The following is a 52,565-nucleotide window of genomic DNA, read 5'->3' as shown; positions in this document are numbered from 1 at the left end:
GAGAGAGAGAGAGAGAGAGAGATTGGGGGTCTGCATTGAGCAGAAAGATTAAAGCAGGCAGGACAGCTGACAAGGGGAGTGCGTGTGTATGTGTGTGCGTGTTTCATAATGAGGAGACATATTTCTGTTATTTTGGAGAGTTGGCTTCAAGGCATGTTTGTAATTCTGTTTTTAGAGGTGTGGTTTTGAGTGTGTGTGTGTGGTGTTTCATAATGAGGAGACATATTTCTGTTATTTTGGAGAGTTGGCTTCAAGGCATGTTTGTGTTTCTGTTTTTAGAGGTGTGGTTTTGAGTGTGTGTGTGTGTGTGTGTGTGTGTGTGTGTGTGTGTTTGTGTGAGCCCTCTTCATCATCAAAATGAAACAGCGGCTGAATGTAACCAGGGAATTCAACACTGCTTTACTACAGCCCGTCTCCTCCTTTCTCTTTCATATAAAACCCCAAACTGTATATATATATATATATATATAACAGCTTGTATAAATATATAAGCTGTTATAGGCCCTTGGTCTCTATCAGTGTGTGCAGACAGTCTGTAAACGGGGTGACCCACACCTCTAGGTGATATCCAGGGAATTCATCAAAGCTTTACTACAGCCCGTCTCCTCCTTTCGCTTTCATATAAAACCCCAAACTGTATATATATATATATATATATAACAGCTTGTATAAATATATAAGCTGTTATAGGCCCTTGGTCTCTATCAGTGTGTGCAGACAGTCTGTAAACGGGGTGACCCACACCTCTAGGTGATATGTCTGTGAAAAAGCAATTTTATTTTATTTATTTATTTACAGGAAATTTTATCTCAAATTAAATTTATGACCACCTGATATTTTGAAACGTTATTGAAAAACAACTTCCTCAAAATGATGAATGTTGCTCAAATATTAGGGAGTGATTTCGAGTTAGATGTGTTTAATGTGATTATTGTCGTGATATGATTTTGGGAGTAGCCACCTCTATAAATGTCACAGCGCCGAACTCATAAAAGCTATGAGAACGAAGGTCAAAAACCTGCGAGAGTGAATTAATGATAGTAAAACCATAAACAGACTTGCAGAGTTCACAAAAAAGCCATTACAGAGATAAAAGTTCTCACACTGGTCATGTTAATCGAGCGAGTAGTTGTGATATTTTTATTAACTGACTGCAATTTACTGGCTGAGTCGCACAAAGCCTATCAAGAATGTGCCTAGGTCATATTCCATGTTTGAATAAAACAATAATATAAATAAATTAACATATAAAGTAAAATAATAAAAACATATAATAAATTCTAAGATATTATAAAATAATTTAATCAATTTTATTTTTTCAAATTATTTCATAACATTAAATCACATTTCCTACCCCCAAACATACTGCAAATATATATATATATATATATATATTAAAAAAAAAAATTCTTAATTTAATTTGTAAATTATTATATCAGTATTTTACCAGTATCACAATTAACTGTCTGAATCACACAAAACCTGTCAATAAAATAAAAATTAAATACATTTTATTTTATCAAATTATTTTCATAACATTTAATCAAATTTCTTAATCCCAATTTCTCATTAACATGCTGCAAAATGTATTTGATTTAAATTGTAAAGTATTATAACATATCAGTATTAAATGTAGTATATCATGGCAGTATTATTGTACATTATTATCGTTTTAATAATAAAAAATAACATTGTGTTTGGACAGGATGATTCATTACCTTAATACAGAAATTATTAAACAATGACAATCACTGAGAATAATGTGAATTACAAACTGAAAAGACATCTGGATGCATTCTGGATGATATTCAACTACACCAAAACATGAAATTCACTCCTGTAAAATGATTTCTTGATATTAATAAACTAAAAGTGTTGATTTTGAGCTCAAACACCTGTGAGTGACGTGTGAATGCACGTTTAGCTGTCCTGAAATTGCAGTAGATTTAAAAATGACACAAAATATTTCATTTGATTTCACGCCAGACATCAGACACGAAAACAAACTGACGCCAAGCTGAGAAAAGAGAGATCCTTCCTTTTTATTTCATTTTTTGCTGTTGTTTCACATATTGGTACATTGCTTCTATTCCATTTTTTTCTGCACTTATTTAAACAATGAAATCAGAGCGAAATCTCTTTTTCCTAGGACACAGAAAGATTGTAATTTCTCTTTTTTTTAAACAGGGGAAGAGGGGACACGGGGGCGGATAGAGGAGGGCGGCTTCTTCACATCGTTCACGAACAGACAAACAGACGGGGACAGAGAGACGGACAGAAGGAGCAAGAGCTGGGAGGGAGAGAGAGGGGAGTGCAGGATAAAAGGGGAGGGAGAGGAGGAGTGAGAGAGAGAGAGAGAGAAGGGTGGCAGTGTGCTTTGTCATGCCTGAGAAAAATGAAACCAAGCAGCTCTCAGACACACTTCTAACATAAAAAGGTATCGAACAAAAAAAGCTATGAATGATTAATAAAAACAACACTCAAAAACAACAATGACATAGAAAGGAAAAATGCTGAGAAAGAGAGACAGGCGGGAGTTGGCAGGTACCGGATCGGGGTGAGGAAGGCCGTTTTCCTCTTTTTTTCCCAGTAGAAGACGAGAGCCTTAATTAGGTTATTTGTATTTTTTGATGGTAAAGATGGAGAGGGATGTAGAACAGTAATCTAGCGTGGCAGTGTTTGTACAGGAGTCCCTGTCGACCGTGAAAGAGTCTGAACGCAGCTGCTGGGTTTGGACAGACGTGATGCGTGACATCCATTACAAAAGCCGCGCGTTTGTGTGTTTAACAGTATTAGTAAACCTCTATCATACTGGCAGATTCAGCTGTAGTCTTTGGGCAGAAACAAAAAAAAACTCTGTGATTGGTCCTCTCATCCTCTTATTTATATTTCAGTAAAAGGAAGGAGTAACATGGTTGTTTCTGTATTGGTGTTTTTATAGTAGAGGGAGGAATGGGTAGAATGTGAAAGAGAGAGAGAGAGACAGAAAGAGATGAAGAAAGAGAGAGTGAGGGAATGAGGGAGAATCGATGAGTGAAGGATTTGACAATTCAGTAGTATGTCTCCTTTTCAACCCAGCCTGAAGTAAACAGAGAGAGAGAGAGAGAGGCTGAAAGTTAACTCAAATTCAGCATCAACAACATGAATATTAACATTACTTCTTGGTAGGTGATTAAATATTCACAATATTTATATGAGGAACATTGTGAGTATTACTAATAGCACTTTCATTTTTGCAGTGCTTCCTCATCACTTGTATGGCAAAAAAAAAAATCATTTTAATGAATCAGTTCAAATGGTCAATTTCAGTGAATTGATTCAAAACTTGATTCATTTGCATCATGAACTCTATACTGCTCACATAAGTGTCCGTGTGGCATTTTTCATGCAATAAAACATTTGATTCAAAAAACATGTATGTGAGTTTTGCTTTTCATTGCAATGAATTGTTTTTGAAGCATATAAATATAAATGGTTTAATATTATTTTTCCTTTTGGTTAATTTAGCGAGAAATGGTTTTTAAAAAATATCCTTGATTTATTTTACCTAGATATTTACTGTATTTTAGTTTGGGGTCAAATAGTTTAAAATAATTGAAGAGATTTATTCAGCAAGGATGTATTAAATTAATCAAAACCGACAGTAAAGACATTAATAATGTTGCAACAAATTTTTACAAATTAAACACTGTTCTTTTAAAATGTTATATTCATCAAATCCTGAAAAAAAAGATCATGGTTTCCACAAAAATATTAGGCCGCAAAACTGTTTTGAACATTGATAATAAATTAGTTGATTAAAAAAAATTTCTTTAGCACCAAATTAGTGTATTAGTATGATTTACATTTATATTAAATTGGGTACATTATTAAAATGTAACAATATTACTGTTTTTACTGGATTTTATATCAAATAAATGTAGCCCTGGTGAGCAGAAGAAACTTCAAAAACATAAAAAAAATAAATAAAAAAAACGTACTGACCACAAACATTTGAATGATACTATAAATGGCTATAAAAAAAAGTCATGGAAAAATATGTACTGTATATATATTTCGAGAATAATTCAAGCTCTGTACCTCCTGGGTTTCGGCGCAGGATAAGTTTTCGGATCTCATCATAAACAAAAATTAAGAAGCTGTAAGGGAACGCACAGAACCACCAACTGGGCCTGAGAGAAGAAACGAGAGGGGGAAAAATAAAGAGAATTTCAGATTAGTTCAATCGTTGTTTCCTCAGCTACACTCTTAAAAATAAAGGTTCTTCAAAAGGTTCTTCAAGTGATGCCATAGAAGAACCATTTTTGGTTCCACAAAGAAGCATTCAGTCAAAGGTTTTTTAAAGAACCATCTCTTTCTTGCGTTTTTACAATCTGAAGAACCTTATTTCGCCACAAAGAAGCTTTTGTGAAACAGAAAGGTTCTTCAGATGTTAAAGGTTCTTTATGGAACCATTTAGACAAAAAGGTTCTTCTATGGCATCGTGAAGCACCTTTATTTTTAAGAGTGTATCGCTATGATAATGCAGATATCTAATTTGCTTTGTAGTGTTCAATCAGGAGCTTTTTGTGCAGGTAACACTCACTTGAGAGGATACATCCTGAGGGCCACATCCATGCCGGGGCAGTAAGACAGGAAGGCAGCAAGAGCCGTCTCCTCAAACAGGCCAAAGATCAGGATTTTATTCCTACAAAGAACAAACACAATCACTTAACTCAGCCTGTTTGGCCCAGTCGCTACAAACCCCAAGCTTCCCATTTGATCGAACTACTAAATCCAGCAAGTGCACAATCTTAGTTTTAATATCTGTTGGTTAATGGGATATCGTGAGCGATACTAACTTCATGCCCTGCTGGAACACAGAGTTGCGGCGAGTCTTGCAGATAATGACGTCGGCCCACTGCACCACCACGATACTGACGAAGAAAGCCGTGTGACAGGTGAACTCCACAATCTTCCTCTGCTCATACGTCTGACAGAAAGACATTTAGCATTACACACGCTCACATTCTCCACATTCACATACATAAGATTTTGACATTTTTTGAAAGAAATTATTGCAAGGATGCAATAAATTGATAAAAAGTCAATACATTTAAAAAGTTGCAAATAAATGCTGTTCTTTTGAATGTTCCATTCATCAAACAATCCTGAAAAAATTGCATCATGTTTTCCGCAAAAATATTAAGCAACACCATAACAGTTTTCAACATTTATAATAATAATGATTTGGTTTCATGAGTTTAAAATTTAGTGTATTAGAATGATTTCTGAAGGATCACATGGCACTGAAATACATTTTAAAATATATTTGGTAACACTTTACAATAAGGTTCATTAGTTAACTACATTAGTTAACATGAACTAATAATGAACTGCACTTATACAGCGTTTATTAATCTTTGTTAATGTTAATTTCAACATTTACTAACACATTATTAAAATCTTGTTAACATTAGTTAATGCACTGTGAACTAACATGAACTAACAATGAACATCTGTATTTTCATTAACTAACGTTAGTGTAGATTAGTAAATACAGTAACAAATGTATTGCTCATGGTTAGTTCATGTTAGTTTATACATTAACTAATGTTTAACTAATGAACCTTATTGTAAAGTGTTACCATATATTTAAATACAAATAATATTTTTTATCAATGTTTTTTTTGTTAAAGTTTTTTAAAATGGTTGTTACAGTCTTAGTAATTTTGTTTGTTTTGTGCCATTTTTATTAGTTTGTTTTTTTCAGTTTTACTCTTAGTTATTTTAGTACAGCAAATTAAACTAAATGAAAACGGGAACTAAATGAAATAAATTAAATGTGTTTTTTATACTTCATTTCAGTTATCATTTACTTTATTTCAAGTAACAAAAGCATTTTTTATGGTTTTAGTTTTCGTGTTTTAATGAACTATAATAACCCTGGTTTAGATATCTCTATTGTTCATTTTTGAACTTTCCTTTGACATTGTCAAACACTTGTGAAATATCTCTCCAAATGTGTTTGAACAACAATCTATAGATGCATCCTTATTAATAAACCTTGATTCTGCATCTTCTGCATCACACTTCCTCTCTTCAAAATCATATTGCTATATTGTTTTGATTTCTTGTACTGCGTCAAAACCGGAATATTAACAGCTAAGATGAAAGCCGATAGCCAGTGACAGACCAACACTAAAAATATGATTAGCTCTTAGTAATTTTTTGTTTTGATAAGCCTGTTTAAAACAGTAAAGTTGGTGTTTTTGTACATCTCTTTATAGATGCATCTCCTTAATGAATACATGGAAATGCAGACAAGAGCATCTACCAAATGCTTAAAGATCAAACCTGTTCTATTAAATATGTGTAATCTGATTTACCCATTGCTGTCCATAACTGTCCTCCAGGTCATTGTTAGAGCGATCGTCCCAGTTTAGCCGGATGCCCACCAACACACTGGGAAGCCAGCCGTTCTCAGCCAGAATCACGAAATAACTGAAAAATCCTCCCAGGGCCTGAATCATACCTATATATTTAAAAAAGGGAGACGGGACGTGACTTATATTCAACTCATTTCGGGTCAGTAGACCAGTTGGTCTCTTTCAACAGCAACTAAAAGACATTTTTCAGTTGAGCTCACTAACCGATCTGTCCATAGGCGATGCTGATGAGACGCTCGTTCACCAGCTTGTCCCTGTGGGGGTTACGAGGCTGGCGCTTCATGATGTCACTCTCTGCTGCTTCATAAGCCAATGAGATTGCAGGGACCTGAGATGGAAAGCAGTGATTGGTTAATGTTACGAGGAAGTGTATTTCAGAAATAAAGTAAGTATGATCACTAGAAGAGAACAGTTCTTATTACAATCACCAATATGTTCATTGTTGAAATAAAGCGATTAGATACATGTGTCTCTCACCATGTCAGTGCCCAGGTCAATGCAGAGGATGGTGATGGTACCCAGAGGAAGAGGAATATTGACCAAGATGAAGAACAGGAAGGGAGTGATCTCAGGGATGTTGCTGGTCAGTGTGTAGGCGATGGACTTCTTCAGGTTATCAAAGATCAGACGACCTGAGAGAGAGAGAGAGAGAAAATAGAAACATAGACGTCATCATTACCTGAGTCAAAGTCTTTTCTCTCATTCATCTAGACCAGGGGTGCCCAAACTCGGTCCTGGAGGGCCGGTGTCCTGAAGAGTTTAGCTCCAACCCCAATTAAACACACCTGAACCAGCTAATCAAGCTCTTACTAGGCATACTAGAAACTTGAAGGCAGGTGTGTTGAGGCAAGTTGGAGCTAAACTCTGCAGGACACCGGCCCTCCAGGACCGAGTTTGGGGACCCCTGATCTAGACTGTATTTCTGTGTTTTTCCAACATTTGTCAAGACAAATTGCTTGCAAAGAAATGCTTTGCATTATGCTTATGCTGCCTGGAAAATCTCTAAAATTGTTTTTATTCTTTGGTTTAAATATTATCTACCTTTACTCACTGTTGTTGTCCTATTTTTATTAAAGCCTTAAAAAAAAACATCTCTTCCGTGAGCATAAAAAAACAACAACAAAAAAACCCTCAAAGCTTTTACTTTTTTCTATGCTCTCAGTATCCCTTCTTCTCTTCCTGTTCTAGCTTTTACTATTTTGAACGATGACGGAAATCTCGTGTAACTGGCACTTCTCGTGTTCATTACCATCCTATGTTGAATTGCTTGTTGCTTTCCTCAACTGTAAGTCGCTTTGGATAAAAGTGTCTGCTAAATGAATAAATGTAAATGTAAATAAATGTAAAAAAACGTAATGTAAATTAAACTAATATTTAAAAATTAAATATATAATTAAATATTGAATATAATTATAGGCTGTAAAACCATATGGTTGTATTCAATAAATGGTTATAGTGAATTAATTAATATATTTTTTGGATTATATTTCAAAATCCAAAAATATATGTTTTTTTTTCTTCAAAAAGTTACTATACAATGACGCGCTCATTTTTCTTTATTAATTGGTTTAAATGTTACCTACTTTTCATTTCTGTAGTATTGTTGCAGTATAGCTTTCATTAAAAAGCTATACTACAAAATACTATATTAAAAAACAAAAATATGATTAATTTAAAAAAGACAAACCAAATTCATTAAAATGAAGTTTGACTTTTTATTTATAATAGTTTTTGTTTACTATTATCAGAATTTTACTTCAGATATTTTGACACATTTTAAATATAACCACAAGTCATATGGTTATAGTTAATAAATGTTTAACTTGAATTAATACATATTTCAAAATTCAAAAACAATATGCTTTTATTTTCAAAAAGTTATCGTAGAAAGACACTTTCAGTTGTGTTTATTTTTTGCTACCTAGTTTTCTTCACTGTTGTTGTCATTTTGTTTTATTTTTTCTTATTAAAGCATTAAACTATATTAAACGATAATATACTATAATAAAACTATAAGATGTTTTATTAATATTATTCATTGTTGTTTTGCATTATATTTTTGTTGATTTTAATGATCGGAAACTTAGTTTTAAAAGCGATAGTTTTTAACACGTTTATTTTTTATGTTACGTAACGTAACGTAACGTAACGTGACGTAACATATAACATATGTTATGTTATGTTATGTTATGAATGTTTATATGGACCCCAGGTACACTAGCAAAAACTAGATTTGTGGAATCTAATGGAGCTCCAATAAAAGAAGAAATAATGAAAAATATAGATCAAAATCCGGGTCATAGACTTTTTTTCATTTCCTCATGTGAGCTGCCGTCGTTGGATTTCTTTCTATCTTTCTCATATCCTCTCTCTCTTACCTTCCTCAACTCCAGTAACGATGGATGCAAAGTTGTCGTCCAGCAGAATCATGTCTGCAGCCTGCTTGGAGACATCTGAGCCAGAGATCCCCATAGCAACACCGATGTCTGCCTTCTTCAGAGCGGGCGAGTCGTTCACTCCATACACACACACACACACACACACACACACACGCACACGAAGAATAGCAAATGAAGACTTGCTCTCCAGTAGTCAAAATCAGACTAAATGTGCAGCTGCTGTTACTGCATAAAAAAAGAGCAAGAATTATTGCAAATGACATTGTAATTAAATAATTATTACTATTACAAATATATTTCACATTATCCAGCATTCAGTCTTTTTTTGCATGACTTTCCCTGCAGAAAGATACTGTACCTACACGGGGCAAAATCATGTTTCTATATCGATGGACAATCAGAAATTGCTATTTCTGCATTAAAAAATTGCACATATTTTGCTATATTACAGTACACTCCAAAAGGGGGGTTTCACAGTGAAGCCATTCATTAAACAGTTGTGGCTCCTTAAAGAACCTTTCAGTGAACAGTCTTTAAAAAAAACATTTATTCTTATTGTGAAGAACGTTTTAAAAATCGAAAGAAACTTTTTCCGCTATAATGTGCTTTTGTGCATTAAAAAGGTTCCATGGATGTTAAAGGTTCTTCACGGAACCATCAATGCCAATATTGATGGTTCAACTTTTATTTTTAAAAGTGTAGATATTTTACTAGTGACTTACTTTTGAAGTTATTATAGGAATTATTGTAATATTATATAAGTGGTATAGACATTTTTGATACAAACCAGCATGATTCAATTTAGACATGTTCCTGGATCAAGATCCTTTGTCATTCCTAGAAACAATATTCCTATCAAGCAATCATACACCATATCCTAATCCTAGCCTATACTGCTAAAAGCAAATGATTGGTGGAGAATAATGCTGTTAAAGCTTAATCCCAGTCAAGTAATCCGATCGGTTGATAGGAATGCTGTTCCAGCACTAAAAAAACATGCTGATCCAGGAAAACATCCTTGAGAAAATCATGAACGTTAAGCACAGACCTCCTAAACGTGTGTGTTTTCAATTTTTGACATTTTTATTCAAAGTATAGCAAACAGTATACAGGAAATTATGGGGAGAAGGAAGTAAAACAGGATTGTGGAGTTTATTTCTTAACCCTGTAGAGCCTGACAAATGAAAAATCATCTATTGCATGTTTTTTGTTGAATTTCATATTTGATACACCAGGATTTTATGGCTCATAAAACATCTCAATTTTATTCAGAGGCCCAAACTGAGGAAAAATATGCAATTCGGTGCATCTGTTGATATTTATATGGCCAAAAAGTAAGATGAAATTCTAGTGTTGTAATATAAATCAATGAGATCTTTATAACAGTATAGCAGACTGCTTACATAAAACATATATACATATCAGTTGTCACTCTGTATCTCCCAATAAAATGTGTTGACATCAATTGCTTGGTTTTATGATCAAAGCTCTTTAGTTTTCATTTAAAACATATAATGCAATACAATGATGACTGAGACAAACATTACTCAAAAGCCTTTAAAAAAAGCCATATTTTAACATAGTTTTTCTAATAAATAGTGTTAATCTTGAACTATGACTAAAAATATAAAAGTTATTATTATGTTTACTTTATAAAAATCTTATTTCACAGCAAAAAGACAAGTGAACCATGACCTGAAGGCGGATGATTTTAAGCATTTTACATACTAAAAAGTCTAAACTATCAATCAGATGGCATATGCAGTAGTCTGTGTACAACAGTTTGGATCATGTTGATAATTTAGAGGCCTCTGAAAAAGGCTTTATAGGGTTTAAAGGGATAGTTCACCCAAAAATAAAAATTTGATGTTTATCTGCTTACCCCCAGGGCATCCAAGATGTTGGTGACTTTGTTTCTTCAGTAGAACACAAACGAAGATTTTTAACTCAAACCGTTGCAGTCTGTCAGTCTTATAATGGAAGTGAATGGGAATCACGGCTTTGAGATTAAAAAAATACATACACAAACAAAACCTCGTGACGATACATTGATGTGTAAACAGACTTGTAAGTGCATTACCGCCACCTATCTCTCAAATGGACCAAATGGACTCCATCTACAATCTCAATTAGGAATGTCAATGGTCCATTTGAGAGATAGGTGGCGGTAATGCACTTATAAGTCTGCAATCCACCACAAAGCAAGAAAAAGAAGACATGTCACGCACCGGCTGTCGAGGACGCGCTCAGGACAGTTCAGACATTGCAGTGCATAAGAGGTAAAAAACAATATAAATACTGTTGCATAAATACAGTTTCTTGCACAGACCGATCATTTCGTGTCTTTACACATAAATGTATCGTCACGAGCCACAGGGTTTAATTTGGTTTTGTTTGTGTATGTTTTTTTTACTCTCAAAGCCGTGATTCCCATTCACCTCCATTATAAGACTGACAGACTGCAACGGTTTGAGTTAAAAATCTTCGTTTGTGTTCTACTGAAGAAACAAAGTCACCAACATCTTTAAGTTGTCTGTGTGTTTTTATACTCTACCTGGGGTTGACCTGGCTGACGGGAATATTAAGGCGAGCGGCGATGTCCTCCACGGTCTCGTTACCCTCAGAGATGATCCCCACACCTTTAGCGATGGCCTTGGCCGTGATGGGATGGTCTCCAGTCACCATGATGACTTTGATACCCGCTGAGCGGCATTTGCCCACAGCATCGGGGACGGCAGCTCGGGGAGGGTCAATCATGGACATCAGACCCACAAAGCACAGGTTGTCTGTCTGGAAGTTAATGTCGTCGGTGTCAAAGGCGAATCCTTTGGGGTACTTGTCCTCGGGCATGAACAAGTGGCAGAAACCTGGATGGAAGGAGGAAAAAAGACTGTCAGAATGGATTTATTCTACAGTTTTGAGGTTTTTCGTGTGTCTTGGATTTATATTCATGTTTGTGCTTTTTAAAAGGATTTTTAAGAGCTTTGTGAAGAAGTATCAGGAAACAGAAGAGCACATGCACATCCCTGTGGTTTGATTTTGAAATCTCACGTCACATCTCTCTATTTCTCACCCAGCACTCTTTCTCCCAGTCCTCCGAGCTCCAGGTAGGCGTTCTGGAAGGCCTCCTTCAATTCCTCGTCCATGGGCTGCTCTTTGCCCTGCTGCAGGATGGTGGAGCAGCAGTCCAGGATGCGCTCTGGCGCCCCCTTCATCACCAGCAGGTAATGGCTATCGTTACCCTCATCCGACTCGTGCACTGACAGCTGGTGTGAAAACACATCCAAGCACATGAAAATAAGCGTTAATGAGAACAGAATAATCTGGTAAATGTGAATCAAGATTAGCATGTTTAAATCATTCATAAGAATTAAAAGAAAAAAAAACAAAAAGAATGGCATTGTCTAATGAGGGACTAAACAAGTCTGTACTTTTCTTTAGACAAAATTATACATAATCAATTTAATAAATTAAAATTATATTTCACAAAACAAAAACGCATTTCATAACATTTTCACTATTTGTAAAATATGTTTCATGTTTTTATTATATATACGCTTGTTGCATGACCATTTGAAATGAACTAATGAAACTAATAAAAATAGTTATAAAATGAAAATAAATTGATTTTGAATTGACAGTAAATACACAATATTCTTTTAAGTATTATGTTAGTGAAGGTTACTCAATGGATGCTAAATTCAGTCACAGCAGATACTGAACAGTAAGCAAACCTGGTATTTGTTGGTGGAGTTGAAGGGAATTTCAGCCACTTTTTTGTTCTTTTCCCTCATGGCTTTGACGGAGCCACAGGAGAGCTCGATGCACTTGAGAAGAGCTGATTCAGAGGCGTCCCCCGCGACATCACGCTTCAGGATGGGCAGAGAGTCCTGTCCCGCCTTAAACGCGGCTCTGTTACAGAGCGACGCTACACGGGCCAGAGACAACCACGTCCCAGAGCTCTTGTCAAAGGACGCACCTATTAGAGACACACACAGGATCAATATAGTATCTATATATAGCCTAGCAACCAGCCGGAACAGCCTAGCAACAGCTAGAACACCCTGATAATCTATTTACACTACCATTCAAAAATACTGTTTTTAAACAAAGTCTCTTCTGCTCACCAAGGCTACATTTATTTGATCAAAAATACAGTAAAAATACTAATATTGTGAAATAGTTTTACAATATAAATGAAATATTTTCTGTTTGAATATATTTTAAGATGTAATTTATTCCTGTGATGCAAAGCTGAATTTTCAACATCATTCCTCCAACCTTCAGTGTCACATGAAGAAGAACTTATACTTTACCAATTTAATATTAACATTATAATATGCTAATTTAATGCCCATGAAAACTTTATTATTATTTTTACCAATGTTAAAAACAGTTGGAAGACATGATACATTTTTTCGAAATTCTTTGATGAATATAAGTTCATAAGAATTGTTATTATTTGAAATAGAAATCAGTCAGTGGGTACCAAGAACTGTTTGGTTACCAACATTCTTCAAAAATGTCGTCTTTTCTGTTCAACAGAAGAAAGAAACTCATACAGAAACTCATATGGAAGCCCATTTCCATTTTCTGAATAAAAAATAAAACAGGGTAATTGTGAATTTACATCACACAATTCTGACTTATTTTCTCAGAATTGTGAGTTTACATCTCACAATTCTGACTTTATTACTTGCAACTTTTTTAATCTCTCAATTATGACTTTTTCTCACAATTGAGAGTTAAAGGGGTCATATGATGTTGCTAAAAAGAACATTATTTTGTGTATTTGGTATTATGAAATGTGTTTATGCGGTTTAAGGTTAAAAAAACACGTTATTTTCCACATACTGTACATTATTGTTCCTCCTCTATGCCGATTTTTACAAAGCTCATCGGTCTGAAAAGCGAGGTGTGCTCTGATTGGCCAGCTATCCAGTGCGTTGTGATTGGCCGAATTCCTCAAGCGTGTGACGGAAATGTTACGCCCCTTACCATACTGTGATGCCCTGTCCGGCCGGAGCGATGAGACAAAAACATTAAAACCCATTATAAACGAGGCAATTGTTGCATCCAGTGGGGACATAATTACGGATTACAATGACTTATACTGTCGTTTTACGCGTTGCATCGTGCCGCATAAACATAAAACCATGTCTGCATTTGTGATCGGAGAAACAACAAACAACAAGCGCTACTCTACACTGCCCAAAACTCGCGTTTGAATCATCAGTGGCAAATCCTTTAAATATGAAAACGTACTTGCTGTCTGTGAGTTAGAACAGCCGGCATTGTAGTCTACTCTCCCAGGATCAGGAAACAGTCCTCCATAAAATGCACTGCACACATCCGAATATTTGGGTTGATGTGTTCTGGAACAGTGTTGTAAATACAATTTAACCACTGATTTCTAGTTGCATCCTCTTTTGGAAGACCAAAAAAAGTAGTTTTGTTTTCATAACGAAACACAGCGTCATACATGGCACGCTAGAGTGAGAGGAGGCCGGCTTGAGTGAGTGGAGGCCGGCGGATTTGAGAATGGCGCGACCGGCGAATTCGACGAAGGAGCGGCCAGCGGGCTTGTGGCTGGACTCCACTTCGTCCACGGTGAAAGCCGATCCAGCGACCCCCAGCGCGAAGTTGATGTATTTCCTCAGCGACCAGCACAGATCAGCTCCAGGCATGACGAAGCGGATATCGTCCTCTTTTGGAAGACCAAACAAAGTAGTTTCGCTTTCACAACGAAACACACAGCACCTTCACGATATGGCGACAGCAACAACAATACTACAGCGAGAATAAAAATTACCCCTTCTTTCTTTGTGTGAACATTTGGCCAGCATTATGCAAATCTTTCCACATCGTGACGTAGACATGTGGGGGCGTGTTAGAACGAGCCGTTTTAGGTAGGTGTGGCTGACTCTTAACTTTTATAAAGAATATCTCTTTGGATTTGAGACTTTGCAACTTTACAGATCTTCTTTATGCACCAAGAGCTTGTAACACTTCAAAGAGAAAGGAAAAATTTAAATCGCATCATATGACCCCTTTAATTGTGAGATAAAAAAATGGCAATTAGCTTTTTTTTTTTTTACACAGTGGCAGAAATGGGCTTCCATACTTTAACGCTGATTAAAATATTTACTGTTTTGCAAAACAACAACAACAACAAAAATCTTACTGACCCCAAACTTTTGAAAGGTAAAATCTATCTATTCTGCATCTATTGCCCTAGCAACGACCTATTAATTCCCTAGCAACTCACCCGACTGATCTTCGGTGGTGTCCGCCTCATGGATCTGATTGTCGAACCACATGTGGGCGACAGTCATGCGGTTCTGCGTCAGGGTGCCGGTTTTATCAGAGCAGATGGTTGATGTGGATCCCAGAGTCTCCACAGCCTCCAGATTCTTCACCAGGCAGTTCTTGCGGGCCATGCGCTTGGCCGTGAGCGTCAGACACACCTGAGAGACAGAAACAGAAAGACAGAAAGAGAGAAATGGAAACAGAGGAAGAGAAAAACCGAACAAAAGGAAGTGTGAGGCAGAAGTTGAAAGGAAATGGAGGTGGAGAGAAAGAGAAGCGAACAGAATTTTAGTGACATTACATTGTTGGTAATGTGGCACAATGCAACATCGTGCAGTAAGAGAACAGTGTTAAATCAAAAAGAGGCTCTGAAGAGCAAAGCCAAGCACAGCAAGAAGCAGAGAGGTCAGAAACATACTCTACACAATGTCTGTCTTTTGTTATTGACATCAAAAGACGAGCCAATCAAAAGTATATTTGCACAAATTTATCTCTCACTTGGTAGGAGAGGGTCAAATTAGACAGATTCCAAAATCAACAGTTGTGACATGCCCTTATCATCCAAAACCCCCTAAAATATGACACTAGATATAAAAATATATATCCCAGAATGTTAAATAAGGGTTCACGTGCAAAAAAAGTATTATGAATTATGAATTATTGGCTGCTGAGAACATGCAAAATGCAGGTATTACACATTTTCAAATTGTAGTTGTCTTTCAGACCACAATCTGTCCTGTGACAGACTACAACTATAATTTATACAACTATAATCAGATTTAGAGAAAACTCAGTGTGAACATTTGATAGAAAGATCATTCAAAATTTAATTAAAAATTTTTTTTTTATTTGGTGTAGCCTTTCACTTAGCATGAAACCAGATTTAAAAATCTAAATTTCTTTATATCACATAAATAATTATTATCCATATTACTTTTGTGCTTTTTTAATGTTCAATATCGCTCCCTTATGGCAATGTAGAGATATTTTTTTAATCAATGAAACATATAGTTATAGTTATAAAGGGCAGCACAACTATTTTCAACAATACTTGAGCAGCAAATCAGCATATTAGAAAGATCATGTGACACTGAAGACTGGAGTAATGATGCTGAAAATTCAGCTATGCACCACAGGAATATATTATATTTTAAAATATATTCAAATAGAAAACTGCTATTTTAAATTATAATAATATTTCACATTATTTACTGTTTTTTAAATAAATGCAGCCTAACAGACTTTTACAAGAGACACAGTTGTGCACATCTGCAGCTACAGCACAAATTATAAGGGTTTCAGAAACATATTATCGAAGTATTTTACAAAAGCTTTGACTTTTTATTATTTATAAGCATTGAAGATTGCAAAACGTTTTCAAATTCTACAAGAAAAATCCAGGCAGCGGAATTAAGCGTGCATTTTTTTTTCTTACAGTCATCAAATTTAGCTTAAAAATAAAGAGAATAATAATAAACATTTACTGTAAATATAGAATTTATAGAATATATATATAAATTGATTAATATATATGATATATATAATTTGCCAGTTTGGTCCAAAAAGCATTAGCAACCTTACAGTCAATGTCGGTGTATTTAGCATGCATGCTGAGCATGCATATTGGCTTTGCATTATTATTACACATTTCTGAATGCAGTGATGCACAAAACCGAGCTTGACGTCTGCGTAGAGTATGTTTGAGGCCTAGTTGTGCATCGCAGCCAGAGGCACAGCCAGAGCCCCGTCACTCTCTATGTGACAGCCACTAGCTCGCACAGGCAACTAGAGATACAACAGAGCAATACTTTTTCAGATTTTCATATTGGCCTAGGCTTTCAACAGTGAGAGTCTGTAAAAGAACACAGGAAGAGAAAGAGAGGAACAGACAGAGAGAAAGAGAAAGAGTGATAGAGTCACGAAGAGTCACAGATATGAAGGATTCGAGAGAGGGAATACAGTTCAAGAACACACACGATGATATTCAACACTACTGGAGCAGACACCAGACGAGAAGCCACAACACTCACTAACACGGTCAAGAGTTACACTGAAGAAGAAATGAACCAGAGACGACAAAGAACAGACAACAGATAAACACAGATTAAAGTGTCCAAATATAATCTCATGGAATATGTTCAGAATGGCACACTGCTATAGAACTGTGGTAGTAGTAGAAACTGAAGCCTGACTTTCCTGTAACCTGACCCCACCTGACTAGTACTGCAAAATTAAAAGTAAAATTAAAACTAAACCAAAATTCACTCACTTTCTATTTTTTTTTTCTACGTGCAAAAAATTTCTCTATTTCCCCTGTGATGAATAAATGAAATATCAAACATGATTTTGCAGAAACTTTTTTTTTTATTATTTATGTATGGATGTATGCATGTGTTTGTGTATTTATATATTTATTTTTTCGTCTAATTATTTGTTTGGAATGCCAATATTTTTTAATTGATTATTATTAATATTACTTTTTTCAAAATACACTATCGTTTAAAGGTTTTCTAATGTTTTTGAAAGACGTTTCTCACTTAAAGAAAAAACTCACGCAAAGAATAAAGTCGTTTTTTTTGTTTTCTTTGCGCAAAAAAGTATTCTCGTAGCTTCGTAACTTTACAGTTGAACCACTGATGTCACACGGACTACTTTGTCGATCATCTTGGTACTTTTCTGGACCTTGAATGTGGTAGTTACCTTGCTGTCTATGGGAGGGTCAGAGAGCCCTCAGATTCCATCAAAAATATCTTAAATTGTGTTCCGAAGATGAACGAAGGTCTTACGGGTTTGGAACAACACGAGGGTGAGTAATTAATGACAGAATTTTCATTTTTGGATGAACTTACCCTTTAATTATGCATTAAATTAAGTCCAAAGTGAGCAATTTGATTTGCTGAATAAAATTATTAATTTCTTTAAAAAAATCTTTTAAAAACCCCAAACTTTTAAACGATAGTGTACATTTATTACTGACATATTAGTTCCCCTTGTGAATTCATTTAGCCAGTAATCTAGCACACTACTATATTAAATATCGATTGTTGCATATGGTGTAATGTTTCACATAATATTTGACATACTCAGTAGGCAGTATGCAGTACATACTGTGCAGTATGTAGTACGTACTGTGAAATATGTTCATATGTTGTATGTCCATTCCAAACAAAGCCATGAACAAAAGAAAAAGAAACAAAAAAGACGACAAACACACATTAAGTCACAAAATATACTGAAAAATAACAATAGAAAAACGTGTCACAAAAAGACATTTCAACACTTGCATAGACACCAAAACACACTACAAAATCCTGACACTGAGAAAGAGAGGGAGAAACCAGGGGTCCTCACAGTGACGGTGGCCAGCAGTCCCTCGGGCACATTGGCGACGATGATGCCGATGAGGAAGATGACGGCCTCCAGCCAGCTGTAGCCCAGGATGATTGACAGGATGAAAAAGCTGACGCCCAGGAAGACGGCCACGCCGGTGATGATTTGGATGAAGTGCTCGATCTCCTTGGCGATGGGGGTCTTTCCGGTCTCTAGGCCGGAGGTCAGTGTAGCGATGCGGCCCATGACGGTTCGGTCACCGGTGCAAACGACAATCCCACGAGCGGTACCTGACAGGAGAACAGAACAGAAGGACATCATTATAATGATCAGATGATATTATCCCAATTATCACATGACGATTTAGCAAATATATAAATAAAAGTACAGGAAATATTAATCAAAGTTGATATTATTTTATTATGTGAGAAGAAAGAGCGTGTGAAATGATAAAATGTGTACCCTATACTATTCTATGCTGCAATATTTAGTAGTAGTATTTATAGTTGTACACGCTAATGTTTCTAATGCTTCTATTACTGGTTAAACTTGATAAATTATAAAATAATACAAATGATATATAATATACAAACCACCATTTAAAAGTCTCTCATGCTCATTATAGGGTTAGTTCACCCAAAAATGAAAATTAGCCCATTAATTACTCACCCTCAAGTCATCCTAGGTGTATATGACTTTCTTCTTTCAGACGAATCCAGTCGGAGTTATATTAAAAATTGTCTTTGATCTTTCAAGCTGGTTAATGGCAGTCTGCGGGTGTTGAATGCATCAGTCCAAAAGAAGTTAAATAAAAAGCACCCATCCATAAAAAAAGTGTCTCACATGGCTACGGGGGGTGAACAAAGGCCTTCTGTAGCAAATCGATGCGTTTTTGTAAGAAAAATATCCACAAAAATATCTTACAAATATGCATCGATTTGCTACAGAAGGCCTTTGTTCAAAGAATTTTAACACCCGCTGAGTGCCATTAAACAGCTTGAAAGATCAAAGACAATTTTTAATATAACTCCGACTGGATTCGTCTGAAAGAAGAAAGTCATATACACCTGGGATGACTTGAGGGTGAGTAATTTGTGGGCCAATTTTCATTTTTGGGTGAACTAACCCTTTAAGGCTCCATTTATTTCTTTTTGATCAAAAATACAGTTAAAAAATTAAATATTATTATTTAAAATATTATCATTTAAAATAACTGTTTTCTCTTTGAATATATTTTAAAATGTCATTTATTCCTGCGATAAAAGCTGAATTTTCAGCATCATTACTCCAGTCTTCAGTGTCACATGATCCTTCAAATATCATTCTAATATGTTGATTTGCAGCTCAAGAAACATTTCACATTATTATCAATGAGGAAAACAGTTGTGCTGCTTAATTTTTTGTGATTTTTTGATGAATGTAAAGTTCAAAAGAACAGAATTGATTTGAAATAGAAATATTTTGTAACATTACAATGTCTTTACTGCCACTTTTGAATTGAAATTAATTTCTTGCTGAATAAACATAAAAAAAATATTTTAATTGAATGTGTAAACATTTTTTATTTATTGACCATTACTGCATGGTTTTATTAGATTTGACCAAATACATCTATTTAAATACAAGAAATGTCTCATATTAGCTATTTTGTTTTTTATTTAGTCTTTTAATATCTCAGACCACGAGTAAAAATATCCAGTATGACATACTGATTTGATGTCTTGTTTTGGAAGGATTTCATTTCCCTTCACATGACATGAGAGTTCAGTGTGACATTCTAGAAGCCTCATAATGAACATGTGTAATCCTCTAATTCACCACATGGTTGCAGGAGAGTGTCGTCCTGGAGCTGAGTCGGAATACAAAGGAAGGACATTGTCTGAGATCACCAAAACACTGACACCCTGCTGAGCACTGGGCATATGTAAGGTCTCCTGACCCATCAAAACAACAGCATTACACAACTGACAAGAGCTGCAGACACATTTACACTGCACTAACACTGACTGAGAGGGAAACCAGCCATTTCTGAGAGAACTATACATGTAATTGCTTTCATTAAAGCAGCTGGATTTGTTATAATGCATATTAAGCATCGTTCTGAAGGTAGAAAACCTGTGAAAGATTAGATGAACAAATGATGAAACCTTATTTGGAATTCAGCAGTGATAGTGATACAGAGAAGAAAATGTCATTAGATTCAGCAGTATTATTCATTTATTCAGTCAGATCTGAAATTATTAGTGTTTTATCATCAAAACGAAGCCAAAAGAGTGACACAGAAAGAGAAATGTGTGGAAAAACAGAGTGAAAAACGAGGGTTTGAGCAATTGCGTGGGCAGCAGACGAGTGGCAAGATGGGGCGCAGAAGTGAGAGGTTGTTGTCATGACAACATTTTTCCTCTAAGGCTGTTCTTGGCCAAAAAAAAAAAAAACGACCAGGAAAAAATAGAGAGATGGGAAAAAGGGTGAAATGAAAAGCAGAAATCGATCGGAGAAGATGAGTTCATAAAGAACCGGAAATGAGATAATAGAGAGAGTGTGAGTGACACAGCATAGAGAAGAAAATGGAGCAGTGATGCAGCTGCTATGGTAACCGTACCCTCAACGCAGTTGGTGGAGAAGAAGGCGATGTTACGGGTTTCCAGAGGGTTGTCATGGGTGCAGTCAGGTGACCTGGTCTGAGGCTCTGATTCACCCGTCAGGGAGGAGTTATCAACCTGAAAAATTATAAAAATATATATATATATATATATATATATATGTGTGTGTGTGTGTGTGTGTGTGTGTGTGTGTGTGTGTGTAACAAACTGCTGTTGGTTTGATTGAGCCTTGTCTGAAAGTTTAGAAGTGCTTTAAAATATTAAAGTTTGAGGTTTTTCAGGCCTTACAGTCAGATAGTCAGACAGGCAGATGATAGAACGATAGATAGAAAGATAGATAGATAGATAGATAGATAGATAGATAGATAGATAGATAGATAGATAGATAGATAGATAGATAGATAGATAGATTACAGACAGACAGACAGATAGATAGATAGATAGACAGACAGACAGACAGACAGAGCGATAGATAGACAGACAGACAGACAGAGCGATAGATAGACAGACAGACAGACAGACAGACAGACAGACAGATAGATAGATAGATAGATAGATTACAGACAGACAGATAGATAGATAGATAGATTACAGACAGACAGACAGACAGACAGACAGACAGACAGACAGACAGACAGACAGACAGATAGATAGATAGATAGATAGATAGATAGATAGATAGATAGATAGATAGATAGATAGATAGATAGATAGATAGATAGATAGATAGAGTCAGATTACAGACAGACAGACAGATAGACAGACAGACAGATAGATATTACAGTTATCCAGTAGTTGCTAGGGCTGATGCTAGAACATAACCTTAATATTTATATTAATTATTAATGCAATATCTATACCCTACATATGGGTACAAGAGAAAGTCTGTAAGAGTTCATAATAAATGTTTAGATGCTGTACCTTGCAGCCGTGGCCAGAGATGATCCTGAGATCAGCAGGGATCCTGTCTCCTCCCTTCACCTCCACCAGATCACCAGCCACCACCTCCTCAGCGTTAATCTGGAGCTTCTCACCTTCACGGATCACTAAAGCTTGCTGCGGACCGCACACACACACACACACACACACACACACAAACACATCAATTTCAGCCTCTAACAACTCTAAAACCAACGGACAGATTAGATATCATTAATACAGTCTGGAGGCTTCAGAGCTGGAAAATAATAACTAGGATTATGACCAGAGAGGAAACCAGCAGATTAAGATTATTGGTGTATACTGGTTATTTTGAGTTGAGAAGCACAGCTAGAAATACCTAAGTATGTATCAGTCTTTGCTTTCATCTTTCTCTGCTGAAGTCCATACTGCCAAATCTTCATACTTCCACAACAAGATCAACAGCGCTCCAGACACACGTAATCTCTTCAAAACTTTCCATTCTCTCCTCTGTCCCCCTCCACCACCTCCTAATTCAGTGAACAAGAAATAAATATATAAAATGACTTACACTGAAGAGACAATATTGTCTTTTTTGCTTTATTTTGCTAATGAAAATGGTTCAAACAAAGCCATGTTTTGCATCTCTGCAGCAACACAGCAGTTTCATTACTGAATGAATCAGCATTTTTGAATGAATCAGGTGAGTCAATGATTCACTGAACCCCAGAGCGTCGCTAGTGAGCGACGCCTCGTGGTACGATCACAGAGAGGCTCAAAATCACTTTCCAGAACATTCTCGTTCACCACTCCTGGCTGGTGGAACGATCTTCCCACCCCTATCCGGAATGCTGAATCCCTGACAATTTTCAAGCGACAGCTGAAAACTCATCTCTTTCGAAGCTACTTGACTTCATCATAAAAAAAATAAAAATAAAAAAAACAAACAAACAAACAAAAAAGTATCTCTCTCTTTATTTATTCCTTCTCTTTCTAGCTTGTACTTATTTGAACAATGTCTAAGAACTTGGTATTACAACCACTTCTTGTGTCTGTTTGCCTCTTTAAGAAGAATCGCTTTATGTATCCCCCAATTGTAAGTCGCTTTGGATAAAAGCGTCTGCTAAATGACTAAATGTAAATGTAAATGTAAATGTAAATATGCACTGAAAAAGTTTGTCACTTTTAAATTTCACAAGTAGGACTGGGAATCAGAACTGAGGTTATTAAAGTGTTTTGGTGTACCTGGGGAACCATGTTCTTGAAAGACTCCATGATCTTTGAACTCTTGGCCTCCTGGAAGTAGGAGAAGCAGCCGGTGATGATGACCACAGCAGACAGCACGATCCCCAGATACAACTGTAGAGCAGAGAGAGAGAGACAGAAAGGACAGGTCATCAAATTAATGTGGAGAAACTCCTCAGGAGGTCACTGACCTTGATTTCTCTGATTCACCTTATTTGCCTTTGTGCCACCAAATATCATTCATCTGAAGCAAACCATGAATGATTATGACATCAAGGCAGTTTTTTTCTCTATATTTTACATGCATCAATGTTTCTTTTCCTGTTTCTAGTCGCAGTGTTTATTCTAGTACAGTTCATAGAAGTACAGTAGGCAATGCAATTGGGAATTTGAGACAAATGATTACAACTTGAAATATTGTTTTTCCATGATATAGGGAATAATCTTAGTTTTGCTGTTACTTTGAAGAGTTACCAACATCAGTGTTTTAATTGAGGTATAAAAACCCCAAGATGCCACATACTGAAAAAGTGAAAAATATTTATTCATATTACTCAAATTGTTTGTTATTTTCTTTATTTGTAAGTTGCTTGAGCTGAAAGTGTATGCTAAATATATACATGTAATGTAAATGTAATGAAAGGCACTACCTTTTAAAGGTGTGGAGTCAGTATGTTTTAAAGGAATTAATACTTTGATTCAGCAACTGTGTGACACTGAAGACTGGAATAATGATGCTGAAAATTCAGCTTTGCATCACAAGAATAAATACGATTTTAAAATATAATCACATAGAAAAGAGTTATTTTAAATGGTAATAATATTTCACAATATTACTGTTTTTTCTCATTTACTGAGAGAGGGACTGATGTTTTGTCTTAGAATTAATTTGCTTGTTTTTATTTTCGACCCAATCGCTTCAAAATGCTTTCTGCCACCCATGGCTTTTCTCCAAACTAAATACACTATAAAAGGAATAAATCATATTTAATGCAGTATTATTAACACAAATAACACAGATTACAAATAAAAGACTAGGATAGGAAAGAATAGGATTACTGATTGTCACAAACATGGCCTTATCTACTCACAGGAAAATTGTCCTAAATCTGGCCTACTCCAAACGGCAGCATAATGCATATTTTGTGCAATTTCATGCTTTTGTGCGCGTGCGTGAGTTCTCACATTGTCATTGGCAGGCTCGTCCTCCGTGGCGGCCTGGATGGCGTAGGCCAGGAAGCAGAGGATGGCTCCGATCCACAGCAGGACAGAGAATCCTCCGAAGAGCTGTCGGCAGAATTTGACCCACTCCGGGGTGGTGGGGGGTGGGGTGAGAGCGTTGGGACCATCCCGAGCGAGGTACTCCGCTGCCTTGGCATTAGTCAGACCCTTCAGAGAACAAGAGAGTGTGAGGAGTAATCTGATTCAAGAGTTCATGTCAAACACTACTGCACTGCCACTAGGGGGCGATGGCGGCGCTGTGTTTTAGGAGATATGTTGAGATCACAGTTCCTCCTTTAAAACATCAGTGCTTCACATAAACTCAATAAGGTGAAATTAGTTCACTGTTAAAGGGATAGTTTACCTGGGTAAACAAACAGTTGCTTGTCCCTATTGACCTCCATTGTATTTTTTACATATTACATAATTCAATGGGGACCATTAACTGTTTGGTTACCAACATTCTTCAAAATATCTTCTTTTGTGTTCAACAGAAGAAAGAAACTCATGCAGGTTTGGAACAACTTGGGGGTGAGTCAATGGTGACATTTCTTGGTGGACTGTCCCTTTAAGTTGCTTTGGATGAAGTTAACTGTGAAGCCTTACATATGAAATAATTTTTTATTGAATAGTTTATTGAAGTTTTAGACCAAAATGTTTAAAAATATTAAAAGGTTTGCAGTTTTATTTTGAGTATCATATTTGATACATCAGGCTTTTATGGCTCATATAGTTTGATACAGTGAGAATGTGGAGCTCATACTTGAGGAAGAAAAACACCCAAACTGAGCATAAATATTATGATATTTATATATATGATATTTATATGGCCAGTAAGATGAAATTCTGATAGCTTGTAAATCAATGACAAGTGTATCAGTATCAATGAACAGTATATCAGATTACTTCCATAAAATGCATGTAAATATTAGCTGTCACTCTATATATCATAAATGATAAATCCTAGTAAGATTATATTTAAATACTTAGTTTTATGATCAAAGCTCTGTAGTTTTTTTTATTGTGGGGGAAAACATATATGAGTAAACAAACATTAATCAAAGATGAACAAAATAACCGTTAATCAAAGCCCTGATGTATCGACCTTTAGTGGTTTTTCTTAAAAAGGATTGTGGATAATCAAAGATCTTGATATATTACAATATAAATGTTATTCTTGTGTTTATTCATAAAAAAAACTAGAATTATTTCACAGCAAAAAGACATAACAAAAGGCATGTAGATTGCATACAAGAGGTTTTTCAGCAAGTTTTGATCATGTTGATCATTTAGAGGCCTTGGAAGGAAATTTTGAGTATCAAATAAGATACAGACTACTTTTTATGGTTAATACAAGCTATACTTTCCTGCAATGCATACTGAACGTTTGACTGCCATGTTAAAATGAAACAAAACCTTAAAGGGGTCATATGATGCGATTTCAAGTTTTCCTTTCTCTTTGGAGTGTTACAAGCTGTTTGTGAATAGATAAGATCCCTGAAGTTGCAAAGACTAAAGTCTCAAAACCAAAGAGATATTCTTTATCAAAGTTAAGTGTGTGTGTGAGAGAGAGAGAGAGAGAGAGAGAGAGCGAGAGAGAATGAGAGAGAGAGAGGGTCACATCAAAAACATACCAGCTTCATCACTGTGTCTGTCACGCGACTCTGTTCCCCTTTCGGGCTCTGTCTTTACATTTATTTTGAAAGATGAAGCTCGCGATTATGGTAAGGGGCGTTACATTTACGACGAGTGCTTGCGGTGTTCGGCCAATCACAATGCACTGGGTCAGCTGGCCAATCAGAGCAGACTGCGCTTGTCGGAAGGAGGGACTTTGTAGAAAACGAGGCGTTTGAGAGAGGCGGGGCATAGAGGACCTACAATAATGTACAGTATTTGAAAAATAATGTGTTTTTTGAACATTAAAGCATGTCAACATATTCTGTTACACCAAATACACAAAATAATGATCTTTAAAAAAGCATCATATGACCCCTTTAACATTACGTTGTAGGTAATAAAGTTACAAGAATTAATTCATTTAAAGTTGACAATACAGACTTAATGTTACAAGATTAAAGGAAGTCAGGACAGTTCAATATTTTAAAACTAAATGGGGGCTAAATAAAAATTGGACTCCATTGACTCCAACACAACACAAACACAGAAACATTTTTCAAAATCTCTTCTTTTGCTTCTTACAGAAGAAAGAAAGTCATACAGGTTTACATGAGGGTGAACAAATGATGACTGCATTTTCATTTTTGGGTGAACTATTCCAAAAATCCAGGGGCCTCATTTATAAAATGTTGCATATAAACTGTCCTAAATTTGTTAAAATTTTTGTTTAAAAACAAAAATACGTGCGTACGCCTCTCTTCCAGATGTGACATTTATAAATCGCAAATGATCTTGAAATTGTACGCAGCTGACTGGTGTCAGATCTCCGCCTTGTAAACACCCCCTAATTAATATCATTACCATATAAAAGAGCACATGCCAATATCCGAATTTCTATGTTTGAGAATGACGAGCACAAAAAAAAAAAAAACTTTACAGAGTCAGAAATTGAGGTCCTGCTGGCGGAGGTAGAGGTTCGTGCATAATGTGTAATTATTCTGTGGACAAACAATGTGTGTGTGGTTATATTCTTTTGCTATAGACTATTAGCAAAATTACTACCAGAAACAACAGAAATAATAATAATAATAATAATAATAGTAATTATAAAACAATTAGGTTTCCAAAAGTAAGAGAATTTTTAGTCATCTTATAAAAAGTGATCCATCCTACTTTTAAAATCACTTGCTATGACAACTAATAAAAACTTTAGTATCACGAAATTCTTGCAAAACTTAAAAAAAACATTATTGAAAGAAAAATTGGACGTTTCATATCATAATAAAATAAATTATTATACGATTATGGGCTCTGGTCTGAAAAAACCTGCATGCGATTTGGCATTTCTTTATATTTACACAGTTTACTAATGCTGCTCAAATGTGGCATTAATGCACTGACACAAAAATATACAGTGTATTTTATACAAATATAATTGATGTAAATGACAAAAACAAAGTTTAGGGCGGCTGTCTCTATTCATTTTCACAGAAGCAAAGCAGCAGATGTTATAAATAAAAACATTTAACAATGTTATTGAATAGAATATATTAAAACCGTTATTGCACGACATAGGCCTATTCTTATAGGCTACACAGACAAAACAGTCGGAGATGTGTTTATGCATTTTTTTCTATTTGATTCTATTAGTAGTAAATCAAGACTTCACAAGTTCTCTTGTAAAATAAAATAATAAAAAAACAACATGGAATAAACTGTGTACAGAAAGCATTAGGCTACTAAAAAGGTCAGTTTAATCTCGCAAAAACTCCCGTTAATAAAAAATCTGACTACACTGCACAATTAATCTCTTGCACTGCATCTTTGTTGTTTATGATGAATTCGGTGCTTGCACATACACCGCTTTTATTATTATTGCAGCTTAGATGTTCAAATAGCTGCAGTACTCCGACTTTGCCACAAGGAAAAGTGCGTACGCCTGCTCAGACGCTGACGTGGCGGTAAGTACTTTTCCGGTTTTATAAATATGAACGTTGCCATGGATTTTAGCATACGCACACTCTCAGATCAAATCTGTGCGTATGCACATTTTATAAATGAGGCCCCAGGAGACAGAAGATGTAATTTTATGTGAATATTGTAGAAATATAAAACAAATCACAATATATAGGTAATAATAGGAATAGGGCATCAGGGCAGCCTCATCGGTGAGGATTTTAGTTCAATTCAACTTTAGCAAAAGATTCACCAATATAGAAATCCTTGGTCTTTTGGTGCATCAGCATCGAGTTATCTTTAGGATCTGGACACATCCGGCGTTATGAAGGAAACTGAATTTATTCAGGAGAAAGAACCAGACAGACATTCAGGAAATTGCCTCTTTTCTGCAATCTCAAATGACAACCAGTCTTCGACTCCATATCACTCTGTTGATTCTCAGAATATTATTACTCATAATACTTTGATACCATTCTTAGAATTGTAACTTTATTCCCTAAATATTACTACTTTAATTTCAAAATGCCTTTTGTGAGAGAGCCTTTATTCTTGTAATACTTTTTTTGGATTTATTTTAATGTTGCGCTACAATACCATCATATGAAACAGCTGGCTTGTTTACATGATTTAAATGGTTTAAATTGTTCGCTGCTGATGTGAGAAACTCACCTGTACAATGTCAGTGTTGAATTTCCGGCATACTTCTTCAATTGACATCTTATGCTCTGTCTGGAGAAAAAGAGAAAAGTGAGTTTATATTTGTACAAAGAAAGGATGAGTTGCTATAGAGTGAGACTGAACCACAATCTCGCTACATTTGATTCAAGGCAAAACAGTATATGAAAATCAATACAGTATGATGTACTTAAATTCCTTTATGAGGCACTGAACTCACAGTGAAACAGAATGTGCAATATAAAATTATTCACTACAGGTCACTGATTGTAAAAGAGTGCATTTGAAGTTAGTGACGTGACATGTGGCCAAGTATGGTGACCCATACTAGGAATTAGTGCTCTGCATTTATCCCATCCAAAGTGCACACACACAGCAGTGCACACACACACCGTGAACACACACCCAGAGCAGTGGACAGCCATTTATGCTGCAGCATAATTTATTATTATTATTCATTATGCTGCGGCACCCGGGGAGCAGTTGGGGGTTCGGTGCCTTGCTCAAGGGCACCTCAGTCGTGGTATTGAAGATGGAAGAGAGCACTGTACATTCACTCCCTCCACCTACAATCCCTGCCAGTACGAGACTAGAACCCGCAACCTTTGGGTTACGAGTCCGACACTCTAACCATTAGGCCACGACTTCCTAAATTGCCACGTTTCATACAAGAACATGAAGATGTACTATATGTGTCGATATGTCTTACCAGTGGTACTTCCTTCTTCAGGTCATCCAGGTCTTTTCCTCCCTTTCCCTTTTTGGGAGACTCCTTCTCATTTGTGTCCTGCGTGGTTGCCACGCGGTAGCTGTCCGACCGTCCATACTGAAAGAAAAAAAACGTAGGATTATTCTTAGATCAGCTACGTAATCAGACCTAGAATAAAGCCAGCTAGGTCTCACACAGAGCCATAGTTCACTGACAAGCTAGGCAACATCGCATTCATAATCGAATGCGATTCATCTGCGATTATGAACACGATATTGCCTAGCTTGTCAGTGAACTACAGCTCTGTTTATTAAATGCCGCTCCATCTGAAAGCTGGTGATGGAGATTTACTACTAATCACGGAACGGCTTTACTGACGAGATGCGCATGACAATCACATGCAATTAATTGCACAGCCCTACTGGAACACACAAGTAAATATTATATATGTACATATTAAGGTAACACTTTATAGTAAGGTTTAATTTGTTAACATTATTTAGCTATATTAGATAACATGAACAATACTTATACATCATTTATTAATCAAAGTTTATATTAAGTTCAACATTTGCTAATACATTATTAAAATCAAACATTTTATCTGTTAACATTAGTTAACGCACTGTGAACATGAAAAGTTTTATTAACTAACGTTAACAAAGGTTAATAAATGCTGTTCCTCATCGTTAATTAAGGTTAACAAATGAGACCTTATTGTAAAGTGTTACCGTAATTTCCATATATGAAATATATTGTCATATGAAGTAAAAACATACATGAAAACTATTAGAAATTAGGACAATTTCATACATTATCTAGCCCATACAAATATATATGGTATGTATTTGTAATACATTTTTGGACATATATGTCATGTACATGTATATCCATGCAAAAACCCATCAATGCATGATGTTGATATTGTATTAGTAAATATAAAAGATAGACACATATTTAAAACAATTTTTTTTTTACAAAAACAAACATTAAAAAAACTGATCTTTGTATGTTGTTTTAATAAAGCTGCATATATAAACAATATATATATTGCTGACATATATGGTTGCTACATCTAATACAACACAAAATCATCAAATGGACAGTATTTTAACATTATGTACATATACAAAGTTTACTATGGGGATTTTATAGATGTTATAAACTTCACTACCCAAAAAATGTGCATACAGTATGTGAAGACTATATATCACCTTATAGGTAACATGTGGCAATATCACTCTTGATATTTCCGTATACAAAACAAACACTTTTTTATTTGTAACACATAAGCCAGGCAATATGAACTTTCAGAAAAAGCTACAATTGGTCAACTGTTTTTATTTGTCAAATAAAAATCTATTCCAGCATATATACTGACATCAATTATGACTGTAAAACCAAGATGTTATCAAAAGAATAAATAGTGGCTATTTTTTAAATACGGGTAAAATGGAATTCAAAACCTTTTTGAGGCACAAATAGTAGCAGCACTTTTTCCATAAATTACAGATTCCGCTTCAGAATCAGAACACTAACAAAATGTGTCCCAGGTGAAACTGCGACATAATAACATGAACACACAGATGGGCTCATATTTAAGCATTATTATGCTCAGCACCTTCTGCTGCACTGCGAGAGACACGCGGTCCAGGAACTGAGGAGGCGATGCTCTCCATGACTGAGGATGAGAGGGGAAATGCCAACCAGATAATGCTTCATCCACTATCCTGCTTATTTTAATAGGAACCCCATGCGGGATATGGGGGGTGATGTGAGCACGGGGGCCATTGAGGGTGGTCTAGTGCGCTTCAATCCACATTAGGGCTTTGCATTGATGTGGCATCCCCTGATTTGTCATGTGTGCTTCTGTGACCTATTTTAGCTTGAATGCACAACCAGACGGCATTACAGTTAAATCCACCATTACAGCACACCAGCATGCTTACATGTTAATGTGCAATGCTTAAAATGCATTCATAAATGATTCTGATGTTGGTTGATAATATTGCATTCAAAACAACTAAAATATCATTAAGGGAATAAATTGTGTGAGTGCTTAGATTTTGATATATTAAGGCCACGTCTGAATAAACTGAAAATTTGACCATTGATAGAAAACGAACATTGAATTGTCATAAATATTTAATATTTAAAATAGAAATAGTTTGCATTTTATTAGAAGCTTTTGTCATTTATGCTCATCATAACGTTCAACTCGACATAAAAATTGCTATAAAAAATGTAATGGAATATAAACATTGAATGATGTAAAAACAGCGAATTTATTGGCAGTCTCTAATCTAAAATGAATTATTTATGTTTATTATAAGGTTTAACTTCAATTAAACAAAAACTATTAAATAAAAACAAAATAATAAATAAATAAATAAATTGATCCCCCAAAATATTAATTTACCCAATTGTAGCTTTTAAATTAGTAGCTATTTTGGGTTATTTAGGGTTAACTCAACAATATTCAGGAACTATTATATTATTAAAACAAAACACGGGGGAAACAAATCAAACAATCCTTAATAAAAAAATGTAAAAATATTGAAAACTTTAAATGATGATGAACTCTGTTTAAGTGGCAGCTTATTTTAAATGAACTATGTTCCAGGGTTTTTATAGTTAACTAAAACTAAAACTATAACCATTAAGAATAAATAAATAAATAAATAAAATATAGTGTTACTTGAAATAAATGTTAACTGAAATAAAGTAAAATATAAAAAAATTAAACATATTTTATTTCATCTAGTTTCCAAGGCAACATTTCTAATTTTCATTTAGTTAAATTTATGTACTAAAATAACTCAAGGCCTCAAGCGAAATCAAAGAACGAACTGATATGACCACATTTCGAACAAAATCCAGCCAAATGAAGTTCGTTTTGTGTTTTGGGAGTTCAAAAAGGCTTGCCAAAGCGAACTTTCCAGAAAAGTTCGTTCCGACTGAAAACACCTCTGTACTACCACTGGTCCGTGACGATTGCGTCATAGGAGGTTTTAAAAAAAAAGAGAAACAATAAACAAGAAATGATAAAAATAAAAAAGCCAAAACTCAAAAGGACCAAGATTGCAGCATCCTTGTGGCCGTGTGTTGAAACAGTTTGACCATCTGTCAAGGGTTTTTCCTCATTCTATCCTCTGGGTGAGACGGCAATGCAGGATTAAGACTGTTTACTACAGTCTGGATTAACCTACTGAACAACCGTAATCCTGCTCCTGCTTTTCTCTTATTCATACATTCAATCGCTCAGACGCGTTGTCTATTTTTATATGTATTTTGTCTTAACTCATCCACTCACTTTGTTTATAGTTTGCACTCTAATGTAGTCTAATCAACGTTATAGCACAGCCATGTACTGGTACACAGTGCTCTCACTGTATCGTCATTCATGAAACATCATCCATTCGACTGTCTGCAGTTCTCTCTTCATCGCTAATGCACACATGCATCACAGTTACAGACTCAGTCGTGACCCTGAGATCAGACGACGGACACGTGCACATTCATGTCCAAGCCCACTGGCTGCTGTGCCATAGGATGTGTGAAGAACTGTAGCTGCTCCATATCTGTAAATCCAGTGGGTTTGGTCTCAGACCTGATTACGTTCTCTTATGGCGCTTTTCCACTGCATGGTACGGCATGGTACGGTTCGGTACGGTTCACTTTTGGGGGGTTTTCCACTGGGTACAGTACCTGGTACTTTTTTCAGAACCACCTTGGTTGAGGTTCCAAGTGAACCGTAACGCTACCAAAACGTGACGTGTAAACTCTGCTGATCGGAGAGAATCGTCACTACTTGCGTCACTGAACTTGCAACACAAACACAACAGAACCACTAGATTTAAATCAGCACAGCCAGCAAAGGATCGAGCGCAACTGTTTTGAACGAGCGCACCTTTTTTAACAACCAAAAAATGGCTGTTTCATGGTCTGTTGAGGAAGTACAGATGTTCCTCTCGTTGATAGCAGAGGAGCGGATCCAGCGAGAGCTTGATGGGGCGACGCGGAATGAAAAGGTTTTTCAGGAGTCGCAGCAGTAGAGGCGGCGCAACTATAACGACATATGAATAATCCCGCCCACTCTAAAGGGATTATCGCCCACTAAATCTGGGATTATTGCAGATTACACTGCAGTGGAAATGCAAACCGAGCCGAGCCGAGTCGTACCACGCAGTGGAAAAGCGCCATTAGAGAGATCCACAAATTAATTTTAAGAGGTTTCTGGACGAGAGCTCGAGTCTGAGACCATCATGTTAATGTCACAGAAATAGTTCACTCAGAAATGAAAAATCTGCCATCATTTATTCACCCTCATGTGTTTTTTTATTCTGTAGACTACCCCAGGATTATTATAGTTAACTAAAACTAAAACCATAAAAAAATTTTTTTGTTACTTAATAATACTGAAATAAGATTTTAAAAAAAACTTCTTTTATTTCAGCTAATTTCTGAGGCAACATTTCTCATTTTCAAATAGTTTAACTTCACATACTAAAATAACTAAAGCTAAAAATGTAAACAACTATATAGATGTCATGAAACATGGTACGCAGCAGCGCGGAGGTATGCAAATATATTTTGACAGCCAGGTAGGACAGCCTATAATAATCTTCGGACCGAACATTTTGATTGGACGAACATTTTATGGTCCTACACTTTCCACAGATGATATTAATACATATAAATAAATGTAGACCACTTAACTTAGTGATTGCTATCGGGATGTGAAGAAACTTTCAACCAGCATAACAACAAATGTTTTTGAACCAAATCACCTACCCTGTCTTTATTGGTGATCATGGATAGGTATGAAACTCTAAAAATGATCCAAAAACACTATTCATGTAGTCTATAAGAGTCTTCTTTGGTCAAATGATTCACTATAAAAATTATTTGTCAAAACAGTAAATAAAACAAAGATTACTGGAATACATTTGACCAGAAAATACAGTCTTTTTAATTCAAAATTTCACATTTAATTCAATGTGTCATACTTGCCGCTAGTTCTTATTATTAGTTCTCCCTCCCAGAGATGAATTACGAAATGAATCATTTCCTCACCCTCATGTTTTTCTAAACCTATCTTTAGCATTGTTTGAGGAACAAACCAAAATATAAATCATTACTCACCAATGTGTCATGCAAGTAATGGATTACACCCTCCATAAACCTTCTAAAGAAACCTTGCTTCTGGATAACTACACATAAGACACCAATAAAACAAACCACATATGAATGTTGAGACTAAATGACCAATTACATGTTAGAGCTATCCATTATGTAGCAGAAAATCTAAAATCATGTAGTAAAAGAATGATGGGTGTTTAATTTAAGTGCAGTTATGTCCAGAAATGAAGCATATTGTGCATGCATTCAATTTAGCCAAAGGTAGAATTAGTATGTTAGTATGCAATGGATTTCTAAAGGATGGGTGTGAATTAAAATGTCTCTATTCTGTATGTAAAAGATCACTTTAGTAAGAAAGTGTTTGATAACAGATGTGAAGTACACTGTAAAAGATCAAACTTGTAAATAAAGATTATTGGAGTATGTTTTGCATGAAAATACTATTTAAGCTTTTCTACTTTAACATTTCATGTTTAATTCAGTGTGTTACTTACCATTTCTTTTTGTGAACTGTTTGTGAAATTTACTAGCAATTTTTCAGTGAAAATTGATTGACACCAAATGCTTTGCTAACTTTGCTTAGGTTTTAGTATTTTATACAAATGTTAAATTAAAATTCTGGGTTAAATCTAATGTAACCTATTCTAATCATAACCACAAAATCAAAACAAATTAAGACTTTCCTTAAGAGAGTTAAGTCTATTTTTATGACCATTACGATTTTTTAGCAATGTGACATTTTCATGAGAATTAAACATAGCTCTCGCCCTCAAATTATTATTACCACAATGCAAAAAACTCCATCATTTTCATATAAATAAATGAGCACAATATGCTCATGAGCGCAAATAAACATCTTTGAATATGTTTTAAAGTCATACAGTAAAAAAACATGCATCTTAAAATATCATCTTAATTGAGAAAAATAATAAATGTGCTTAATTGCTTGAAAATAGTCCAAATGCAATATATGGTCCTAAAATAAGCTTTGTTTTCAACTATAGCCTAATTTAAATAGAAATATTTTTTCATTTACTTTTAGGGTCAAATGAGAAATGTTTTCTATAAGATGTTAAACTCATATATACGAGCAAAATTCTACAAATAAACTTGCTATAAACTTTACATGTGTGTTATATTTTTGTTCCACACATATTTTACAACTTCCTTGTGGCTAAAAATGCCATAATCGTTTTTGCTACTAAAATTCTTATGGAATTAGAATATAAATCGTATAATAAATCTAATTCATTTTAGCGCACTCCAGACTGTTTGTTGATGCAATTGTAGTCACTGTGGTTTGCTAAATATACAGGAAAGCAACCTTGGCATGGAACAAACTGATTAAAGCCTGCTATTGACATTTAAGGGCCAATCAGCTTGCTGGCTGACCTTGAAGGTCCTACAGGATATGACATCATGTCGGTGTCTGGTAAATTGACTGATAGCGTGTCTGCTAGCTTTGCTTCATATGACCCCGGGCTTGGACACAAAATAAGGCTTGATTGTGTGCTTTAGTGGAAAGTATACGCACACATACATATCCAAAATCACTCGGTGAGAATGAGCTATTGAACGGCATCCATTGCACAGCCATAAATTATAAGACTTTTCACCACCAGTCTGTTTCTTATTCTTGGATACACAATTATCAGTCATGCAACATGTAAAGTTATGTAAACAGATATTTAAACTCCATTGCTGCCATATTTAAACAAAGTGATTTATTAACAAAACAAAATGGTGACAGACACCATAGTGAATTTTTAGAAAACTAAAACCAAAAGAAAGCCTGGTTTCACACTAGCAGATGACATTCCTGCTATTCTAAACACCCTGATCACCTGCAGTGCCCTTGAAGCCTTCAGACAGGCTTGCGTCTTTGGATGCATGTCCCAAGGGCATCGCAGAGTCACCCTCCAAGAAACATTCACATCATACTAATTGCCGACAACCCCAAGCACCTGAGCCTCCTACATCTGCTTCACTGCTGTTCTGAAGGTGACACCAGTTAACCGCCTGACGTTACCCCATCGTTTACTTCTCCTGCCCTGCCCACATTTTTCCCTTACTGTACAGTATCAGCCCGTCCCGTTAACATTTCAAAGCTCAAAATCTTGGCTACAGTGGAATATTATCAGCTTATACTGTATACTGCCTACTATTTTTTTTTTAAACTAGTATGTGAAACGGAACATATTCTGCAACTATAAAAATTTCAAGCATTACGTTGAATGATTAATTCAGGGAGTAATCATAAATTACACAGTACACAGTAAAAAAAAAAAAAGTTTCAAAGTTGTACAGTAAATAAAACTGAGACTATTGGAGTACATTTCACATTTCACTTCAAAATTGCATGCTTAAAGTGCATGAATTGAGAAATCAAATTTTCCTCGATCTTTTGACATATAAGAAGTCGTTTTACTATACATAGGCCTATATCCTGTAAGTTTCAGAACTCAAAACCTTCTAGTTAGTCTTAAAATAGTCTCGCGTAGCCAGACCTTCAGACTGATGGCTGAAGGTCTGGAATCCATGGCAGCTTTCTTTGGCCAAGGCCCGCCCATGAGGCCGTTTGACTGACATGTCAAACAACCAATCACAGTTCGTTTTGTTCAGTGTCACGTTTCGGGACGTGGAAATGTCGCCACAATAACAGACCGCTGTGTAAAACTCTCTGACGTATTTTAGAGATTCTATGCCGCGAATTTTAAATATTTCACATACTTTTGAAAACCCAGCATTTAGTTGATCCTGATAAGCACTCGTCGTCACAGTTGTAAACACACCGGCTTTTTTCTTTCGTGAGTGGGTTTGACATCATGGCATCTTTGTTTCCAGGTGGAACATTAAAGAACGTGACACACACGTCTCCCAGAAATCCTGTATAATTCAACCAATCCGATGACGACTTTGAAACTCCTGAAGTGTTTCCACTTTTGTGTGCCATATGCATCAGACGTTTAGCCAACAGTCCGTGGGTGTGATGTCTGAGGCTGAGACTAGTCTTAAAATGGCTTATATAACAGCCAAGCTGCTAAAACGACTCTTTTGGATTTTGTCACATTATGACGTCATAGTGCGCCGAAAGCCCGCCTCTGCAGAAGAAGATCAACGCCTACTTCTACATCACTGCCTCTAGCAGTGGAAAAACACAGACATGTGCCTTCCTTCTGATCCTAACATTAGGAAAGAGTGGATGAACTTTATCTTTAATAAAATTCCAGATCGCGTCAATAAGAACCTGGTCATTTCGTTTGTTCACTTCATTTTACCACAAATTCGTTTTTAAGCAAGACACAGTTTGAAGCAGGATTTTTCAGAGAGATTAAAACTAAAAGACGATGCTGTGCCGACTATATTAGATCCGGCAGTAATATCGCAAAAACACAAGTGTGAGTAACTGTATTTTTACCATGTCACTATTACTTTGTCTGTTTCAGATAGTTTGATATATACTGAGTATTTAAAAGTTTTTTACATTTTAGTGTTCCTCTATGTGGGCTGTCAAATGGACACGCAGAATTTGACATTGTTTATGTCAAACAGCGTAATTTATCCTTTGTCAACTGCAACTGTAGTAACTCCAAGTATCTAAACTTTATTTGCCACAACCAATGTAATATAAAATGTGTAACAACATAACAACATAAACAGCTTTCTGTAGCATCTTCGGTTAAACACTAATATAATGTAGGCTAACTAACTCACAAATACATTAAGAGTAATTATAAATACAGATAATTAATTACCAATTAATGTATGACTGAATTTCACCGGCTACCATTTCTCAACATCAAAAGTTTTCAAAACAATTCCACACGTGTAATGACGGGGAGTTTAAACCTCTTTTAATATGCCAAACTGTTAGCCAATCATAGCAGTGGGCATTTACTTCCGAGTCTAGAATGAGTAGAACGGAGCATTCTGACGAGGGAGATTAAAAACAGGACAGAAAATAGACTATTACTTCTAAATCATGATGTTTTGAAGTTGAGCACACTACACTGTAGGATACTATATCTAGCGCAGTGGTGCTGCTATGTCTGAAATAGCTCAACTCTACACTCATTCACTATTCCCTTTATAGTGAATGCCATTTAGTGCTGTATGAACGAAAATGAGTATATAATAATAGACCTACTACTTACCAAACAACATAGAGATAGTAAATCAATAAAAATATTCATTAATTCAAGTTTCTTGTTCATAATGATTAGAAACACAAACAACTGCCTACAAGTATTAACATATGAACAACTGTACTTTATTTTAATGCGTGTACAGCTGCTCTATGTATGTGAAAATGAATATTGTATACACATTGTACTGTATACAGATTACATACTACTTACGACAAGGTGACATGTTGGCCAAATATGGTGGAATTTGTGCTCTGCATTTAGTTCTCTCTCTCACACACACACACACACACACAAACACACACACACACACACACACACACACACGTTTACTTAGCTATCTAAATGGGGACATTCCATAGGCGTAATGGTTTTTATACTGTACAAACTGTATGTGATATTGCCCTACACCTAAACCTACCCCTTACAGAAAACTTTCTGCATTTTTACAATTTAAAAAAAACTTTGTTTACTTTATTTTTAAACCAGTTATACAAATGAGGACATCCCCAAAGGGAGAATTTTGGAGATTTTGTCAGGTTAAGCTCACTTTTGGGTACAAATTTGTTCCCAAAATATGGTTATGTACACACACACACACACACACACACAGAAGGGAGTAGTGAACACATCAGACACATCACAAAGAGCAGCCCGGGGAGCAACAGGTGCCTCTCAGTTCTAAGTAACCCCCCTGCCAGTACTGAGAATCGAACCCACAACCTTGCGTAATAAGGCTGACTCTCTAACCGCAACTGCCCCAGTTGTGAGTTAAAATAGTTTCAAAGTAATTTTTCTTTTCTAAGACAAAGAAAACTGAAATTGTAGAACTGACTATGTGCTATTCTGAACATAGTCAACCTCCAAGAGACATTCAGCTCATACAAATTGCCAACAACCCCAAGCACCTGAGCCTCCTAAAAAAACTCACTCACTGCCTCTCTCAAGGTGACACCACCCTCCTGTAACCCCATCATGCACTTTCCATGCTTACTTTATTCTCCTCCCGCATCAGTCCACCCCTAACCACCCTCTCAATCCCCAAACCTTCATTTTGGCCCCAACGCATCTTGCCAATCACGCAGTCTCTACCTATTGATTGATAGGCTCTTGACCAATCAATCATCAGCGTCTGCGAATACGACCCCGCCCTCCCGTCATCGCCGCCCTCGTGGCGCTACACAGACCAATCGCGGTACTTCTTCGGGAATTTCCACTCTCATTGATCAGCCTCCACTTTGACGCAGTCACCGACCGTTGAGCCCGGTTACCCCCTCAGGGCATCACGACCGATATCAGCACGTCAAAACCGAGATACAGAACGTGCGATGGAAAAGGTATCGAAGGAGAACATGGTCTTTGCGTCACAACATCACCATTTAATTTCAGACTGTTTCATTTCTCTTAATATGAATTTTAGATGTTCAGTTCTGGTTATAGCAAGGTCGCAAAATAACTAGCTAGAAGGCGCTTGGTGTGACAAATGAGCTCGATATATTGTCGTGAATCATCCATTTTGACGCAGCTGTCCGCGCGTCCACTGACCATTTGGACTCGCTTTGGGATTTGGGCCTAATTCTTGTCATAAATGTGATACACGTTGGTTAGTCGGCTGTGAAACTATTGAAACGGGTCAGTCCAGATGCAGTCATCAAATCCATACGCTCCCCCCACCCCCATCTGTGGTTAACGCCTTTCATTTAGGAGACTGGCAGAATATCTCCTCAGACTTACCCAGAAAATAATTGTCGAAAAACTCAACTGGATAATTAAGATTTCGCTTTCCTAGCTATAAAACGTTGTTGTCATCATTAAAAGGGAAATAGTCCATTTATAAATTGTGTATTATTGGTGTATTCAGGTAACTGAATTCACAAATCAGGACTAACAAAACTGATTAGGCAATACAAGTTTTCTGGTGTCATTTGAAAACAGATGTAATCCCGAAACGTGAAGCGCAAACGATCATTACTGCGGTCGTCAACCTTATTTTCCCGACGCGTTGTCATGACACGTTTTGACAGAACGAAGAGAGGCGCAAAAACGTTATAGCACTAGTACTATTAAATATGTGTTATTGTGATATCTTACCAGAATGTATTCGACACCGTAATATTAGTCATCACAGTTAATTTTGATTGCTATTTCTTGTCATTTTTGCGTTTACCTCAGTGCGCCTTTTGGCATCGAATGCGACATTCGAGTAGCGCCGATTTTCTAGCATCTATGCCAAACGCCGTATATTATTGTGTATATACCTCATTGCCAATTTGTGCATTTATATTGAGCAGTATTCTTAATTTGTTCCCTTTAACTGCATCATGACGCATCGGACTGAGTGCAAAAATGAAACATCCGATTTGACGCAATTGCCAAACGATCGAGCAACGTTATTTCACAATGTCTGGGGTTAAAACGCCCACAGAATAACTGATAAATATTTGCTAAACATTTACAGTGTTTTAGTAGAAAACAATACGTTAACTGAGAAATGAATGCACCTGTTAAATGCAACGATTTGACATAAAATAGCCTACATACAGACAAGTTACCATTCGGAATTATTCTTAAAGTGCATGGCATGCAAAATGCAAGCATTTAAAATAGATTCTTACCCCCATTTTGGAGCCGTTAGTCGATGTCTCTTCTGTCTATAGAACTGCGTTTGGATTCAGTCAAGCGGGAGAGAAGAAAAAATGATGCTCTTAAACGGATACCGACGGGCAGCGCTTGAATGACCCTCTGTCTATAAATTAAATCTATATATTCTTGAAGATACCATGCATAGTAATGTATTACAGGGGGTCTACATGAAGAAAAAACTTAAAGAATGGCCCAAGCTGCATTGGTTTTTAAAAGCACATGGGGCTGCCTTTGATATAATGATAGAAGAGCATATGCAGCGCAGAGGATTATGAAGCGACTCTGGCTGAATGATGCCGGTGAGAAGAAGAGTCGACGCGCTTAGTCTGCCACTCTGTGTCCCTCCGCTGCTAGTGCTTCGGCCCGAACTTCATATCACTCCGCGAGTGAAAGTAGCCCCATAAACGCCTGTAATGTACAGACATGACAATGAGATAATGTTCCAGAAGCATCCGGTTATATTAAGAGAATATTAAAGGTGTGCGTCTCCAATGAAAAATATCAGCAGACACTTGTTCGATTGCCTACCTGATTCTAAAATGGAGAATTATTATGCTGAATCATGGCCGAACCATTGGACAGACTAATGAACATAATATTACCCAAACAACTAGTACCCTCGTACTACAATGATGCTTTTGGCATTTGGCAAAATTATTTGAGTGCAAATGCCATGGTAGAAGAATGTGGTAATAAAAGCACCATGGTGTTTTTTTATAGCCTATAGATAATCCGTAAACATAAAAAGCTCCCAAAAGCAACCATTGTCAAGGATTGCCATTATTTGTAATGAGATGCTGCTGAGATACATTCAAAAATCAAGGTTCTTTATTGGCAAATATAGTTCCAAGAGGAACATTTAACATCCATGGAACTTTTCCATTCCACAAAAGGTTCTTTACAGTGGATAAAGTTCCTTTAGATTATTAAAATGCTCTTCACACTAAGAAAAAAAAGGTTATTTTTAATGGTTATTAAATATTTTAATGGTTATTAAAAAAAGGTATATATTAAGAACTGTTCTCTGAAATCTTCCTTGGGAAACCAAAAAGAGAGAAAACTAATAATAATAACATTTCAAAAATATAATAATGGAATGAAAACAGTAAATATGATGGACTAAAGGTTTTTTAGGCAGTGTTGGTTGTGTTCGAATGCTTCTTGCAGTGAAAAAGTGATAATGCTATCTAATAGTCATAAAGACTGGATTTTTGTGATTGTGTGTATGAGTGGGGATGGTAGATAAGGGCAAACAGATACAGCGATCAGGTATTTCTAAAAGCAGCGAGAAAAAGTCAAACGCAGGCAACAAGAGAGTTATAAATGAGCTGAAGAGACAGAATGAGTCAGCCATCTAATCAGAGTCTGGATCGAGAGAGAGAAAATAAACATAAAAGAGATGTATAGACGGATGAAACGAGCTCTGCTCAGGATGACAGGAGATTTCAAGCGTTTCACCATGCAGGTGCTAAGAATAGATTAATGAGGCCTAAAACAATCAGGGTCACACCATTTATCTGAGAATCACATTTCCAGGATGGATCTTGAAAACTATACGGCACTATCACCATCATATTAAATAAGTTTTATTAATATTAATATTTATTATTTACATAAGGCAGTAAACTATGGAAGACCGTTTCCACCACTGACAAAAAAAAAAGAAGGTAATTGCGACTTTTCACATCTCGCAATTCTGAGATATAAAGTCAAGTCAGAATTGCAAGATATAAACTCACAACTCACAAATGCGTGTCAGAAAAGTCAGAATTGTGAGATATAAACTTGCGATTCGGAGAAAAAAAGTCAGAATTGTGAGATAAAATGTCAAATTTGTGAGATAAAAAGTTGCGATTACGGGTTTTTTTTTATTATTCAGTGGTGGAAATAAGTTTCCATATAATCCCCACAATGTGGTGTAAAGTAAATCATTTTATACATTTGGTTAAACTTATCTGAACTTACCTTTTACATAATGCTTAGATGAACATAAAAGGATTTTTACATTTTCTTCTGAAAATATAATAGTGCAGGTGGTGATCAATCTGTGTTTACATAAGATTAACCGAAAGATACAGTGCAATCCATAACGTTACTTTCCAACTGTGTTCTCAAGGCCACATGAGAGCCCAAATACAGTGCTGAGATCAATAAATCTTTTACAGTTGTTATTAGTAACCCGAGCTTGCCATTCACATCATTTGTTTACATCCCATTGAATCTGGTAAACAAAGTTCTTCTTTTTCAGAGAACAAATTAGCTGGCAGTATCCAAACCACACTATACTCTTTTTCATTTCATCCTCCATCAGGTCCCCATAGCAACAGCTGCTAAGTAACCTTGCCCCCTAATCAAGCTGGTAAGATATTGAGAAAATGATATGTGGAGATGCAGTCGGGGAACTGAAGGACATGTTTAATTAACCTCTCCAATCCAAAACTTCTGATTTAAAGGGGTCATATGATGTTGCTGAAAATTACATTATTTTGTGTATTTGGTGTAATGAAATGTGTTTATGCGGTTTAAGGTTCAAAAAACACATTATTTTCCACATACTGTACATTATTGTTTCTCCTCTATGCCCCGCCGTTCTGAAACGCGTCGATTTTTACAAAGCTCATCGGTCTGAAAAGCAAGGTGTGCTGTGATTGGCCACCTATCCAGTGCGTTATGATTGCGTTATGCAAATCTTCCCACATAGTGAGGTAGATATGTGGGGGCGTGTTAGAACGAGCCGTTTTAGGTAGGTGTGGCTGACTCTTAACTTTTATAAAGAATATCTCTTTGGATTTGAGACTTTAGTCTTTGCAACTTTACAGATCTTCTTTATGCGCCAAGAGCTTGTAACACTCCAAAGAGAAAGGAAAAATTGAAATCGAATCATAGGACCCCTTTAAGCAAATACTTCAGAATTTTGATTGCTGTAGACGTTTTAGGTAATGAGGCTAATCATTCAGTTTAGCATGAAAGTGCAGTTAAAAACAGCCTCTGTTCATATTCCTTTGACTGAAGGACATTGATATTTATTCTGTTGCCTAAGACTATTGACTCACATTATTCTCCTTTTCCTAAGTTTTTCTTTTGCTGCTCTGTAAAGCCCTGCAGCAAGTGGTACATTATATATTTATGCAATAGATAAATGCTTTATCGATCCCTGAGATTAATTGTAATGGTCAAGTACTTCATAAGAGAAGAGTGTTCACTTATAGTGCTTGGAACACATTGAACTATCATGAACCACAGTGTTCCTTATATGCATGCTCAAAAAGTTAATTAACATGAGTCATTGCTACATCTTTTTTTTTTTTGCCCCTGTCCACATATGCATTCAAGACTGTCAAAACCTCTAGTTTGCAGAACTTTATATATATGTAATGTGTACAGTCGTGGATTCTCCATTTTGTAGATGCCTAAATATCTTGCAATTTGTCCAGCTGGATTCCACCTACTGTTTTATATGCAGCTTCTTGCTATCTTAATTTAATTACATATTTCAACTGTGCAATAATGTATCGGTCCCATATGTTAAACTTTGTAAACATGGCTCAGGCTTTTTTAAGTACCCAAAATGTCTTAAATTTAGTAAAAGTAAACTCTAGGGTTCATCAGACTGGTGAAATTCTCTGTATCTCAACTGGTCGGTTGCAACCCAAGAATGGGTGAGAAGCCTATTTCTTATAGGATCTAGGACAGCAGGAAAAAACAGTGTTAAATGCAAATAATAGGGATGAACCTGTTTTGGGCAGATCACAATTTGTTTTGTGAAGCGAGAACATATGAAAGCTATTAAAATTTCATAAATATTTAGACAACCAAATCATCAGTTTTCGTAGTCAGGCTATATACACTGTATTCATAATTTAGCATATTGTTGGGCCTATGGAGTCCTTGGTCATTTTAATGCACTTCAGTACTCATTTTAAAGGGGTCATATGATGCGATTTCAATTTTTCCTTTCTCTTTGGAGTGTTACAAGCTCTTGGTGCATAAAGAAGATCTGTAAAGTCTCAAATCCAAAGAGATATTCTTTATAAAAGTTAAGAGTCAGCCACACCTACCTAAAACGGCTCGTTCTAACACGCCCCCACATATCTACCTCACTATGTGGGAAGATTTGCATAACGCTGCCCAAATGTTCACGCAAAGAAAGAAGTCGTAACTTTTATTCTCACTGTAGTATTGTTGCTGCTGCCATGTCGTGAAGACACTGTGTGCTTCGTTGTGAAAGCGAAACTACTTTGTTTGGTCTTCCAAAAGAGGATGATATCCGCTTCGTCATGCCTAGAGCTGATCTGTGCTGGTCGCTGAGGGAATACATCAACTTTCACCGTGGACAAAGCGGAGTCCAGCCCGCCTCAGCTCACTCTATCCTGGCCTCAGCGCATGCTAAGGCCGCTGTGTTTTTTGTTGTGAAAGCGAAACTAAGGATAGCTGGCTAATCACAGCACACCTCGCTTTTTCAGACCGATGAGCTTTGTAAAAATCGGCGCGTTTCAAAAAGGCGGGGCATAGAGGATAAACAATAATGTACAGTATGTGGAAAATAATGTTTTTTTTACTTTAAACCGCATAAACACATTTCATTACACCAAATACACAAAATAATGTTCTTTTTAGCAACATCATATGACCCCTTTAAGGATTTTTAAAAATGTTTATTTATTTGTATTTGCATGATAAACTATTTTGGTCCAGTGTTGGGTTCTGAAGCAAAACCAACTTCTGGTGAAAGTACAAAGTTTATTCAGTTTCCTGAATAAAAGCTTTTTGAAGACAAATTTCGTGGTGGCTACAAGAAATTGGAGCTGTAGCTAAGTGCATAATGGGTCCCATACCAGAACATTAAAGTGCTATGAATGTTCATCCACATGTCAGGAAAAAGTTTTTGAGACATTTGAAATATTTATTGAAGTTGAGTATACAACAGAATAATTCAAGCACCTTTAGTTCTACAGTGAGTTATACCTAAACAACATCAGGTGTACTGTGCCATTTTTAGACTTACAGAATCCATATTGTTCATGGAAGAAATGTTGGTTAATCTTTAGAGTTGTGCTTGAGAACTGCAGATTTATTTATTCATTTCCATATTTACCCTTAAATACATTTTATTTTGCCAGCATAGTAAGGGTTGAAATGATGTCAAGATTTGCAGCAACTAATGTCACAACACAATTCTCATCAGCTCAAGATAACAGCTCTCTGGTGCTAATCAATCGTCTTGGGTGTCGTGAGTGACTTGAAACAGCAAATTAGTAGTTTAGTATGAGTCCTGAAGAGCCCTGAACCACCACTACTCTACTCATGAGTAAGACTGAAGATGTGTGCATGTGCAAATGTTGTCATGAGGGGAATTCAAGTAAATTGGGCCACATTTTGTCATTAAAGTCAGCATTAAAGGGACAATATGTAAGTTTTCGCCGCTAGAGGTCGCATTTTCAAAACAATAACAAAGGCAAAGCTTTATGACGCTATGAAGGAGAGTGGAGCTATGGGAGATGTCGTTTTCACCATTCTGAAATGTCCGAATCATGTTCATGGATGTAATGAATTCATTTTTTTTTATTACCTGTACCTTCCAAAGTTATTCAAACAGCGAATAAATTATATAGAGAAAACGAGCAAAGAACATTTAACGTTACAAAGAACAGTATGCCTGACTTCAGTCTAGCGCGAGTTTAAGCACTCTCAAAAAACTCCCCTTATAATCAGTAAAGCTGTCTATACACTGTTTGATGAATGAATCTCCTGCTTACATAACATGTACATCTGCACTTTGTCGTTTATGATGAGAGAATACACTCAGCTAGTGTGCACACTGAACAAAACTCCGGTGTTTCAGCGATGACTCATCTAAAAGCCTCTGATTGGCCGCTGCGTTCATAAACTCAACAGACTCGTGTGTGATTGGTTATAACGCGCAACAATGTAAAAACGCGGAAAAAGATTCATGGTGCAACATTGAGCAGATCTAAATTTAATGCTGCAGTCAACACTTTTCATTTAATTTTCATTTTATTTGCGACTGCCGTAATGGATTTAGTTTAACTGCAGCAGCATTTTTGTCCACGTGTGTTGCCATAATTTCTACAAGCGGAAACCGATAGCGTGGATATTACGTAATTTATAGGCGACAATGAACCGGGACGAGCCATTATTTAAAATTGGAATTTCTCTGGATTTACAAATCCTTGCGAACTTTTGGGATAACGTAAGTGCACTACTGCATGAAATATATAACAATGTGCAAGTGGTTTTTGGATATTTTATTATGAAAATCTTACATATTGTGCCTTTAAACAGAAGCTGCAATCACTTTTCTTCCCTATTTTGACATATAGCTGAGTAAAATGGCTTCTCAAATGAAAAAGAATGTGGGTGGCACTTGATCTTGTCCATCGGGAATTGACTGGATCGTTTGATTGTTATCGCTTGCTATTACAGTGATGTCTTGTGAGTGACAGTTTGCTGGAGAGGCGAGGTTATTGTCCCGCCCTTGCACTGGTAAAACGTAATCAGAGGAGAAGAGATATCATTGCAAGGGAGAGGAAAGTTGTTTTGATTAAAGATTACGAGGGCATGTGGTTATAAAAATTTAATGATGAGCACGGATAAATCATTTATAATAAACATTGCAACATCCCACTAAAAACAAAAATTTGATGGTGACTTGCATGCATTCACCTTATTTAAGGTGATTTTGCAAAGTAAACATCAAACTGACCCTTAACCCTCTACCGCATGGTGTGGCCTTATGGCAACATACTCTTTGTATTAATTTCCTTACAACTGTCTCTTTAAGAGAACATCCTCGTTTTTTTTGTTGGAAAGAGAAGACCTTAGTTTAGCCAATGAAGGGCTTTGGTTAAGTCACTAACACGTCAATAACAAACAAGGACCAGTCCCGTGTCACTTCCACAAAAAAATCGGAAACATCACTGTTATGATGTTATGATGACATATTCACCTCTCAAAAAAGTTTTTATGAAATTAGTTTTTGGTAAATCATTCAAATGTATGTGTTGCCAAGCGGCAACACTGTGCAATAGTGGAATGACATTATTACAATAGTTTAGCTAGCTAGCAAGATTAGCTGCAATCTGTTAAGCTGTAACAATAACAACATTAATACTAGTGATATAATGTTGATTAGTCGTATGTTAATGGAATTTGTATTATGCATATAATCAAATTTAAATGGCAATTTTACTTTTGATTAAATATGAATACAGGTAACATTTCATCAGTGAGCACTGCCATATTCTATGACAAGGTAAAGAAGAAAAGGGCAGCACTGGCTCTTCCATAAGATTGCGTAATGCTGAATTTTCATGAACTGCAATGTTTTTGTTTTTGTCAATATTTGATGATACATGATATACAGGATTATATTTGTTTTAACTGTATACATTTGTAATTTAAATAATATTCATGACAAATGTAATTCAAAAATTATAAATCACTATTCAGCAAAAAAGAATGGAATACATAAAAGTACAAGTTGTTGGAAAGTATGTATAAGGTATAAGTACTGTGTTAAAGCTTATAATAGCACCAATTGAATCAACACAAACAACATTTCTGAGGAAAAATATTAACTATAAGTAAACTTACACTTATTCTAAGTTAGATCCACTATTGTACGCTGTTGCCGTATGGCAACATATCATAAAGTACCTTAAAATAATATTTTTTCCCCCAATTTTTTTAACAGCAATTCAAGTTAAGCCATTCTTAGAAAAGAAATTAGTCAAATATATTTTTCTATAGGTCTATCATAATGCGCGCGGTAGAGGGTTAAATAAGAGGGAAATTTTAGGTTCTTTAAAGCCCAATCATTCACAAAAATACATGCATACATAATTGCATGCATGAATGAATTAATTATTTTAATTGTGTAATGTAATCTCTATTTTTGTTTGGTTTTGCATGTTTGTATCTGTGATTATTTTTAATATAAACAAAGGAGTTATGAAATAAAAGATATGAATCATCCCTTGAGAATTATTGTTATGCTATTTGAATGTGATTTAATAAATATTTAGGATTCATTGAAAACATCATTAATGTAAATGCACTATGAATACCACTTCGATCTAATGATTTTTTAAAAATGATTGATGATTTTCTATCATCTTCAATACCTTCAAATGTATCCCTCAAACAAACCCTTTGCGCATTTTCAAGTTTTCATTAAAAAATGTAATAAACAGTATGTTCATTAAGAGGTTTTCCTCATGGGGACTGTTGGCTGGTCCACACAACAGATTTTACTATTCTTGTGAGTACCGCTGCAGTCAAAACCCACCCACCCCCACACCTGCTGTTACATAACCCACCAGTGAGGGCTGAGAGCTGAGTTTAGATGTGCGTGTGTGACCAGACAGCTAGAATCTAACCACATGTATCTGACCAAACGCCTTATAATGTCTGTTCATATTAATATGACTCATTAAGCCTCCATGTAAGTTTATGCATCCAGAGAGACAAAAGTGTTGTGCTTCCCCTGCTAATATTAATGGTGGAACTATTCCACAAGTGTAAGATTTTCACACTTCCTCTGACATGAACATGACTAGGTTGCTAATGTCTCTCATTCTCTCTCTCTCTTGTTTTTCAAGCTTTTTTTTTTTTTGGTTACCCTCCTCTTCTTTCTTTCTAAGCACCTCTTCTTGCTCTCCTTCCTTCCCTCCACTCATTTTGTCTAGAACACTTCCTCTACAGCAACTGAAAAGCATAAACACAGATTACTTGCATGTTCTCTTTTCGCAAGTGACAAATGATGCACAGAAGATTACTGTAGTACATGTTACTGGATCTACTCAGACAAACAAAGCACGGAGGAGGATGGTGTCATTTTGCGTAACAGATGCAGAGGAAAATGCCACTGAAAAAAAAAACTCTTTTCAGAAGTTTGACCTGCACATCTAGCCATATGTTGACGGCAGGCATGAAATGTCAAAAAAATTAGTAATTATACATGAAGACCTAATTTGCATGGAATGCAGGAAAAGCAAAACGAATGCAATTGAATTTCTGTCCAGCCATGATAGATTTATGTAGCCTATGTGGCAAGGTTAAATTGAATCTGGATATTCGATTTGCATGCCAAAACGTACAGTATGTATATGTACGTGTGTGTGTGTGTGTGTGTAGTAGCCAAAGAGACGGTCTCCTCTTTCTCAGACTGTCTCTCCCTCCTTCATTATTCCTCTAGGCTTGCTAAGCTGATATATCTAGCACAAAACGTGTAAGCTTCAGTTTCTCCATAAAAACCATTGATTCTGTGCAAGACACATGAAAAAAGCACAGTGCATTTCTAGCAGTTGCTCTGAAACCTAGACCTTATTCTTGAGCAAACTTGCTTTTTAATTCACATAAGAAATCAGATAAAAGCTCATCTTCTTTTTCTTTTCTAGCTTTCACCGTCTTTTCTTCTTCTGTACATCTGCAAACGATACAATCAGGTCATAGTAATGCACAATTCTCCTCATGATCAATACTGTAGTCTGCTTGTGAATTCAAAGTCCTTATAACCTTGTTTTGTCCTTTGTTTCAGACATGCTGAAATCTTTTGAAAACAGCCATTTTTATGATAAATGTTATGCAGTCTTTGTTGTTAGAGAAGAAACACAGCATGCCCTTTCAATCGCTCCTGATCATTTTGGGTTTGATTATTTTCTTCGGAAAGCTAAATGTTTGCTCTGTGAAGGACTAAGGATCCAACATGGCTGGTGTTTTTAATCGCTCTTGTCTCTTTAAGCCGCAGCCTGCGACTCAGCCTATCAGAGAGGAGATGCTGTGAACGTCCTTGCCAACGACCTTCATGAAGAGGGAACAGGATGACTGAAAACAAGGCTTTATGAAAGGCAGCGATAAATGGGGTTCAGCAGAGAGGAAGAAGAAGAGATGAAGAGCAGGGGAAAGACTGATGGCGGCATGTTGATCAGGAAACACACCAATCCTCCAGTGGAGAGTGACTGCACTCGGCATCCCCCATCCTCCCCTCCACGTCCCTCCATTGCACCTCCTCCCACTCGCGTTCACTACATGTGTGTAAATGTTTCATAATCTCTGCATTTGTAGTCGAGAGCTTGAGGCTGGAAAAGGGGGGAAAAAACACATCAATGAACGAGCCGTGCTCGCTCACTTCTCTCCCTCTTTTTTATCTCTCTTCCTCTCGCCTACAATACTTGTTTTTCACATGGATGGGTTTGACAGGTGGTCTTCCGGAGCAATGACACATTATTGCTGGCAGGTTCAAGTAGGACAAACACACACACATACGCGTACACAGGGGATAGCCTGCATTATACGCCACCTCATTTAGCAGCCAATGCATTTTGTGGAAAGCAGGTATGAAAGTGGACTTCAACATATTTCTCCAGTGGCATAAAAAGTTGCACTTGCTTATACTTAGGGAAAACGTAAATACACAAACTCAGATGCAAATACCATTGCATCCTGATAAACATACTATGTTCTTCTCTTGCAGTGACGGCAACAAACTAAAGGGGGCGATAGAGATCAAAATGTCTTTCAACCAAATGAAACCTAAACCAAATGTGCGGCTGGCTGCAACACTTCAACTTTAAAGGTCGCATATTTTACACCTTTCTGGAGTTTTATTTAAAGTCTTGATGTCCTTAAGAATATATATTTGGCCTGTCTAATTAATATTCATGAGCTTCTCTTCTGATTGGCCTGTTGTTTTCTGAGTGACGCACGGCCAGGCCAACCACAGGTAACTAGGGTCAGCTGGAGGCGGCCCATTCAAACCAGCACAGATTCGGCTACATAAGGAGCTTAAAATATCATCTTGTCTTTACTATACATGTTAGATGTGATCCACCTCATAGTAACAATCCTGTCAGATCGTCCATCCTTTGAGTGAGAGTGTAACGTTACAGGTCGGCCGATCTGGTTTCGTGGTGTAGCGTCTGGACCACTCAAACACACAATATGTATTTTGTTAGCTAGATTTCACAAATACTTTGTAGCACCCCAGGACGCCGAACAGGACCCTGGTTTCATGGTAACCCGATACATTTACAACCTTGTGGAATGCGAGCCGACTCTCAGCTGCATTCTCCAGAAACAAGGGGGCACAAATGCACAGTAGAAATTGACTTTTCTACTAATTAATTCATAGGAAAACCTTTCTTTGAACGAACACACATATTCTTCAGGCCATTGTGTATATTATTGCTGTTTTGTATTAATCTGTTGTATTATAGACT

The 52,565-nt window shown here is 36.2% G+C and overlaps 1 pseudogene; it reads right to left on the bottom strand.

Annotated features, from left to right (window-relative positions):
- Positions 1-2,463: 2,463 nt before the first annotated feature.
- On the bottom strand, positions 2,464-41,638 carry LOC107554350 (sodium/potassium-transporting ATPase subunit alpha-3-like; annotated as a pseudogene).
- Between the last annotated feature and the right edge of the window lie 10,927 nt (positions 41,639-52,565).

This window comes from Sinocyclocheilus grahami, unplaced genomic scaffold (genome assembly GCF_001515645.1).
Source record: "Sinocyclocheilus grahami isolate Dianchi unplaced genomic scaffold, SAMN03320097.WGS_v1.1 scaffold498.1, whole genome shotgun sequence".
Classification (NCBI taxonomy): Eukaryota; Metazoa; Chordata; class Actinopteri; order Cypriniformes; family Cyprinidae; genus Sinocyclocheilus; species Sinocyclocheilus grahami.
The sequence above is the reverse complement of the archived record's forward strand: the minus strand, read 5'-3'. Positions and strand labels throughout refer to the sequence as shown.